General features: G+C 36.4%; 6 protein-coding genes and 2 long non-coding RNA genes across 9 annotated transcripts; 4 read left to right on the top strand and 4 right to left on the bottom strand.

Moving 5' to 3' along the window:
• Positions 1–776: 776 nt before the first annotated feature.
• On the bottom strand, positions 777–3,965 carry LOC105964542 (putative disease resistance protein RGA3). The gene has a single exon (XM_012989051.2). It carries the CDS (start codon positions 3,924–3,926, stop codon positions 1,161–1,163), a length of 2,766 nt encoding a protein of 921 aa, XP_012844505.2. The 5' UTR covers positions 3,927–3,965; the 3' UTR covers positions 777–1,160.
• A 6,659-nt stretch (positions 3,966–10,624) lies between these two features.
• On the bottom strand, positions 10,625–12,860 carry LOC105964672 (F-box/kelch-repeat protein At3g23880). 2 transcript variants are annotated; one of them, XM_088820811.1, is made up of 2 exons: positions 12,751–12,860; positions 10,625–11,980 (listed from the first exon to the last, which is right to left on the bottom strand). In XM_088820811.1, exon 2 carries the CDS (start codon positions 11,863–11,865, stop codon positions 10,807–10,809), a length of 1,059 nt encoding a protein of 352 aa, XP_088676937.1. In that variant the 5' UTR covers positions 11,866–11,980; positions 12,751–12,860; the 3' UTR covers positions 10,625–10,806. The 2 variants fall into 2 exon arrangements, with proteins under 2 accessions (XP_088676937.1, XP_088676939.1); XM_088820813.1 differs by having other exon boundaries at positions 10,625–11,967.
• A 5,367-nt stretch (positions 12,861–18,227) lies between these two features.
• LOC105964671 (uncharacterized) lies at positions 18,228–23,423 on the bottom strand. Its single transcript, XM_012989173.2, has 12 exons — positions 23,122–23,423; positions 22,957–23,050; positions 22,783–22,849; positions 22,594–22,695; positions 22,276–22,340; positions 21,946–22,041; positions 21,593–21,672; positions 21,283–21,499; positions 21,028–21,083; positions 20,454–20,573; positions 19,771–19,954; positions 18,228–18,567 (listed from the first exon to the last, which is right to left on the bottom strand). Exons 1-12 carry the CDS (start codon positions 23,142–23,144, stop codon positions 18,436–18,438), a joined length of 1,236 nt encoding a protein of 411 aa, XP_012844627.2. The 5' UTR covers positions 23,145–23,423; the 3' UTR covers positions 18,228–18,435.
• Positions 23,424–26,957: 3,534 nt separating this feature from the next.
• LOC148769039 (protein FAR1-RELATED SEQUENCE 11-like) lies at positions 26,958–29,643 on the bottom strand. Its single transcript, XM_088820810.1, has 2 exons — positions 28,421–29,643; positions 26,958–28,335 (listed from the first exon to the last, which is right to left on the bottom strand). The coding sequence occupies exons 1-2, from the start codon at positions 29,278–29,280 to the stop codon at positions 26,982–26,984; spliced, it is 2,214 nt and encodes a 737-aa protein (XP_088676936.1). The 5' UTR covers positions 29,281–29,643; the 3' UTR covers positions 26,958–26,981.
• A 7,970-nt stretch (positions 29,644–37,613) lies between these two features.
• BGAL9 (beta galactosidase 9) lies at positions 37,614–46,971 on the top strand. Its single transcript, XM_012989172.2, has 19 exons — positions 37,614–37,993; positions 38,751–38,846; positions 38,929–39,041; positions 39,734–39,800; positions 40,717–40,809; positions 41,080–41,223; positions 41,358–41,446; positions 42,025–42,130; positions 42,266–42,353; positions 42,488–42,609; positions 43,115–43,279; positions 43,491–43,723; positions 44,150–44,265; positions 44,630–44,727; positions 44,930–45,040; positions 45,378–45,488; positions 45,663–45,868; positions 45,979–46,321; positions 46,693–46,971. The coding sequence occupies exons 1-19, from the start codon at positions 37,820–37,822 to the stop codon at positions 46,834–46,836; spliced, it is 2,619 nt and encodes an 872-aa protein (XP_012844626.2). The 5' UTR covers positions 37,614–37,819; the 3' UTR covers positions 46,837–46,971.
• Positions 46,972–54,466: 7,495 nt separating this feature from the next.
• On the top strand, positions 54,467–55,022 carry LOC148769038 (uncharacterized). Its single transcript, XR_016032158.1, has 2 exons — positions 54,467–54,590; positions 54,656–55,022. It is a non-coding gene; the product is annotated as an uncharacterized LOC148769038 (long non-coding RNA).
• A 3,737-nt stretch (positions 55,023–58,759) lies between these two features.
• On the top strand, positions 58,760–65,447 carry LOC148769037 (cytosolic sulfotransferase 5-like). Its single transcript, XM_088820809.1, has 2 exons — positions 58,760–59,437; positions 65,014–65,447. Exons 1-2 carry the CDS (start codon positions 58,814–58,816, stop codon positions 65,413–65,415), a joined length of 1,026 nt encoding a protein of 341 aa, XP_088676935.1. The 5' UTR covers positions 58,760–58,813; the 3' UTR covers positions 65,416–65,447.
• A 4,040-nt stretch (positions 65,448–69,487) lies between these two features.
• Positions 69,488–70,084, top strand: LOC105964619 (uncharacterized). The gene is made up of 2 exons (XR_001173386.2): positions 69,488–69,604; positions 69,752–70,084. It is a non-coding gene; the product is annotated as an uncharacterized LOC105964619 (long non-coding RNA).
• The last annotated feature ends 1,688 nt before the right edge of the window (positions 70,085–71,772 follow it).

Here is a 71,772-nt window from a genome sequence, read left to right as displayed (position 1 = left end):
CAATGTTTGGTAGTTTTGGCTTAATATTTTGCAGGTGGCTCGAACTGGGAGAATTGCACTAGTACGTGAATCAGGAGTTGATTCAAGGTATCTATCTCCGTGGTTAGTCTTATCCACTGTAGTTGTTCACTTTTTCAAATTTAATTAAAGATTAAGAAAATATCATTGATTAGTCTCGCCTAAATAATGCGACGTTTGTGTTTTATGAAACTAATATACCGTTAGAACTCTATCATAATAACATATCCGATGCATTATCCCATTAGCGTTTCTAACTATATGTTTCAGGGAGGTTGAGTGTAGTTAAGGGAGACAACAAAGAGCTATGGGTGATTTAAGAAATGTTGGGGGAGCCATGTCACTCCATAACTCTATATTGTCTCCACCACTAGCTAAAAGTAGTAATCCGTTAGAACCCTAACGGAATAACGTATCTAATGCATTATTAGAGTTTCTAACTATGTTTCAGAGAAGTGAGTGTAATTATCAATACCACATGGATCTTAAAGTTATTTAAGTATACATCAGGGGTGTGGGTGTAATTTACCCTTAATGATATTATACTCGGTTTTGTTTTATTTATCGGTGTCTATAAGCATACATGAATGTTTTGAATCTTGAATGCAATATTTTGTGTGGAATGTAGTAGTATATTTGATTTACTAATGTTTGATGGACGACAGGGAATTCTTTCATCCGATGATTATGTTGCATTTGCTGCATTTGATCCATCCAATAAATAAAACACACACAAAAAAAAAAAAAAAAAAAAAAAAAAAAAAAAAAAAAGCAGTCTGTTGTTTATTTGAGTAAAACATAGAATTAAGTGTATAGTACATTTGGAAAATACAATACATAAGACAAAGCAATCTGTTTGAAGACTGACTCTAATAAAACACAACATCATTATCGTCGTCTCCATCTGCTCTCTTCTTATTATTTAACATCGGAAATCTTCAGATTTGGGCAGTAGGAAATCGCACTGAGAATGTGTAGATCATCCATCCAGTGAAGGAGAAAAATATCCACAGCTCCGAGAGATTTTTATTCGTTACAGAAGAACCAATCTGGGAAACACACATGCAAATCCATTAATATAATCAATTCCGAGTATTATAAGCGAGAATAATTTGATGCCCCAGATACGCGCCAAAGGTAATTCACTGTGCACATGCACTGTATACACCACCAAATTGTTTAAGGCATAGAATTTGACTTGGTACACACCACAATGGTGTGTTACCCCTGACCATCAGGTACTCAAGGCAAGGAAATACCACCAGTACCACTTGATCACATAGTCGTTGATTCTCAGTTGCATTTGGCATCAACTCTGCTTCTAACCACTCTCCCAGCCTCCACATTTCTACCAACTCGAGCCTTTCAAGTGCCGGAAACACAGTAATTGTATTGTTGGATATGCTACATTTGTCGATTCCATAGAATGACGAACCTAAGGTTTTCACACTCCTCAGGTTAATCAGATAAAGATTCTTGAGATATGGCAAGTGCCCTAGCGTTGGAACTTGTTCAATGTCCTTGCAATCTTCAAGAGTTATCTCCATCAAATTATTAAGACTTGACATCTTTGAACACCATGATGGTAGACGTCTTCCTCTGAATCCAAAAATGTATAATTTCTTTAAATTTGGGTGGGGTTCGAGGCCATCCAACACACTCTCATTGTCTCTACTTCTAGGAGTCCACTCAATAATTACCGCAGATTTCCACGCAAGAGTTAACTTTATTATGTTTGGCTTTCGTAATAGATCTGCACTCTTAGCCTCTTCTTTGTCATACACCATTTCAAGATTATAAATCTTCAGTTCTACTTGGAGATTATTCAAGCTTTCGAGCTCGCCAATTCCACAACCCTCTTTGTGGCTCACTCCAAAGTATGGTAACGTTCTAAGATAAGTTAATCTTCCCATCTTTGGAGGCATTTCTATCCCGGGAGGAATGTGGAGATGTCTTAAGCTAATCAAGTGTTTCATTGTGTCCGGGAGCTTCATCAAAACCTTACATGCTCTTAATGTCTGCAAATGATAGAGTTCACCAATAGAGTTTGGCAAACATTTAATCATGGTGCCCGAAATGTCAAGACATCTTAAATGTATTAGCTCTCTCATCGAACTTGGCAACTCTTCAACCCATCTGTGCATTAGAATTAAAACATGCAACGATTTGAACTTCGAGAACATGATATCACATATTTTACCATTGAGCCGTAATGAACGAAGAAAATGTGCTTGTTCTTTTGGGATAACATGCGATTCACCACTAATAGATTCCAGGCTTATGTACCGAACCTGGTTGCTTGAATTTAAAATAGAGGATGCAAGATCATGCACAAGATCGTGCATGTAATAATAGCCATTCCTCCTCACAACTTGTAACAACAATGAGCTCTCTAAAAGTTGATTAAAGAGTTTGTTGCCCAAAACCTCCATATCATCACTCCCCTCAAGAAATCCCTCTGCCATCCACATCTCCACCAAGCGTTCCCTTTGTAAGTCATATCCTTTAGGATATATCGAACAATATGCAAAACACTTTTTGAGTGATGGTGACAACAAATGATCAAAACTCAATTTTAAAATCTTGGAAATTGAATTTTCATCTTCTAAATTTGAGAGCCAATTTTTTGCAACCGATTGCCACTCATCAATCGACTTACCATGCAATAATCCTCCAACCACTTTGGCCGCCAACGGCAAACCTTGACATCGTTTTGCAATAGATACTCCAACATGCTCAAATTCTAATGGAATATTACCATGTCCAACAGTTTTTTCTTTGATTATAGACCAACACATATCTACTGACAAACTATTTAGTTTGTGAATAGGTAGTGTTCTCACCAGCGAAGCAACATATTCAAGTCGTGTAGTAACAATGATGCCATTTCCTGTCCCATGACTAATTTTTCTCAATGGATTAAGAAAATCATCCCATTTTTCTTGACTACCGTTCCAAACATCATCGAGAACAAGTAGAAATCTTTCAGTTCCCAAATAATTTTCAAGCTTTTCGAGAAGAGCTTGTTTATTTCCAAGTTCGACGTTTGTTTCTGTTAAGGATGTAAGAATCTTTTTAAAAAGAATCACGACATCGAAATTTTCAGAGACATGCACCCAAAAGCGTTTCGCAAAATGACTCTTTATAGTTTCATGATCAAACACTTCCCTAGCTACTGTTGATTTTCCCAGTCCCCCCATCCCGACAATTGGAAGGATAGAGAGTACTTGATCATTTGGAACAATAGTCATCTTCTCCACAATTTCAGACACATCATTTTTTCTTCCAAGAAAAATCGGATCATTACTGAAAGAATCGGTTTCTAGGCCTAATGACCCATGTGCATATGCACCTACCACTGCCTTTTGAAGGCCATAGTTGCTTGCCTCGTGATTAATCTCTTCCAAGTTTTTGTTGATATTCTTGATTTTACGTGCAATTTTTGGATGACGAATGGGGTATGGGAAGAAGCCTCGTACCTTTTTCTTGATTTTGTGTTGAGTCTGGATTTTCTTATGTTGATAGTGGAGCTCATCCAAGACATTATCCGCATCGTAAGCAACACTTTCAAGCTTCTGTAACCAGAGTTTGACAGTTGCTTCAGTGATTTGCTTCTTCTCCGCATCGTTCAAGAAACTCTGGATCATTGAGACAGAACCTTTTAGTTTTTCCAAGTCTTTCTTGTAATCTCCAACGAGGCTGATTTGTTCCCCCGAAACTGAGATCAAATTTTGAAGTAGAACTTTTACTGCAGCTCCTAGCACAACTTCTGCCGCCATTCTTTTATATAAAATGTGTATGTTAAATTTATGTCTGAGAGAGAGAGAGAGAGAGAGAGAGAGAGAGAGAGACTGTTTGAGCAAATTGCGAATGGTGAGAAGTGAGGCTTCTTCGGTTCCTTTTCCCATCCCTTGTTTCCAACCATGGTAAGTGACTAACCATATACGATTAGTAAGTTGGAATTAACTATTAATTCCATTGCTATACTTTTTCTTTTTCATTAACCATGATTAAAATACAAAAGTCAAGTGTTGCTCCTTGGCATAAAGTCAATTGCCTAATTTTCGTACACAAAGACAGGTTCAATCTTATGTTGTACTAAAATAATGGCATCCGATTGGACCAATACGTTGCCAACGACTAATTAAGCCATCTCCCTGACTTGTTGTGCACTATGCCTAGAAATTAGAATAATAATGCTTAAAAAACTTATTTCTGCAAAATAATAATTAAGGTTTTGGAATAAAATATATAACTTATTTCACAAACTACAAGTTGATGTAATTCATTTTGGAATAATTACAGTTTTCATCCCTCAAGTCTGCACTGATTTCACATTTGGTAATCCATGTTCATAAAATACATATTTGGTCCTTCATGTTTCAATAATTTAACATTTTTGGCCATTTCCGTCAATTTACCATTAGTTCGTCAGTTAAGTAGGTGATGGGCACACGCTTGATTTCGTTGGTTTTAAGGAAAAATTGACGAAAATGACTAAAAATGCTGAATGTTTGAAACGTGAGGAATCAAATGTGTTTTTTGTGAAGATGAGAGACCAAATGTGAAATCGGTGCAAATCTGAGGGACTGAAAACTGTAATTTTCCCAATTCGTTTTACAAAAAATAAAATAAAAATCTTCATGTGTAAGCTAAATTAAATCACGCCATGCGGTTCGACTAATTCAATTCAAATGAACTCTTCAACTTTAAATCAAACATTAATTTATTCATAAAGTTATGGTGAGGGAAGATATTCCAGAATTACGGTTCTGTATTTCGGGGATTAGAGTTTTCAATTTAGGAATTAGGGATAGCCGATTGGGAGTTCTGTGGCTTTAATTTCGGAATTAGGGTTTTCAAGAATTAGGGAAATTGGATTTAGGGTTTTCAAAGCTAGGGCACCTGAATTGGGAGATTTTGGATTCTGATTTCCCCAAATTGGTTTGAGACTTGGAATTTTCGACCATAAGGGAATTAGGAGATAATATTTATTGCAAAAATTTATTTGTTTCAAAATATAGGTGTGTTTACTTTGGACTGTTCAAAAAAAAAAAAATCGGTTTTGACGAATACCGATGAAGTGAGAGACAAAGGGCCAAATGATATGTCTATTGGCCCGGCCCAATAGACCCATATTTATTGGGCCACGAGGCCCTTTAAAATTATCACTCCGGAGGTCCAATCACCTTCAAATAAGGTTTGGGTCCGATAAATTGGTCTCGGCCCAATTAATGTAGTATAAATAGAACTTAAATTCATTTAATTAAGCTACGCTTTTATTATTCTATCAATTCTTCTATTCGAATTCTCTCTACGATTACCGACTATTCGCACGTCTGACTTGAGCGTCGGAGGGGTTTCCGCCGGATCAACCCCGGCTTAGATTACGTGTTTTTTGTTCGCAGGATTATTAAATTAATCAGGTGATTTATTATTAACATCATCATTTTGGCGCCGTTTGTGGGATCCGAGAGTGATGTAAATCCGAATGGAGATGTTTGAGGTGAGGATGACATTCCACGTGAAGATGTCATTATAGACAAAAATAGAGGGAAGAAAATAAAACCAATTAATCTTGACTTGGTGGATTTTGATACTTCGCTGACCGAATTGCAATTCCGGGTTCTTCGTCAGCTAGTTGGGGCTCCGAGGAATATTGAGATGTGCTTGCCTAAAAAAGGCGAACGATTGTATCCACCCCCTGACGGGTTCCATACACAATATGTCGCTTATTTGACATGTACTTCGCAGATTGTGCCCGACATGAGCCTTTTGAGATATGCGAGGAATTCGGGGTAGGGTATAGTCAATTAACTCCGAACGTGATTCTCACGTTTGAAGCGTTTCGACAAAGAATGAGACAAGTAGGATTACCGATTAGTATCGAGATGTTCAAGGCGTTGTTTACACTACATCGTGCAAGTAGTTTACCCTTCTTCTACACACATCCTCGAGTTCCTTACAAATTTTTGAAGGCGATTAAATTGAATTGGGGAAAATGGAGTACTTTATTTTTCTATTTGAGGGCTCCGACGTTCGATGTTCCCCTTGTTTGGAATCCGGTATGTGAAACTTTCAAGATAATGAAGAATATGAAGAAACGGATTAGGGAGTCGAGGTTGTGTGATTTGGAGTTTGATCCGAATTATATGATTCCGAAGGGTCAGACGCCTATATCCTTTCGTGTAGTCTACTCGATTTATTTATGCATATGTGCCTTATTTTTCCTTGTCTCTGCTATTCATTTTTATCCACTTAATGGTAATGGTTTTTTTTTTTTTTTTATGGGTGTATCGATTTTGCGGCCCTTTGGGCTAAGGCTACTGGAGGTGCGAAAAGGCAAGCGAGGAGGGCCTTTGAAGCAACCGAAATCAAGTAGTCGAAAATCGCGCGAAGTGTTTCGCGTGGAGGCCTCGCATGTGAGTGGAGATGATCGTAATCATCGTGTTGAGGGGGAGGAGAGAGAGAGGGGTAGCTAAGAGCAATCACGCGCGACGCGCGGTGGCAGGCGGTACGCGGCACTCGCTTCGCGCGATTGGAGGGTGCAGCGCACGCGCGCCTGGGGGAGTCTCGGTCCGCGCGACTGGCGCTGCTGAGCCACGCGCTGGCGCGTTTGGCTGCGCGTCTGGACCTAGATCCGGCGCGTGTGGGCGCGTGGAGGAGCCTTTTTCGGCCGTTTTCGAGGAGCGACGACGTGCTTCGTCTCCGGGTGATAATTTGGTATCGAATGTTGGTATTACTAATATTATTGATGAGGTTGGTACTTGTAGGAGACGTCTTAGATCCCAATTAGTAGACTTTGGGAGTGATAGTGAACAATCACTTAAGTCGAGTTCGTCTAATGTGTCCGAGGGATCCGAGTACAAATATACATGTTTACATCTCTCTTATGGTTTTCAAGCTATTATACGAGAGTGTAGAGTTACACATTGCACTTATATGGTTGGTTGCGAGTTCATTCATTACCAAAAAAAAAAAAAAAAAGAAAATACACAAATTTGAGAACAAATTGACGTGTTAACCTTTACTAAACTTCTATACTGAATTGAATGATTGTAAATCTAATTCCACGCTTCGTATTTCTTCGTATTCGACTAATGTAGATGCCAAGATTAATTTGTGCAGGGTTTAAACTATCAACCTTACGTTTTATTGTTGAGTTTAAATTAGTTGAAATTTCATTTAGGTCTAGTTGATATAGATTGTTTGTAAGTTCTCCTTGAGTAATAACAGGTTTACCCTTATAAATAACGCAAATCGAATTTCTGAAATAAAAAGAGTAACATTTATTATCCAAAACGGAAATAGATATTAAGTTCTTAATCAAAGACGGAATGAATAAACAATCATCTAAAACTAAACTAGAATTTAAATATGTATCTAAGATAACTCTTCCAATGACCTCTGCAGCAACTCCTAATTTTTCCACCGATCTCCGGCTTTAACTTTTTCGAATGTTTTTTCTATCTTTTTCTTTTTCTTCTTTTTGCCGCCGCTGACCAGCGGTCAACGCCGGTCTAGACTTTTTTTTTTTTTTATTATTTAAAGTCATTTTACCCCTCGTTTAAACAACAATATTGTTGTGGTTGACAGTCGTATTAACTATATTTTTGCTTAACACAATAATATTAACTATACTACAGTTTAACACAATAATATTGCTATATTACTCTCTACCACATTAATATTAACACAACAAAAATCACTATTATTTGTGTAATAGAGTAATATTAATATATTGATCATTCAGCAAAGGCAAAGATAAGAAAAAGTCAAAAGAAGTAATATTGATGTGGTTGGCAGAAATATTACTGTCATCCACAGTAGTATTACTGCAAACAGTAATATTACCATCAACCACAATAATATTATTGTTTTTACAGTAATATTACAATAGTAGACAGTAATATTATTACGTTAACCAGTCAACAAATCAAACAAAATAAAAAAGCCAAAAAAAATAATATTGATGTAGTTGATTGTAATTCTATTGTGTTTACAGTAATTTTACCGTCAACGACAATAATATAATTATGTTGACTTGTCAACAAATCAAAAATAAATTTAAAAAAACCAAAAATAATAATATTGTTGTGGTTGACAGTAATTGTATTGTCAACGTTACGTAAATGTACTGTCAACGACAGTAGAACTACTATTAATGGCAATACAATTACGGTCAGCGGCGGTCGTAAAAAAAACAGATAAAAAATTTAGGGAAAAAAAAAGCACTAAAAAAAGTCAAAGCTGGAAACCGGTTGCGGAAAAAGCAGAAAGAAGAAAAAAGAGAGAAAAGAAAAAACAAAAGAAAAAGTCAATGGCAGAAACCGTAGGCGAAAAAAATGTTTTAAAAAAAAAGTCAAAATTGATTAAATTGAAGTTAAATTGGAGTTACAATTAGGAATTGGATTTAACAGGTTGGGGGTAATTTTGTCATACACATTATTCTTTCCTTTATTTATAATATATATTAAATAGATAGGCTTATTGGCTGAAGAGATATAACCCCTAAACCTAGAATAATAAAGATAGTTGGTCAAAGGCGGGATAATTACACTTTTGGTCCCTATACTTGCCACCTAAAACAATTTTAGTCCTCAAACTTTTAAATTCACGAAATTAGTCATCAATCTTACCACATTTTGACAATTTCAGTTCGGCCTTCAACTTTTTCAGTTAACTTGGAGGGATATGCCACATGCTCCTCACGTGAGGTCCAAGTGGCAATAAAAAATCCAACTGGAACACAACTAGTCCATTTGGCAGGTTCCCCCAATTTTTACCCTCCAAATCCCTAATTTCCTCTAATTTCATTTCAACAAAAATCCAACCCCGAAATTCCACTTTCTAATCCTCAAATTGAGGAGATTTAATACAACACCGTAATCGCTCAACCCTAATTTGACAAATTTTAAATGTTTATGGAGTTGGAACATCACGATCGTGCATTAATAATCTTTGATTTTGGTAAATTATTTCGAGTTGCAATCTCTAAACTTTAAATTTGATAATTTCAGAAGTTACAACTTTAATACTCATCTCAAGTTGTTTGTTGTAGCATAAAAGATGAGTAGAAGCTCAGGTGGTGGTGGTTTTGATTTCAACGTCGGGTTTACATTGGTGCCCTAGTGGGCTAGTGGTGGGGTTGCAAGATTGAAGTGTGGTATGTGTAGGAGTGGGGATCAATGTTCGCCATTTTTTTTCTTTTTTTGGTTTTGCAGAGACTGATTTTCTTGTTATTTTTCTTAGAAGATGTGATGGAGAGGTGGTGGAAGGCGGCGGAATGTGGTCAAGAAAGTGGCAGGTTTAAGGCTGGGGAGAAATTGAAAAAGGGAATTAGATTTCAAATCCACTAACATAAATTAAGCATTAAATATTTGGGGGAGGGGTAAAGAATGAGGTGAAAGAAGTTTAGTTTCAGCTCATTTGTATGCTGCCGAGTGGATGTCACGTGAAGAGCACATGACAATTCTATCCAACTTACCAGGAAAATTTGACGGTCAACCAAAATTGTCAAAAAGTGGTAAGTTTGAGGACTAAATTCGTGGCAACAAATGTTTTAGGACTAAAATCATTTTAGGTGGTAAGTACAGGACCAAACCTATAATTATCCCGTCAAAGACTTGTGCATAAAAAACCTTTAATTTACACATACACTTTATTAATTCCCCAAGGGCCCTAAAACTACTTAAGAATCACATTGAGAATCACATTGTCTTCCCTTTACATACGTTTTCTCATTCTTTGTTCAGTTTCAAGATTATCTCCTGATGTGTGACCGAATCCACCGTTCCGAGCAAAACTTGATATGCATCATATAAAATCGGAGTTTGCAAAGCTCGACATATATTCTGATGCAAGTACACATTCAAGGAGTTCGCCACTTACTAATGAATTAAAATCGGAGTTTGCAAAGCTCGACATATTTTCTTATGCAAGTACACATTCAAGGAGTTCGCCACTTACTAATTAATCAATGTATATAACACTACATCAGATACATAAAGCATATATATATACATATCACATGTATATAAATGTGTTGTGTATAAACTTGTGAGGATTTTCAGTCAGCATCCATAATTTGGATCTACCAAATTAAGCCAACAAGCCTAAGAACTTTCTTAAAAGAAAACCCTACAAAAAATGACTAACATATTAAACAGCACAATACCTTCAAAATATCAAACCTTTCATTTAAGGGTAAATAGCACTTAACTCCCCTATGGTTACAAGCTTTTGCAGATGACTACCTTGTGCTTGTAATATCAGCACATAACTCCCTTGTGGTTAATGGGGTAGCTTCCGTTAGTTTTTCCATCAAACTTAACCGCTTCTGTCAAACGTTAAAGTATTTTTTTTGCAGATGACGCCCTTGTGCTTTCATTTTTGCAGATGACCCCCTTGAAGTTTGAAACACGCGGTTAAGTTTGACGGAAAAAACTAACGGAAGCTACCCCATAAACCACAGGGAGGTTATGTGCCGATATTACAAGCACAAGGGAGACATCTGCAAAAGCTTGTAACCATAGGGGGGTTAAATGCTATTTACCCTTGATTTAAATACGTCTTCACCTAAAGATCGACTTTAAACACCAGCTACTTTCACTATTACAATCAAAAAGCAGAAAGAACTTAATTATTTTCACACAACTTAGTCTTGAAATCAGTCACGAGATCCGCATACCCTTTTTTCGTTTCAATAAAACCGAAACATATAACCGATTAAACAAATACTACTTACTAGAAAATAAACTAACCATAAAATCAAGAGAAGGCTCATCCTTATGTTGCTCCAACTGTCCTTTTTTTGCCGAGGTTGGGGGAAACCAGAGTCTCGACGTACGTTTTTACAAAGTAACCATCGGAAACAAGAGTCGCCGTATATTTCTTTTCCCCCACATTATATACAAATAAATTAACTTGTTCAGTGCTAGATCTGAAAAAGATATCCCCATAATCACTAACTCCAACCAAGTACATGTATTGTATATTACCAGCAGGGTGAGGTATGTTCATCGACTTAGTCCATGATTCCTTAATCCCATATTCCTTCATTATCCAAACCTCGTAAATTACACAGAAGCCCTCACAGTTTCCACAAATTGCAGACAAACACCTATCTACCACGCCAAGCCCACATAGGTGATTCTGCGATGTTACAGGCATCGCTATTTCTCCGACAGATTTTTGGCCCAAATCGTACGTAAAAACAACCCAGTAACTATTTCGGTTCGCAGGCCAATGGACTATTCCACAGAAAAAGGTTCCCTCCTCGTAAGGTTTGAAAACTAATTGATCTAAATCGATTTCTTGGGCTGAAAAATTACTCGAGTCACCATCCACGTAGAGGGTTACGAGCAGCGTATGATTATTTGCGAGCTGCTTTCCGTGTGGCCTAATCCCTAAGATAAGCTTGTACTCGTCGTCGGAGGATTCTCTTCCGAACCAGGACACGAAGTTATCGAATTTCAATTTTAAATCGGCGGTTTTTGATACTCTGGTAGCAGGATTCCAGATGCGGATTCTAGTAGCGTCATCGTGATTCTGCAAGTAACAGAGCAAACCATCGAAGGCTCCGAAGAAATACGCGATGGCTCCCGGAGGCAACGGCAGCTCTTCGGTATCGTCTTGGAGACCCTTATAGACAACGCTTTTAGAATGTGGAATGAAGATCCTACGGTGGGAAGGGCTGGAAATCGATTTCTTGAGATGCAAGTTAATCAAGTGTTGGCTGGAGATTATCGAATTCCATTTTTTGGAAACAGATTTGAATCTCATAAGATCTTTAACGTGGAGGCGTGACAGAATTTCCTCGATAACATCTTCCGGTAGTTGCTGCATGGTTGTGTCGAATGATAGACTAGATTCTCCCTCTCTTCTTATGATCTTTTGTGTTTAAATTAAAAAGAGAATTTGAATCCTCCCCCTCCAATTTGCAAAACCCTGCACCGCATCCCTGTATATACCAAATGGAGGGATGAGTTATTAAAAATAGGGTAAATTACGACCACCCCGAAGTAAGGTTAAATTACGAAAAAAAACCCTTTTGTTTTGGTAATTACAACCACCCCATCAACTATGAATCTTCTTACACATTCACCCTTATGGTGTCAAATTCAACATAATCTTCTTCATTACGTGAAATGTTCTCTACTTAGTACATGTTTTGTGCAAAAATGCAGTTTCTGATGCACTACCACAATCTGATATTTACAAGTCAAGAGGCACATCTTCCTTCAAAATGTGGAGCTCGAATGGGGTAAAACGGGTATATACTGGAAAACATTCCACATAATCTAGAAGATTCCACCAAAATTTGACACCATTCAGCAATGGTGTACGTGTAAGAAGAATCATAGATGAGGGTTTTATTTGTAATTTGACATTACTTTTTACCCTTAAAAACATATATATAACTCAAAATGTAAATAAAATCTTGCACATTTCACAAACCAATATTAAAAAATATAACAACAATTTCATAAAGTATCTACAATAATTTAATGAAAGAAACTCCTTTTTAATTTGAAAACATGACTTGCAACAATCCATAGCCCACCTGATAACTAAAGGTAAGAGATCAACCCTAAAAGTGTGGAATCAAATAATTCAACTTAAGAGAAAGGAAAAACAAAAATCTTCAAATTTGAAATTGAAGATGTGGCTATAATTTGAAATTGGAAAAACAAAAATCTTCAAATTAGGGGTTTAAGCATCGTCTCTTACCTGAGGAGCAAATGGTGATGGAGGAGAGAGAGAGAGAGAGAGAGAGAGAGAGTATATTCCGTTCCACCCCTTGAAAAAATTCGATCTTGTAAAAAACGAAGGGCCATTTCATCTTAAGGGGCATTTAATCGACGCATTAAATATAATGTATCGGCTTAGCTCAACTTGACACATAATTTTTAATTTGATAAAATGCACTTCACCCCCTATAAATTTCTCAGTTTCGCATTTCCCCCCCTAAAAATTCGAAAAAGGGATATTCCTCCTTCGAAATATTATTTTGGTTGCACTTTGCCCCCGAAGCCAATTTTTTTAGGGCATTGTGCAACAAAAATAACATTTTAAGGGGGCAATGTGCAAAAAAGGGGAGTTTTTAAGGGGCAATGTGAAAGAGAAATAACATTTAAAGGGGCAATGTGCAGCAAAAATATCTCAATTTCGATGAATAATCAATCGGAGTTTTGCTATGGGGGCAATGCGCAACAGGAATAACATTTTGAAGGGGATATTCACTTTTAAAACTTTTTAGGGAGTAAAGTGCAAAAATTAGAGATTTACAAGGGGTGATGTGCAATTTTCCCTTTTTAATTTTATATTTAATAATTTTATTTAAAAAATCTTCAATTTCCTTTTTTTTTTCAATTGACAAATAGGCCAATGACAAGGGCACTCAATTAAAAAAAGAATATTCATTTTTTTTCTTGCAAATATATCTACCTCGTTCAAACTTATTTGCTAATAGGAAAACTTTTTTCATATATACCAAAATTGCCCCCAACTACTTGAAACCTTAATTCAACTCCAATTTCATCATTTACACTCCAGTTTCATGCACTTAATAAAACAAATAGAAGAAATAATCTGGGATTAAAACTTGCATAAAATCGTAGAAAAATGGTTCATAAATCCTACATAGGGTTCAAATAAAATCCTAAAATAAAAGAGTTTAGCTACTCATGATTAAATAAAAAACAAAATAACTATTCATGATAGATAAAAACTATACTTGAAGTCTTCAAATTCTTTATTTTCGTTCTTGCTTCTTTGCTCTCAAAATTGCGTAAGGGACCCTTATTTTCGTGCTTGAGATGGCCTTTTATAAGGTGAAAAAATTGGTGAAAAGGCAGTTCCTAGTAGGGGTGGGAACGAGCCGAGCTCGAGTCCATGTTGCCGAGCTCGAGCTCATCGAGCCAATTTTTTTTGGCTCGAGCTCGAGCTCGGGCTCATTAATTTTTTTTATTATTTAATTTTGGGTAAATTACAAACACCCCCCTGAGGTATGGTTAAATTACAAAAACCCCCCTCTGGTTTGGATAATTACATCTACCCCCCTCAACTATGATTTTTTCTTAGACCTCCACATTTATGGTGCCAAATTCAACATAGTCATCTAGATTCCGTGAAATGTGTTCTAGTTTGTACTCGTTTTGTGTAAAAAATACAGTTTTTGATGCACCACAAACTGATATATACAAGCTAAAAATCACATATTATGATCATCTTGCTTCATAATGTAGAGTTTGAATAGGATAAAACGGGTACAAAAGTGATAATATTCCATATAATCTCGAAGATTCCACTAAATTTGAGGAGTTGAGGGTGTGGTTGTAATTATCCAAACAAGAGGGGTGTTTTTGTAATTCGACCATACCTCGGGGGGGTGTCGAACAGTCTCATCATTCGAAGCTATCTCCTTCTGCCTTTTTCTTCTGATGTGGGCGGTTGTTTTTATCGGTGAACTACTAGGAGCATATTAATGAAGAGATGGTATAACAAAACTCCAAATCTCCCTTCTACTTCCACAACAACATCGCCGGATCCGCCGCCATTCTTAGACCTGCAAAAACGCATTCCATAGTCATCTACAAACCCTTCATCAGAAATCGACAAAATCGATCAAGCCACCACCAAAAAAAATTACGAGCTTGAAGAAGCCTAAACAATTGATGGATGTGGTGGTGCGTGGTGGGCAGCGGCGGAAATTGAGAGGAAGGTGAGGAATTAGGCTGCCGCTGGGAAAATTGCAGAAAATTGGGAGATGAATTTGGGAAAATTGCAATTTAGTCCCCCAATTTAAGTTTTAGAAGTTTAACAAAATTCCAATTTGGCCTCTTACATTATTATAATTTGATGTTATTCCACTTAGGGGTATACTTGTCTTTTTACCTTCAGTCAACCATTAAAATGATAATGGGTGCTGTGAGCTTCGAAAAATATTACATAGGGGGGTATGAGCGAATTTTTTTTTGATAGGGGGTTATTTGATAATTAGAGATTTCACAGGGGTGGTATTTGCAATTTACTCAATTCTTTTTATATACTTATCTACAAATATATTCAAAATAAATATTATTATCAAAATAATTAGGGAAGCAACAAAATTATTTGGAAATTTATTATTCAAACATGTTCCTAACTTTTTAGAAATTGCAAAATGACCCATAAGGTGTCCGTTAGGTGTTCTCGAGTGTCGGACACGAAACATGTCCGAAACGCGGATACATAAACAAGTTATGCCATGTTAATGAACGCAAAATTCATGAATCCGTTTGCATTAAGGGGTTTGTCCAGATTCGGTGTCAAAGTACGCACTTAAGTAAAATTACGCAACACAACCAAAAGTTTAATTCATAATTTAACTAATGAATCTCGAGCGCATGAAGAATTTGTGAAATAATTAGTAGTTTGCGCAATATAAAAATTAATTCTTCAGATTAAATTGAAATTGAAATTGAAATTGAAATTAATAACCAAAAAAAAAAAAAAACTCAAGAGAAGAGGCTCAACCTTGTATTGCCGCAATCGTCGTCCTTTTTAGGCCAAGTCCGGGTGAAACCAGAGTCTCGACGTACATCCTTATGTAGTAACCACCGGAAACAAGATTCTTCGTGTATTTATTCTCCGCCACATTATATATAACTACATTATTATCAGGTTGAGCCCAAGACCTGAAAAGGATGTCCCCATAGTCACTAACTCCATCCAAGACGAGATTCCGTATACTACCGGGAGCAGTGGCGGATGTAGTGCACACCTTTGATTTTCACTAAATATTACTATTATACATAAAATAACGGAAAAGGCAGTTGATTGAAGTGGTAAAGATATGTCTTATTTTATTAAGGGCAAATTACCAAAACCCCCCTGAGGTAAGGCTGAATAACGAAAATCCCCCCCATGTTTGCGTAATTACGAAAATCCCCCTGAGGTATGTTGTCATCTTACAAATTCCCCCTACGGTGTTACTTCTGACGGAATCTTTTTGATTCCATGGAATATTCCTCCGAAAATGACATTCTTGCCCTTGAGGGGTAATTGTAAGCATATTAATTACTTAGGGGGTAAATTGTAATGTATTTAAAAAATGTAGTTATTTTAATTTTAAAACTATAATGTATTTCTTCATTTTATAATTATTAAAAAGATAAAATGTATATAAAATAATTAAAGATAACATTAAAAGTTTTTATTTCTTTTTTAAGTTTTTTATATATTTTTTTATTCAATAAAATCGAGGTTACGTATTTTTGAAATACTCTCGTATTTCTTATTTTATGCTACAAATATTTTTAATAGTTTTTTAATATTATGGTAATTGTCAATGTTTTATTATATTTTTTCGTCAAAAGTAACACCGTAGGGGGGCTTATAATACTTAAAAAACGTAGTTATTTTAATTTTAAAACTATAACGTATTTCTTCATTTTATAATTATTAAAAATATACAAAAAGAATATATAAAATAATTAAACATATCTTGTAACATAATTTTTTTTACTTGTTTTGTATTTTTTTTTATATATTTTATATTTTTTTATTCAATCAAAACGAGTTTACATATTTTTGAAATATTCTCGTATTTCTTATTTTACGGTAAAAATATTTTTAATAATTTTTAATATTTGTTTAATTATATTTCAATTTTAAACAAACGAAATGTAAAAAGTATATATTAAATACAAATAAATCATAATATTCCATTGAGGGGGATTTTCGTAATTACGCCTTACCTCAGGGGGGTTTTCGTAATTTGTCTTTTTTCTTTTATTTTTTACATATTTAACAGAAGGGTATAATAGACTTTTCACGTTTTCTGTTAAAAAAAATTGGTCAACCGTTAGTCAAGGGGGATTTTCGTAATTACGCAAACATGGGGGGGATTTTCGTTATTCAGCCTTACCTCAGGGGGGTTTTGGTAATTTGCCCTTTTATTAATAGGTCATGGGTTCGAAACCCACCCACACAATAATGGAATTTTTTTGAAAAACATTTTTCAACTTTTTGGTCTTTAAATATTTACACAATTCACCTAAAATTTGTAAATTATAAATTTTTGGTCCACTATTTTTATAAAATGATATTTTAATTTTTTATTCTACAATTTCGAATCCCCTTGGCAAAAATCCTGGATCCGCCACTGTCCACACGTACATATATTCTTATGTAGTAACCATTGGAAGCAAGAGTCGTCGCGCGCATTTCTTTTACGCCACATTATATATAAATACATTGTCACGTTGAGTCCGAGATCTGAAAAAGATTTCCCCATAACCACTAACTCCGACCAATTCCATGTTTCGTACATTACCACCAGGGTGTGGTATATTCATCAACTTAGTCATGAGTTGCATAGGATCACTATTCGTGAGTCGTTTGCCACGTGGCATAATCACTAAGACAATCTTGTACACGTTGTCACTGGGTGATTCCCGTCCAAACCAGGACATGATATATATGCTCGAAATTCGGTTCTATATTCAAATCTGCGGTTTTTGATACTCTTGTAGCTGGATTCCGCATGCAGATTCTCGTATTGTGAACATTGTAATCATCCATATAACAGACGAGGCCATCGGACCCTCCGATTGAGATCTGGAATGAAGATCCTACAGTGGGAAGGGCTCGAAATTGATTTCTTGAGATGCAAGTTAATAATATGGCAGATTTCTTTTTTGTTTTTTATTTAAAACCGTTTTGCAAAATTATATTAATATTTATACAAGACATCAAGAGGCGGCTAAATAAACTAAAAACCTAGTTGATAACACAATGAGTTGTTCCCAGCGTGGAATTCTTAAGTGGAAGTAATATTTGGAAGGTCATTAGTTTTAAAGAAATTAACCAAAAAAAAAAAATCGAGTTTTCCTAATTTATAGGAAACTCGTTCGATCTTAGAGAGTTAGATACTGTACCTGATTATTTAAATAACTACCCACTAAGCACACATACACATAGGTATGTGTGTGTGATTATCTGTAGATCTACGGTTCAAATCCACCCCGTGTAAATAACCAAGTGTAGCATCTAATTTCTCATCTTATATGGTGCACAAAACAACTCCAAAGAAAAAAAAAGGAGCTGAACTATAAAAACTCCAGTAAATATATATATATATATATATATATATATATATATATATATATATATATATATATATATATATATATATATATATATATATATAACAAGAATTTCACTGTGCAACGCAAAATGTCGCCGATCCATTGCCAAGTAACTGTTTTAACTGAAGTTAAGCATATTACAGAACAAATCCCTGCAGCTTTACAAAACAACTGTTTAATTGTCCGAACGGTATTAATTTAAGAAAAATACCTGATACATAATTCAATTCTCACTCTGATTGAACAACGAACTTCGATTCGGAGAGAGTTGTTAAAATAGTCACTACTTTGCAGAAACAGTACTATCGGCCGGGTGGAGTTGTGCACGCATTTGTTGCAAGAGTGTCTCTTCAATACTGTCAGCAAAGCTCGACATATTCCGCCGCAAGTGCACGCTCAACGAGTTTGCCACTTCCTAATCAATCGTATCAATATATATAAACACTCTATATCACATATAAATATATATACACAACCCATATTCAAGCATATATCCAAGCGTTTTTAGTACCATGAAATATATAAACACAGCCTATATTACAAATACAGTAGAATCTCGAAAAAATTAATAACATCGCATAAATAATAATTTCTTCCGGTCCCGAGTCGGTAAAAGTGTACTAAATTATTAGCTCGATAATTTAATATTTCGCTAAATTGATTAGATTTTTTTAGTCCAGACTGTATTAATATTTCGCTTAAAAGGAATGCTATGTCACAGGCTCAAACATAATTTACTATTAATGTTAGTTGATTCATTACAAATCTGAAACAGAAAGAAATACAACAAATGCTGTTCGGTTTAAGAAATGCACGTCCAATGTGTAGCTATCTATTCCTTGTGAAAGTGCAATCAAATGTAGACATATATACATACATATGTAAATTATAATATGATTTCTATTCAGCTTATCTCAAGAACCAAACGAGGTCTTAACACTATTATAGCCAATATTTTGCAACTTATCTAATTCGAACTTACTTGAAGGCTAGTTTATCTAATAAACTAATTGTTCGCTAAAATTTAGGATCAAACTCACAATATTTCATCATCGAGGGGCCATTGCTATATTACAGATTCAAAGGTACTAAGCTATAATAGATCCGGTTCCCAACATTAAATAAAACAATAATAATTAGCTGCCTACGGAAAATAAATAAATAGGGTAAATTACAAACACCCCCCTGAGGTATGGTCAAATTACAAAAAACCCCCTCTTGTTTGATAATTATATCTACCCCCTCAACTATGATTTTTTCTTACACCTCCACCCTTATGGTGCCAAATTCAACATAATTATCTAGATTCCGTGAAATGTGCTCTAGTTTGTACTCGTTTTGTGTAAAAATACAGTTTCCAATGCACCACAAACTGATATATACAAGCTAAAAATCACATCTTATGATCATCTTGCTTCATAATGTAGAGTTTGAATGGTATAAAACGGGTACAAAAGTGATAATATTTCATATAATCTCGAAGATACCACTAAATTTGAGGAGCTGAGGGGGTGGTTGTAATTATCCAAACAAGAGGGGTGTTTTTGTAATTTGACCATACCTCAGGGGGGTGTTTGTAATTTACCCTAAATAAATAAAATGAAATTTCACCACTTACCACAATCTTGCAGAGGAAGCTCAACGAAATTTCTTTAGAGTTCCGAGTCGTGCTTTTGAGAGATATTAGCTCCAACGGCAAATATGATAACGGCCAGTCTTGAGGCAACTTTATGAAAGCATCGACACCACCCACCACATGAGCTACTATTATGTCTTCTCTGTCGAGGTACTCAAACGAGTGCCTGAAAACAATAACATGAAAAACAATTTGATAAAAATAACATTGATTTAGAAAAGGAAATAGTTATCCGCATTTTCATCCCGTTTTAGCTACTTGCAAATTCAATATCATGAGCTCGATAACATGACAAGAAAGTGATAAAAATTGAACTAATATGATAAAAGTAATATTAACAGTAAATATTGGGATACCACATTAATTTACTCTTTGTGAGTTATTTATACGAAGGGTGAGTAGTGAGTACATAAAGAAAGAGAAATAGAGATCTAATATATATTGGTAAAGTTAAAAAATGATTTTTGCTGTCACCAGAAACGGTTATGACTTTAACAAAACTGTCATATTGAACAACTCATGCAAATAAGTTTTGCACACGAGGTAAATTAGGTAACTTTCGGTTAGTTACTAATCCCCAATTGTCCTTTTAAATTACTAGAAGGATAAGCTGAAATACTATGCGGTCAAACTCAAAACAAGCGTACAGACTGCTTGTAACTAACCTTGATTTATTTGCATTCTCGACCACGAATCGTCTAAGTGAGGAAAGAGCAATTCTGTCTTGCACCCTTCTCACGAAAAACTCCAACGAAGACCTGGTTTCAGTAATTGAGAATGTCTGCCTGGAAGTACCAAAACAAAGCACAAATCAGAGCTGACAATCAAGAATTTACATAAAAATATAAAAATGAAAAATAAAAAAAATAAATAAAAAATAAATAAATAAAAAAAAGTGCAATTGCAATGGGACTTAGAATTCGGAATTTTTTATTGAGCGGAAAGGAAAAATTGAAATGGGAGTTAAAAAGCTGTTCCAATGAGCCTAGCATTTAGATCTCTTTCCAAACACATGCAAGTTCATAAAATGGCTATTATATCTAGGCAGTACTAAGATTAAAAAGTACATAACATTCTATTTATCGAAAAATGCGTTGCAATTACATAATCACGAATCGCCAACATGTCAGTCTCTATTTAACAAATCGCCAACAAAATTTATAGCACTTTCAACTCTGTAACCACACTGAAAAAATAGAAGCAAGAGTAACAGAAAAAGTACTCGAGAAAGTTGCGAACCTGCAACTTTTTGTAGCGTCAATAACTTCACCAATGTATACATCATTAGGCAAGATCTGCACACAACCAAAAAGGAAGTAATGATTAATCCATATTAACAAAGATTTTCTCATCGAAATATAGTAACTTGCAATAGCTCGGAAAAACATCCTTTCGCGGTAAAATGACACACATCGGTTATAGGCTACAGACACGTAAGAGTCATAAAAAAACTTGCAGATAGTACAATTCAAAATCATTTAGAAGATACTTTACCTCAGCACTCTTTAATTCGCAGGTTCCATCCATGGTTTCGATTACCAATTCGTGGTTCATTTCTAGTGGTTCGATGACGTTTTCTATTTCTTGCTGGCGCAGCACGGTTTCTAAATATGGGATATACGTCTTCAAGGATAATCTGATGATGTTTCCTTCAATTTCAATTACTCTGAGACCTGTCAATGCGTCCTCAATTTTCTCAACAGCTTCAAACCTGACAAGACAAAAAAATCATCATTTACCAATAGGTGAAGACGAACTAGGGAACATCAAGTCAAATTTATTCTCGGGAAGGAGAACAAAAAACCTTTTAAAAGTAGCATCAAGATCCTGCAATGTCTTCAAAGTTGCCGTGTTCGTCTCAATCTGACGACTCAGTTCTAACATCTTGACAGGGAGAAAAAAAAAAGTGTCGGCAGGTAAGTTCACTTGATAATCAATTTTGTACGCCGACAAAGAAATGAAGAAAACAACTTAAAATTAAGTTTTTCGACGTCAGAGAAGAACACATTTTTAACACCATGATGCTATATGTAATAACAACTAAGAAATCAAGTTTTTTGGTAGCACGACTATGCGGTTGCAAGTTTTTATTATTAGTACACATGAATAATAGTCATAGTTACAGAACTTTATGAATAGTAAGGGTTGAAGCCAAACCTTAAACCTCGAGCCACGTTCGTCCGAAAAGTCTGTCTGATCATCTGTAAGGCAAGAGACATCTATTTGCATATCCTCTTTTTCTCTCTGAGAATTCTGCAACAAAAATATCAAAAAATATCAATAGTAAAATTTATTGAATCTGATTGTTACCCGGTTATCTATTACACTTAAAATTTGAATTTGTACACTTAAACTACCACTTGCTAACCAAGATAATTTTAGGATTTTCGTATAAACTGCAGTCTTTTTGACATTTTAGAACAACGTACTTACAGCCAATGTTTGTTCTACGAATGGTTCAAACCAAGTAACAAAGTTGCAACAAACCTGCAACTCGATAAGCTCCAACGAACAACGTAATATCTCCAGCTCGCTCTCCATTTTATCACAATCTACACGTTGAGGAAAATGAAATCAAATGGAATACAATTGTAATTGCAGTGATAACAAAACAAGACGACCAAAAGAAAAATTATCACAAATATTAATAATATATATGCTATACATGTATATAAAAAGTAACAACAATTCTAAGTGGTGTTGTGTTTTACGTTACATCAACCGCCATTAACTTAAATAACTGAATCGATTATAAAATATACTAAGCGAGCAAAAAGAGTAGATTTAACAAAGTACACTTCGAACCTTCGACGCATCTCCGTTGAAGGTCCTCAATTTCAGCATCTATGCCGGCATTTTCGCCCTCGACTTCACCCGCCTCTTTCTTCAATTCCCCGAAGAATTCATCTACAGTATAAAGAATCCCACTCATGAATACTTCAAAAAAAAAATCATATATAAACAACACTTAATAGTAACCAAAATGAATCTTACTAAGTTCTCCACTTGAGAATGAATTTAAATTCAAAGAGCACTCCGAAAAAATCCAATTGAATTTGCTCTGCCAAAAAATAAAATCGCAATTTTACCAGCCCGCAGAGATTTCAAAAAAACAAACCCCTAAATTGAAAATAAAATAAAGGAATAAACAAAATTCAATTTATTAACCTCAAGCTCGGATGCGACGTCGTTCAGCAACTTCTCCTCCTCGTCGGGGCCGAGTACGGAATCTCCATTAACGTTTCCGAGTTCAGAAATTCGACTGCAAAAACTCAAAAAGAAATTACATAAATAAACAATTTGGGGGATTTTTAAGTGTGTGAAAATTTAGACCTTCGGAGAGTAGCAAGATCCATAGCTTGAGAGGAAGAGCAGATACTCCAATTTCTTGTTTCGCTAAATTTGTACTCCGATTTTTCGAGTATCTTCTGCTAATTGAAAGAAAGGAGAATGTATTGTTCAAATTTCTCTGCAATTATCGGCTAAAGAATATTTTCTGTGTTTTTTTTGAACTCCCGCCAATGGCAGCAAGGAAGAAATGGGCTAAAGCCCAAACCCCGACTTCGGACCAAGGCCCAGGGCATTTTGTGGAAGGGGAGAATAAATGGCAATAAATGAAGGGTCAATTTGCTATTGGTCCTTTTATAAGAGATTGCATGTGTAAAAAAAGAAAATGCTCTTTACGGTTTAACTATTGCTATTTACCGTTCAAAGCAAAAAACAGTTTATCTCTCTAAAACCCCTAAAATTCGAAATTCTCTCCAAAACCACCCCATTCCAAAATTTTCAGAAAATTTTTTTTTTTTTCGAAAAACATCGAATTCAACCAATTTCAGGGCTTGGGCTTCGATTTTTTCAGGTAATTTCAACACATACATGTGTTATATGCAATGGGTAACTCGATTTTGCAACCAATTTCATGTTTAAAAGCCCTACAAATCGATTTGTAGGGCTTTTGAAATTTTCGGAAGTTATAGCCAAACGCCCAAACCGGGCGCTGGCTGCATGAACCGACGCCCAAAGTGGGCGTCCGTTCATGCTGCCAGCGCCCGGTTTGGGCGTGAAATGAGTGCTTGGACGCCCGGTTTGGGCGTTTCCCGGGCGAACCGGCGCCCGGTCCAGGCGTCGGTTCGGCCGGGAAACGCCTAAACCGGGCGTTCGATTTAATTTTATTTTTTTTTCTTTTTTTTCTGATTTAAAAGAAATATTTTTTTTCTGAATTAAAATAAGTTAGTAAATTTAATATAATTTAGTTAATTCAATGAAATTATAATAATTTTATGTTTACAGGATGTCTAATTGGGCGAAAAAATTCGGACTGGGAAAAGGGAAAGGACCCCTGATTCGTCCTCCTGCAGATCCGGTGGTGGAGACTACTGCGGAACGGGAGGGAAGGACACATAATAGAAATGTTACTAGTTCTAAACGTCTGGGGAACGCACTGGTGCTTTTGTACCCCCACGTACGATGATTGAGGAGGAGACAGAGACAGAGGCCGAGCAGGAGATGGATGCACCCATGGATGCATATATGCATCCGCAGGAGTACGAGTACGATCCACAACTACGCTTTCAGCAGAAGTATCAGTTTCCGGTGCCGGATTTTCCATCCGATGACGATTACGAGGATGTTCCGACTCCGACTCCGCCTCCTGTCCCGATGGGTGGTACTTTCGGTGGTTCTAATCCTGTCTCGAGGTCCCGCACCGCTCCGAGAAAAAAACTTCCTTCTCGACCTTGGATGTTGACCGGTGAGACACCCGGTGGACCTAAATACGCTCACTTGATTCCAAGTTTTGGAGCACATATTGCCTACGACATTTGGGAGGGAAAGGTAATACTTATTAATATTAATAAATTTTGTTTATAATATTTACACTTGCTTGTGGTATACTTATATATGAATATATCTTGAACAGGGTCGACATATGGTTAAATTACGGTCGCACGCGAAGTGTACTTGGCCGGGCCCCGACGACGATGATTGTGTCTCACTACTGGAGAGTACCGGCTTGTATCACTTGCGTGATTGTTCGCTGCCTCAGCACAATAACCCATTAATAGAGGCTTTTATTGAGAGGTGGCAGCCGGACACCAACAGTTTTCACATGCCATTCGGTGAGATGACAATTACCCTGCACGACGTGCATTTCATCATGGGTTTGCGAGTTAGTGGAACTCGCCCTAACGTTTGGATGGATAAGGCCGACGCGATCCAGCTTGGTGCGAGAGCTTTCGGAGTCGACCCCGCACTTATGGAGCATTGGTGGTATGGTGGCGGACCCCGGTTAGATGATTTGGAGGTGAAATATGGCGACAATTCTACCTTTCCTTCCGCGTATCGAGTACGAGCATATATTGCATACTTGCTCGGAAAGTTGTTGTTCGTGGATAAGAGTGGATCGAAGGTCAGAGCAGATTTTTTCCCACTGTTAGAGGAAATCAATCTGATTCGCGAGTATTCTTGCGGTTCGGCTACATTGGCCTATCTGTACCGACAGTTGGGCATGGCTACGCGAGCTGAGGCGGCGCAGATTGCTGGATGTCTGACACTATTAGAGGTATTATTATTATTATTATTATTATTATTATTATTATTATTATTATTATTATTATTATTATTATTATTATTATTATTATTATTATTATTATTATTGTTGTTGTTGTTGTTGTTGTTCTTGTTGTTGTTGTTGTTGTTGTTGTTGTTGTTGTTGTTGTTGTTGCTGTTGGTGTTGTTGTTGTTGCTGTTGGTGCTGTTGTTGTTGTTGCTGTTGTTGTTGTTGTTGTTGCTGTTGTTGTTGCTGTTGTTGCTGTTGTTGTTGTTGTTGTTGCTGTTGTTGTTGTTGCTGTTGTTGTTGTTGTTGTTGTTGTTGTTGTTGTTGCTGCTTTTGTTGTTGTTGTTGTTATTAATTATGCCGTATTATTATTTCCCGTACTGTAGTGTTGGATATATGAGTATTTTCCGTGTTTCCGGCCTCCGATGGTTAACGCACATGTTACGGGAGAGCCGTGGTGTAAACGGTGGCAGGTGATACATCATATTCCTAAGGACGAGGATATACTTGTAGATTATCGTAGACGTCTCGATTCGATGCGTCCGTCAGATGTAAGTATCTATGTGTATTATATAATCGTAGACGTCTCGATTCGATACATCATTTTATATTAATTATGCTTATTAATATATGTGTATTATTAAATGAATGTAGGTTAATTGGACGCCATTTGGATTGGAAGTGTCATCTGAAGTTGGAAAGACGGTTCATCACGGGACTATTCGATGGATGGATACGGTCGAGCCTTATATGCCCGATAGAGTTTTGCGTCAGTTCGGGTTTCGGCAGATTAAACCGGCGGACCCAATTCGTCCGCTAAAAGGTGCTAAGAGGGAGAGAAAAATAGCATCTTACAAGGTTAACTATGAGCCCGGCGATCAGATGTGGAGTATCCCCCACACGCACATGCTTAGTCGAGATTACTGGTCGGAAGGCGCGTCCAGCTTGGGAGTCGGATCCGGAGTATATGCCGTGGTATCTAGACCACACCCACGTCCGTGTAGATCCTAGTACCGAGCCCGTTGAGAGAGCGGAACCATCTGCAGTTCCGGCTATATATGACCTCACCCGAGTGTTGCATCCGTACTTCTACGATAACTTGCCTCCTTCTACTATTCCAGGATATCGGCGTATCCCGATGACTTCTTCAGGACGATCCAGGACATGTGCGCCCCATTCGCTGAGTATCTTCAGTTGGACCGTGCTGATGCTGACGATCGGGATGCAGGACCCTCTCAAGGGCGACATTCTCACCGCAGGCGTAGGACGAGGGATACTTAGGTGTTCAGGATCTGATTTTCGTTTTTGAAGCTAAATTTATGTTTAATAAAATATGTTGTAACCATAACCTGATTTCCGTTTATTAGTGTTCAGGACCTGATTTTCGTTTTTTAAGCTAAATTTATGTTTAATAAAATATGTTGTAACCATAATCTGATTTCCGTTTATTATTATTATTATTATTATTATTATTATTATTATTATTATTATTATTATTATTATTATTATTATTATTATTATTATTATTATTATTATTATTATTATTATTATTATTATTATTATTATTATTATTATTATTATTATTATTATCAATGTCAATATGTACTACATTCATTCCAACAAAATAAACAAAACTAAATCAAACACTATTAAGAATATCCCACATTTCACGTCGACTCCGCAACGCCTCTGGTAGATATGCAACACTGTTATTGCTATACCTCGCCCACTGTCTATCAAATGGAGGAAGCGGACAATTGTCATTCATCTTCACATACACAAAGTGGCTTCCTGATTCAAGAAATAGTATAGTCATCTTGTAAGATAACTGTGAAACACCTTCGGGAGCCCAAAGTGGTAAATAAGTCTGATTGCCCAAGCTGCTAGCCGACAAGACCAACGCGTTGTAATATGTTGCCACAACCACGCCCACGTCCGTGATAGTCATCCACTTCTCATAGGGTGCTGGTGCGTTGTCCCAATAAGCGACGCTCGCCAACACCCGATACACTAAATTACCACCACCGAAATAATCCTTGAAGAACTCTTCGTGTGTTTTAATACAGTTATAAACATCCATCCAATCATCCTCGTGGTTCTTCACTGCACACGCGACGCTTCGATAACCACAATTACCATCCCCTTGAACGTCCGTCCACGTCACAACCTCCGGAACAAGGCAGAAATGAAGGTGTCGCATCCAAGGGGGTCGGGGAATTTGACCTATTGCGGGTCCACTCACGGTCGATGAACGAGCACGACCACGGCTAGATCTCTCAGAAGATGAACCACGCCCTCTGTTGCCTCGTGATCGTCCTCGTCCTCGTCCTCGTCCAGACTCTTCACCTTCTCCCGGAAATAATGGAAACTCATGCCCTGACCAATCCCTCTGTGTAGAGTTCGTCCGCGGTCTACCTCTCGGGCAGGCTAGTACTGGTGGCTCATTCATTTCCATAGCCCCGGGATGCATTCGTTCAAAAATGACATCTGTCACGTCCGTGATCTCAATTTCTGACCGCTCACGCAAATCATTCATTAACCCTTCTAGCCTGCCAATAGCCTGTGACCTGTGGTCGGGAACAAAACCAACACTTTCATCTAGGGAATCCCCGAATCCCGAAATAAATGTCCTCCAAAAAATGTGGACATCCTCTGCATAAAACACACCACGTCGTGCATTCATCTTTGCACGAATTTCATGTCTGCATGGGAGTCCAAGACATTTCCTCATATAACAGACGCAACCGTCTATGTCTTCATCCTTCTCATCGTCCAACATCTGCAGAGCATTATGTGTTACAATTCCACTGGACAATATTTTAAATACGGGCACGTTGATCGTCTGGGCCCGAATCCTCTTTGATTTTGCAAAATCGGCTAGTATCTCGTTAAATTGATCTTTCATCATTGAGTGATACTGTGCCCAAAATGTGTCGAAGCCACCCGTCGACGATTCCAACCATCTCTTCAATGCTCTATGGTTGCTCTCCACCCTAATATGTTTAGAATATGCTATGTTTCAATAAACTACATGATAGTAAGTTAAGTATATATATTTAACCACTTATAAATAAATACCTGCTTGTCGATGTATTACCCAAATGGAAAATTAGATCCGTCCATGCTTTTACAAATTTCTCTTTGTATACGAGCCAAGTGTATTGGAGATACTCAATCAAATCTGGATAATTCGCGTACTCGTCCAACAAAGCTGTGTAATTCATGGCGAAATCTTCTTCAGACACTGATTTTACCAAAGTTTGCCACGTACCAAGTACAAAAGCCGTGCCGCGACGCCTACTATTGCCGAGACATCTTGAAGCACGACGCCCCACATTCATGTTAATGTGCCAAAGACATAAGAGATGAGGTACGGTCGGAAATACATTCTCTAGCGCCTTTATGAGCCCTAACTCTCGATCCGTCACGATGGAACTAGGTAGAGTCTGAGGGGGGAAAAGTCTCTTCAGCTTTTGCAACACCCATGTGTAATGGTCTTCATTTTCATGGCGCAAAAATGCGACTGCAACAGTAAAAATTTTCCCGACAGGAGTAACACCAACAATCTCCAACAAAGGCAATTTGTACTGATTGGTTTTGTAAGTACTGTCAAGTAGTAATACGTACGGAAACTTACTTAACAATTCGACAGATTGAGGGTGAGCCCACATCAAATCAGTAACTGCATGTGTTGTTTCATCAGTACGGAACCACTTGTAATAGTTATGCTCCTCAAGCAACCCAATCAAATGTTGCATCACTGTACGGTCACCCCTAGATAGTCTTTTCAATTTCGCCTTCTGATTGTATATTTGTTTCGAATAAGCATCGAGACCCAAACCATTTTGTCTCAAGTTAGCCAAAATCTTCTTGGGCGGCACATGACTTTGTGACAGATCACTAATGATCTTCGCCTCCTCCTGAGACAATGCACTCATCCCATGCCCGGACTTGTATATCGGAACATGATTATGCTTCCCGTATATTACTCTGACCTCCCATCTATCATCCCATCGTAGCTCTCCGACAATATAAAAACCACAGCCTATCTTTTTGCTACCGGTCCTTCTCGGGCGCGCGTCTGGATTAGTTGATGGACATTCTCGTTTTTCCCCGAATAGGTCACAAGTCAAAAAAAAATCTTTTTTTTAGGACTGCTTCTTTTTACTATTTTCACAAAAAGACCTCTTGCAACGAACCTCACCCAAACCACTACCTCATCCTTCGAGTCAAACAACTGAGTAGTGGTAAAATAATCGGTATGATCAACTTCAAATGTAGACGTATCGTCCTGAAAAAAACGTAAAAAAATTGATTTAAAAAAAAAAAAAAAAAAAAGGGTTTAAAACCCAAAAGCCCAAGTCGGGCGCCCGGCAGTGCAGTGCACGCCCATGTTGGGCGTGCAGTTGGCCTACAAACGCCCATAATGGGCGTGTAACAGCCAACTGCACGCCCAACATGGGCGTGCACTGCACTGTCGGGCGCCCAAGTTGGGCTTTTGAATGTTTAGCCCATTTTTTTCGATCGAAAAGACGGAATTTTTACCTCGCTGTGTTCGCTATCCCGATCTTCATCTGATGAACTCATTTATGTTCGTATATCAAGCCAATAAGAATGATTTGTGAAGAAATCGTCTTGAGAGCAATTTTTTTTAGAGAGAGAGAGAGAGTTTTTTTGAACGGTAAATAGCCTTTTTCAAATGGTAAAAAGCAAATCCCGTAAAAAATGATGATAAAATTCAATTCTCAGCAAATTTATTATTTATAATGTGTCAAAAGTACCCCTAACAATAGATTGGAAAAATAAATCATCAAAATAAGATTCTTTAGTTTTCTCCCCATTTCGTTTGATAATTGTTACAAAATTTGACATGATTGCAATTAAGTAATTTTGAATTCCACATCTTTGTAGAATTGATTTCTTCAATACCAAAACTTCTCCAAAAACTGTGATGCCTTCTATAGTTTACTTGGTTGAAGCATTTGTAATTTAGAAGGGCGTTTGCTGTTTGATTTGCTGAACCAGTTTGCCCTCTTTATGTTCGCAATTTTCAAATTGTTTGCTGTTTAAAGACATCGACTGGTGTTCAGGTTTGTTGTTTGTGATTTATAAAATGGTTAAAACACGATTAAGTATTGGTGAACAACGATCCTGCTAACTGTCTGTATGATTGGTGTGTGCGTTTTGATTTTTCTCGGTTTGCATGTTTTTTTTTTTTTTTTTGTATTTTGTTGTTTTTTTTTTTTCCGTTTTGCTTTTTTTTTTTTTTTTTTGCATTTTGCTGTTTGCTTTTTATTTCGAATATTTCGATACTAGTTCGATAATCCTTTTTTTTTCCCAAACAACAAAGAAGGATGATGACTTCGAATCCCCAAAACCAGGTATGAAAATTGAGGGATTTGTTAGTGTTATAACTTTGGTTATGTATTTTCTTAAAAAAATGTAACTGCGTTTCTATAAGTTACAATTTATAATTTCATGAGAATAATGGTTTGTTTGGTGCTAATCTGAATTTTAATGGATTTTTTAAAATTGGGTTTGTATTTTGCTCTTTAAAGTTTGTTATTGCTCTTTAAAGTTTGTTACTATGATTCTGTATTTTGCTATCTTGTGGCTGATTTTAGGTACTTATGTAATCTGAATTAGGAATTTTGTTGGGTAATTTTGAATGGTGTTGTTTGTTGTTTGCACTAAGAAAGTAGATTGATTTGAGTTTGCTTTTTGTAATTCTCTGGTATGAGTTTGCAAAATGCATTTCATGTTCGTTTTGAAGTTCTGTATCATAAAAGCTTTCTTCAAAGACTAAAGTTTTTATTTTTATTGTCTTTGGAACTTTGAAGACTTCATTTTTTTTTCCATTTTCAAAAAAACATGTATTGAAATTTTTGATTTGCACTTAGTTGTGTTAAATTGCATAAGGCAACATGTTTTGGATTGCATAAGGCACCATGTTCTTTGTATATATAAAATCAAAAAGAACAAAAAAGAATGTAAACTGGATTTAAAATAAACAAATAGCAGACTGTATTTTGTAGTTGCACATTGAGTATGTGGAAAGTTTGCATTGAAGGTTTGATTGTGATAGTTTGAGTCTGCATTTTGTTATTATGAGTTTGCACTTAGTTATGTTGCTACTATAAGCTTAATTATTTTGATATTATGAGTTTGTACTTAATTAGCATTGTTGTTTTTTATTTTCAGTTTGCATTTTGCAATTCGTAGCGTACATTTGTTGTTCGGTAACCTAAAATCAATTTGTAAGGTACATGTTTGCATAAGGCAACATGTTGTTAAATGTTGAACAACCAATGTACCCATAAAGAGAAAAAGAAGGGGAAGACAATAACAACTGAACCTGCAATCGGAGCATTAAAGATAAACATAATAAAAAGTCAAAAGAATTAATATTTTGATGTGGTTGACAGTAATATTACTGCAACAACAGTAATATTACCGTCAACCACAATAATACTATTGTGTTTACAGTAATATTACAATAGTAGACAGTAATATTATTACGTTACTCCGTCAACAACTCAAACAAAACAAAAAACCCCAATAATAATGATATTGATGTGGTTGACAGTAGTATTATTGTGTTGACAGTTATTTTAATATAATTAGGTTGGCTTATCAACAAATCAAACAAAAAAAAGAAGCCAAAAACATAATATTATTGTCGCTGACTCTAATTGTTATGTCAACGACAGTACAATTACATAAATCTACGTTAATGTATTGTCAGTGACAGTATAATTACTGTTAATGACAGTACAATTACGGTCAATATTTAGCGACGGAGGTAAGAAAACGGATAAACATTTTAGGAAAAAAAATTCTAAAAAAAATCAAAGCCGAAAATCGGCGGTCGATAACCTAAACCGACGGCAAAAAAAATCAAAATTGGATTTTTGTGGTCAACTTAAATTGGCTTACAGTTAAGAGTTTGGTGTAAATGATTGGGGGTAATTTTATCATATACTGATGTGTCTAATTGGGCTTTAACCCAAAAGGCCCAAAAAGCTCATTCAAAGGAAAAGCCCAACACAAAGGCTCTTAATTATGAACTTCATAAGAAGCTTATGAGAAGAAATATAATGTTTTTTGTTCCACATTGGTTTTCTACAAGAAAACTTTACCAAACTCCACCTATAAATATGTGTTATCAATCACATAACAAGGTAAGCACTATTTAGGCAATTAATTAATATTATTTGCTTATATTGTGATAGTTTTCTGACTTGAGCGTTGGAGGACAATCGCCGGGCCACCCCCGGCGTGTCACCTAGTGTTTTCAACTGTTTTGTAGGTTAACGAGTGGAGCGATTCCTTCGACTACCTCGGACGCGTGGCAAGGACTCTCGGCATTCCCAATATTGGGCTTGAAGATTCCTGGACTTAGGAGACCCGTGGGCTTCAAGACTATTGGGCTGACCCAACATTTTGGAGCAGCATCATTTTGGCGCCGTCTGTGGGAACGTAAACTAGATCACGTGTCATGAACGGAGGTGGTCAAGGCGATCTCAACCAGCTTCATTGAGAAAGCGACGGAGTCTCAGAACCGCCTCGAGGTAGCGGCAGAGTCTTAGAGCCGCCTCGAGGAAGCGACGGAGTCTCAGAGCCGCCTCGAGGAGCGGTAGAGTCTTAGAGCCGCCTCGAAGCAAAAGAACTACGAGAGCGGCGAACGAAGAGGGTCAAGGCGATCTCAACCAACTGCCTCGAGGAAGCGACGGAGTCTCAGAGCCGCCCTGAGGAGCGGTGGAGTCTTAGAGCCGCCTCGAAGCAAAAGAACTACGGGAGCGGCCAACGAAGAGGATCAAGGCAATCCCAACCACTCGCTTCAAGGTAGCGGTGGAGTCTCAGAGCTGCCTCGAATAAAGAGTTGCCTCGAAGTAAAATAACTACGTGAGCGGCCAACGAAGAGGATCAAGGCGATCCCAACCACTCGCTTCAAGGTAGCGGTGGAGTCTCAGAGCTGCCTCGAAGGAAGAGTTGCCTCGAAGCAAAAGAACTACGAGAGCGGCCAACGAAGAGGATCAAGGCGATCCCAACCACTCGCTTCAAGGTAGCGGTGGAGTCTCTGAGCTGCCTCGAAGGAAGAACTGTCTCGAAGCAAAAGAACTACGGGAGCGGCCAACGAAGAGAATCAAGGCGATCCCAACCACTCGCTTCAAGGTAGCGGTGGAGTCTCAGAGCTACCTCGAATGAAGAGTTGCCTCGAAGCAAATGAACTACGGGAGCGGCCAACGAAGGTGGTCAAGGCAATCTCAACCGGCCGCCTCGAGGTAGTGGCGGAGTCCTAGAGCCACCTCAAAGGAAAATAACTACGGGAACGGCCAACGAAGAGGGTCAAGACGATCTTAACCAACTCCTTCAAGGTAGTGGTGGAGTCCTTGAGCCGTCTCGAACGAAAAGAACTACAGAGCGGCCAACGAAGGTGGTCAAAGAGATCTCAATCAACCGCTTCAAAGTAGCGCTGGAGTCATAGAGCCGCCTCGAAGGAAGAGAACGATGGGAGCGGCCAACCTTGCGGGATCTTCAGAGCCGGTCATCTAGATGACTGCAGAGGAATTACAAGCCTTAATGGAGAAGACGGTGGCCAAAGTAGCAGCTTAGGCAACGACGGACGTTGTAGCTCGGTATATCAATGCTCAAAGCACAACTGACTTTGAAGAAACTATTCATATGGGAAGCGATCCTACGGATTCTGTACATGTCCGTACCACTCCGCCAATCGTGGAGCTCCATGTCTCAGAGGAAAGAGTATCGCTCAACGGCCAAAGTTATTCCTCCGAAAAGGCTCCTCGAAGATACGCTCATCACCACTCGCCTCAGCGTAGCACATCCTCAGACCGCGCGCCTCGAAGATACGCTCACCACCACTCGCCTCAGCGTAGCACATCCTCAGACTGTGCCTCTAAGAAACGCTCACCGCCACTCGCCTCAGCGCAACACATCCTCAGACCGCGCGCCTCGAAGGGAAACTCGTCGCCAGTCACAGCATCCACTAAGGCAAAGAGCCCGAGCCCCTTCAAGGGAGAGAGCGACGCAAAGCCGTCGAACGAGAAGCGGTTATTCCCGGTCGTATGACTATCGTCAAAGGCCTCGAGGTGGGGGACACCGCGAACATGCGCACCACAACAGAAACCCCCCTCGAAACCAACTCGGAAGTAGAGCTTCCCGACACCAGAAAACAAGAAGGCATTGAGCAGGCTCCAGCGACTGCGACTCAAGGAGTCCTCGGAGAGAAGTCTCGAGGTCGACGGCCGCTCACTTTGGGCATTGTGCACCCGAATTACTCTTTTATTTCTGCTATTATGGAAGAAGTGTTGCCTCTCGGATTCAGGATCCCAATCTCCCCAATTCGACGAAATCAGGGATCCCCAAGATCACTTAAATAATTTTTATGCCAAGATTGACCTCTACAGTCTTAGTAACGCAGCTCACTGCAATATTTTTCGGACCAAGCTAGCTGATCAGACGCAAATTTGGTACAACGGCTTGCTCGAATTGTCCATAGACAATCTGGACCATCTAGCGACGATTTTCCGTCACAAATACTCTATAAGCAAGAAATACGCCAAAACTGGTCGTATCTGTTCAAGGTCATACAACGGGACGGGGAGTCGCTCATGAATTACCTGCAATGATTTGTCAAAGCAGTACATGAAGTGCCCCTCCTTAATCACGAAATGTTAACCGACATACCGCAACACAATTAGAAGCATGTTCGTTTTCAAGAGTACATCGAAGGCCGACCCTCTATGACCCTAGAGGAGCTCATGAGCCGCACTGAGAAGTACGTTCGGATTGAGGAGACTGCAGATATGAGGGTGCCCCTTAAGCGAAAGCACGACGAGGGAAACCACAACTATAATAGAAAAGAAGAGAGGCGTCCCGCAAAAAATCGCACATTCGAGAAGTTCTCACCTCTCAAGGATAAACATGTTGACAGGATGATCATCATAGAGCAGAAATGAATTCTATAACCACCGAGATGGATGAAGGAGAATCCAGAATGACAAAATTCGGATGATTACTGTGAATACCATAGAGATCGAGGTCACACTACCGAGGAGTGTTTTCAGCTTATGTGAGCGCTCGGAAGACTTGTCCAAAACGGGCACTTGAGAGAATTCCTAGAACAATCGCGATCTTGAAAAAATACTTTACCTAGTATTTACTATTGTCTCACGCGGGCCCCATGTAATTTCTTTTCAGCAGTAAGTCGGGGACATACCGCCCCGCACAATATTTTCAAGGCATACCGCCAACCGCATGTTCTTAATAAACTATTTTAGTCGGTGGGATACCGCAGCCGTGATTTCTACATCAACCATTTGTCTTCTCTACGCGTTTTCGTTCAAGGCATCTATAATCGATTTAACAATAAATCAATAGACTTAAAAATAGCTAAAGGGGAAGATATCAAGGATCACAAAGGGTATGGCCAACCCGAACCTTGGTTTCTCGCTCCCCAAAGCTCCAACAAATAGAGCAACTAAAGCTCAGGGGAGTGTTACCCGCCCTAAAAAACTTAGGTAAACGGGTAGACTTCCTACATAAAACACTTGAGGGTCTGATCAACCACCAAGTGCAAAAATACGGACTTCCCACTAGGCGTTAAAGCCAAGGGATACCGCATTACCTAAAAAGATAAAGTAAAAGCTTATTCTTTACGAGAGTCGAGCCTCCCACTAGGCGATATAGCCAAGGGATACCGTCTCATCGAAAAAGATGAAGCATAACTCATTCTTTACGAAATGCGTGCTTCCCACTAGGCAATAAAGCCAAGGGATTTCGCCCCGCTAAAAAGATAAAGTAAAGCTCATTCATTACGAGAGACGAACCCCCCCACTAAGCGATATAGCCAAGGGATACCGTCTCGCCGGAAAAGTTGAAACATAACTCATTCTTTAGGAAACGCGCGATTCTCATTAGGCAACAAAGCCAAGGGATATCACAACTTCCTCCAATATTTTGGCGACTGATCGCCGCCGTACAACAAATGATCCTCCCTTCAAAAAATATCATCGCCTAACTGCAGCGCCCGCCTCTACAAGATCCCTGAAGCCGACTTCAAAATTTTTTGCTACCTTGAAACTAAAGGAAAACATGAAAATTATTTCGTCTTCGAGCGACTATTCCTAATTACTCTCAGGCAGACCCACGGGCCCGTGGCTCAACCTGGGAGTGAGGGGCTTAATGATGTGCCTAATTGGGCTTTAACCCAAAAGGCCCAAAAGGCTCATTCAAAGGAAAAACCCAACACAAAGGCCCTTAAATCTTAATTATGAACTTCATAAGAAGCTTATGAGAAGAAATATAATGTTTTTTGTCCCACATTGGTTTTCTACAAGAAAACTTTACCAAACTCCACCTATAAATATGTGTTATCAATCACATAACAAGGTAAGCACTATTTAGGCAATTAATTAATATTATTTGCTTATATTGTGATAGTTTTCTGACTTGAGCGTCGGAGGACAATCGCCGGGCCACCCCCGGCGTGTCACCTAGTGTTTTCAACTGTTTTGTAGGTTAACGAGTGGAGCGATTCCTTCGACTACCTCGGACGCGTGGCAAGGACTCTCGGCATTCCGGATATTGGGCTTGAAGATTCCTGGACTTAGGAGACCTGTGGGCTTCAAGACCACTGGGCTGACCCAACATTTTGGAGCAGCATCATATACATTAATTTTCCATTTATTTATAATATTTATTAAATGGATAAACTTATTGCGAAAGAGATTTAACCTCTGAACCTAAAGATGATTGATCAGGGACTTATGCACAAAAACTGCGAAAAACAAAGGCAAACAAATATTTGCAACAATCAGTTAAAGAGTTTGACTAACAGAATCAGAAAAACAGTTAGACTAACAGAATCAGAAAAATAAAATAATAAATATGATTGATCAGGGACTTATGCACAAAAACTGCGAAAAACAAAGACAAACAAATATTTGCAACAATCAGTTAAAGAGTTTGACTAACAGAATCAGAAAAACAGTTAGACTAACAGAATCAGAAAAATAAAATAATAAATATGATTGATCAGGGACTTATGCACAAAAACTGCGAAAAACAAAGACAAACAAATATTTGCAACAATCAGTTAAATAGTTTGACTAACAGAATCAGAAAAAGGGCTAACCGCGGGGGTGTGTGATGTTTTCAATACATCAATGGGAAATGTATTTATAAAATACATTTCGTATAGTATAAGGGTGCAAAATAAAGTTTACCCCAACTATTTTCAAAAGTCCTTATCAGCTTCTCGGCTTAAGCTCGTGTTGTACCTATTGCAGCGAAATATGTACTATTATATAACCCACAACAATTGAATATACCGGGATTTATTTCCACTTCTGATCGCATGTCACTTTCATCACTGACTTCACAACACGTATAAATATGCGTTGCTCTTATCTATAATCACGGTACACACACGCAAACTTCAATCAAACACAAAAAATGGAATTCAAATTCCAATGGGGTTTGTTGGCGTTGATTTTACAATCGCTGATTGTTGCCGGAGAGTGTTTCAAGCCGTTCAACGTGACCTACGACGGCAGAGCAATCATCGTCGGCGGAGAGCGGCGGATGCTAATCTCCGGCGGAATTCACTATCCCAGAGCTACTCCCGAAGTAAATTTTCTTCTGCTACAAACATTTTCTGTCTACTTCAATTTTTTAATTTTGTTTTTTGAGAAATTTCTGCTTAATTGTTGACAATTTGAGTTTTTGCTTTGGATGCGTATTGCTGTATTTGTTCTTATTTTTAGATTGTAATTGCAATTGTTATTCGTTTGTGTGTCTTTTTGGTAGAAAAAAATGGTGCAATTGTAAATGCAATTGTAATTCGTTTGATGTTTGTGCTTTTGATTGCTTGAAATTGTGAGTCGAAACTGGAATGAGTTAGTATTAGTTACTATTACATTTTCGAAATTACTGCATTACTTACTTCAGATTGGAATCGGAAATTCGCCGGTTGTTTTGATTGGTTTCTCCATCGAATGCATTGCTTTTAAAGAGGAGCATATCGGTGTTTCGGGCCTTCAATAAAGAAATAAACATAATTATATGAAAACTGATAATTTCATTTTTAGTCACGATTTGGTAATGAAAAATTGGTATTGTATAGAAAAGGCTCGTTATTGTATAGAAAAGGCTCGTATTGACATGTACCTCAGACTTTATGAAGTCGAAATCTATTCAATGAGATTTCATGTCAAAAACTCTTTTTATGTAATCTTTCAATTTCTTTCTGCTCAATATGTTCTGTGATTATTTTCTAGATCATTGGCATAAACAGCAGACATACCAAGGAAATGTATGATTTTAAGTTTCTTGTATTTCTGTTAAATTTCTTTGCCTTCGTCTGATAGTTCAAATTGATGCCCAGACGTGGCCTGATTTGATTTCTAAGAGCAAAGAAGGTGGACTGGATGTTATTGAAACATATGTATTCTGGAATGGCCATGAGCCAGTAAAGGGACAGGTACAGTTTCGGTTTCCACCCTAGCTTCGGTATTCCTTTGTAGATTGTTTATTGTTCTCTAACACATTGCTTATCTTTTCAGTATAACTTTGAAGGAAGATATGATCTTGTAAAGTTTGTGAAGCTTGTAGGTTCCAGTGGACTTTATTTATTTCTTCGTATCGGTCCTTATGTTTGTGCGGAGTGGAATTTCGGGTTGATTCTCTTTTCCTTACTCACATTTTAATTGATCATATCCTTAATGCATAGGATATTTGTTTTCGTGTTTTCCATGACTAGAAACTATTCATCATTGATAATTTCTTACTCATCAGTAGTTCCAATTTCCAAGTTTTGATAATAATCTCAAAACGATTTTAATTTATCCATGTCACAGAAATCTCAATTTGTTAAGAGAAAGTTCAAAAAAAAAAGGATCATGTAAAAAATTGTTGCAAGAAAGTTGCAGCAGCTTTCGGTACGTTTAATTTAGCATGGGATGTCAAAACAAGAATAAATCTCGTGTACAAAGCTTGATTAAAAAGATTTCTAAAGTACTTGAGCTCGAATTGAAGTGCCGCTCCTCAGGCTTTAGGATGAAGTTACCTAAGGATTGTTCATATGGTTCAACATTTTGCTCATGGATGCTGTTGCTTCTCATCCCTTATAGAGTCAGAGACAAGACAAAAATTCTTTGTTGCGTAAAAGGATTGTTCGTATGGTCCCACTTCCAATGACCTAAATATGCTTCTTATGTGACTTGCGTTAGATATGCTTGGATGATTCAATACGAATTTATGATGCAGAAGTGCTTATATTTGCTTTCATAGTAGATGAAAGACTTTCCAAAATATAATATTTATATAAATGTATATTACCTCACTTTGTCTAGTCTTAATAATTTGCAGGGGCTTTCCCGTTTGGCTTCGTGATGTACCTGGTATTGAATTTCGAACAGACAACACGCCTTTCAAGGTATATCATAAATGTTTTGATCCTACATTTATTTTGTTTGAAATATTATTCTTATGGTCATTCATCATTGTCGTGATTGTCATACTTAGGTTTTGTGGATTTTATAGGTTAAATTGATGTTTATTAAATTGCCATGATAAGTTGATCAATTCAAAAAGCGTCTATGAGATCGGGTTTCTGGTTAGCTCTTAATGAAAACTGCATATGAAAACAAATGTGAAATAAATAGTTGTCTTGGACCCTGCAAAACCTGGTTGTTGGTGGTAATAATAAAAATAGAATGCTTATCTCTTCTATCTATTTCATTCTTTACACTAAAACAGGAAACTATCATAACCATCCCAGTTGTGCTTCTCTGGTGAAAGTTTGTCCTTCATTTTCGATTATGCCAAATGAAACAATAGAACAACTCTATTCCTTTATTTTCAATACACCTGAACCCAGAAATTCGTTGTGTTTATGATGATATCATGCAGAGACATTTTCATTCTATTTCTAAAGCCAGATAGTCTTTGAAGAACTCACAAACCCTAGCTTTCAACATAAGTTGACAACAAATGAGTCGTTGCTTCCTCCTCCTGTATGTGTGAAAAATGTATTCTAGTTCATCTGGTCACCTTCCAATTAGTTCATGTGAGTGTGAGTGCATGTGCTTGTGTTTAGGTTGCATACGTAAGTATTTTTCTTATTCAGATGCTTTTTTTTAATTATGTTTTTTGGCAACAATAATCATCTGGGCTTGGTGTTGGCGGCGCCAAATTTATTAAATGTTATGCTATTTAATATAACTTTTACTTCATAAGCATTGAGACTATGAATTAATTGTTGCTTATTTGTCAAACAGTAGAACTGTGTCACCTTTGTATATGGTGCCCTGTTTTAACTGTAACCATAATTGTGGTCCTATCTTTGCCAGGAAGAAATGCAGCGGTTCGTAAAAAAGATAGTGGATTTGATGCGAGAGGAGTCACTTTTCTCATGGCAAGGTGGCCCAATTATTATGTTGCAGGTCGAAGAAATACATTCTACCGTCACTTGTGACTGTAGCTAGAGTATTCAGTCACCATTCATTGTCGTATATTAATAAAAAGCACCAAAAGATCCATACACTCCTCTCTCTCTCAATGTGATAAGTATTAGTAAATGAATTCATGGAATGTTTGGTAACTCCGTCAAATGGCTAAGTCATGTTGTCTGAACGAGTATAGTATTTAATCTGTTTCATATCTTGAAATAATAAATTTATAACCTGTAAAAAATTAATATTTTTGTGTTGCAGATTGAAAATGAATATGGAAATATTCAAAACTCTTACGGCTCGAAAGGAAAAGACTATATGAGATGGGCTGCCGAAATGGCAGTCGGACTTGACGCTGGTGTTCCATGGGTTATGTGCCAGCAAACTGATGCACCAGACTACATAGTAAGCTCACGATTCCCTGCACAATTTACATTTAACAGGCTTGATGTGTGATATATATATATACAGATACATACTTACACTAGTAGACAATGCAATCATCGTAGTTATTGGGTATATATTTACTTGCTCTACAGATAGATACCTGCAATGGATACTATTGTGACAGTTTCAAGCCAAATTCCAACAAGAAGCCAAAAATGTGGACAGAAAATTGGGATGGATGGTATGATAGTTACCCTTTATTTTCTGGTTTAACCAAATAAGATGAATTAAGTTTATTTTTATCTTATTATTATTTTTTTTGTGCTGCATGAGACTTTTAGATTGTTTATTTGCTTGTATTTTCCTAAGCACCTTGTAGAAAATAAAAAAAATAATATTAAGTAAAGAAAGAGAGTGAGCTTCGTGGTTACTGCAACATACAATTAAATGAAGCTAACTAATTATGCACGACTCTTTTCAATGGGTTGCGATACATAACTCAACATAGTTGTAAAGAAAATAATTTTCTCACACTTAATATCTTGATGTTCTTTAGTAATCCACATTTTATATTGCTGACTTTGCTTTAAGATATACGAGGTTAACATTTTGGTCGCACTTACAAAGTCTCAAGCTCGACTGGAATGAATTATATTGTTGGAATTACTTCTTCACTCGAATTTAAAAAAATCCATTGAAACTTAGCCTGGAATTATTTATTTGTCAAAATCTCGTTTTCAACTTACGATTAAGACAACATCTTTGAACCTAAAATTTGATATAAGAGATTTATGTCCTTTCTATTTTTCTTATTTCAAGGTATACAGTTTGGGGTGATAGAGTTCCCCATCGCCCTACTGAAGATATTGCTTTTGCAGTTGCTCGTTTTTTCCAACGCGGTGGAAGCTTTCAGAATTATTATATGGTATGTTGGACACTTCAAATGTCCGGACGCCCTAATTCTTGAGTTTGCATGTCGCATATGTTATTAATCGGTAAATGTCATAAACATAATCATAACTTGTGGGAATGATTAAAATTCCCCGTCATGTGGTTGCAGTACTTTGGTGGAACAAATTTTGGCCGAACTTCAGGAGGCCCAAATTACATCACTAGCTATGATTATGATGCACCAATTGATGAGTATGGTAGGATTTACAGTCACAAAGTTATCTTTTTTCTTTCTTTTTTTTTGGGTCCCATAAGAAAATTTACGTGCCGTCAAGGTAACGAATCTGGTCATATGTTGGTTGTTGCGTACTAATTTTCGTGACCTGTTTAGGACTTCTAAGGCAGCCTAAATGGGGGCATTTGAAAGATCTCCATGCTGCCATAAAGCTTTGTGAGCCTGCTCTTGTTGCTGTCGATTCACCTCAGTACATCAAATTGGGACTAAAGCAAGAGGTTGCATTAACTTTAAGTTGTTGAAGAATATATTTTCGTTTGTTCTATATATATTATGCTAACTTCCCTGTTTAATCGTCCTTATTTTCCTATCATGTATTTTCTTACTGGACCCCCAAGATCTTAGGAAATACAAAGCATATTCAATTTTGTCAAAATGAGACTGCTGTGGCATTTTTTTTTCATTTTTTGTCCTTATTTTATCATTTGCTTTATTTTCATCTCAACTCTTTTGTCTCGTCAACTGTAAACACGTCCTTGCTTTCTTTTTTTGTTAATCATTTTTGTTTTTTAGAATAATTGGTTTCTATATCAAATTGGTTTACTCAGTAAGTTTCTAGTAGTGGGTCTTGAAAAACTGATGAAAAGATTTGGTCGTTCCATAACTAACAAACCTTTTTTGTCTTCTATTGTCCATACGCTACAGTTATGGAGAGTGAAAACAACCATCATTTTGCTATTTGTTTTGTCACCGATGTGGTTTTAATATACTATTTATTGTCAGGCACACGTCTACCGTGATAATGGAAGCAAGTGCTCAGCATTTCTGGCCAATATCGACGAGCATAATTCGGTCACAGTGAACTTCCTTAAACATGCATACACTTTACCTCCATGGTCAGTGAGTATATTACCAGATTGCAAGAACGTTGCCTTTAATACTGCTAAGGTATACATTTACCACTCTTTTCTGGGAATTCTTGCGCACGTAAATGTAATAAATAAACGATTGGAACTATTTCTCTAGATCTTTCCCTCCTTTAGTACTTAGAACTATTCACTCGTGTTTTTCTTATGTTGTTAGTTACATTTTTATTTAATATGTACTGATATTTTTATTTAATATACACCGAGCTTATAATTCTGATTTTTTTAAACAGATTGGGGCACAGACTTCAACTAAGACTGTTGGATTAGATGTCGATTCTTATTTGAATGATCACGCAGCTTTGAAATTGATGGCACCATATGAAGTTGATTATATTTCAAAAAACTGGAACCATTTTAAAGAGCCAATTGGCGTATGGAGTGACAGCAACTTCACATACCAAGGCATTTTGGAGCATTTGAATGTGACAAAGGATCAGTCAGATTACCTATGGTATACAACGAGGTATTTATGACCTTATTGAATTGCCTATCGTACTTTGTCTGAAACTTCAGCCATGTGAATTAACTTTGAAATGATTGGATTCTGTGACACAAAAGCAGACTATTGGAAAAAATGTAAAGCTTGAATATTATTTTAGGCCTATTCAGTTTACTCATTAAAGCCCGAGCAACCTAAAATGATTGGCTGAAACTGAATCATCCATGTTTCTACAGTAGCCGTGTATTACATCCTCATTTTCATGTCTTCTTTTCCTTAAATCGTATATTATTCAGTTACTTTTGTGTGCGTCATTATTTTTAGTTCTGCACTTATTTTTGTAAAGGTTCATGTCAATTATTCCAACTTACGGCACCTACATTTTTAATAACTCGTTTGTGCATCAAAGTAGCCTTCTGTGATGCTTATTAAATCTTTGATGACATGCAGAATATACATTTCCGATGAGGACATCTCTTTTTGGGAACAGAATCAAGCTAGTCCTGTGCTTACCATTGACAGCATGCGCGATTTGGTCTATATATTTGTCAATGGTCAATTTACAGGTATTTGTTTTTTATTGTCTCTCTGTATATATATATATATATATATATATATATATATATATATATATATATATATATATATATATATATATCTGTGTGTGTGTGAGACTGTGTGTATAAAGTATATACGTAATGCAAAAGAATCATACATGCACACCTGTGTATGTATGTTTGCAGATGCAAACGTTCATGCATGATGATACACAGGCGGGAGACTTTAATATTTAATTTCTGAACTAGCATAATTCATTGTCTAAACATAGTTTGTATATCAACTAGTCTTTCTTGCCTTCTCTTCTACTCTTAATTTCTTATATTTCAGTCTAATGTACCATCATCTTACAATTTTTTTTCCCGTTTGAAGGTAGTGCAAAAGGGAAATGGGTGAAGGTAATTCAGCCTGTTAAGCTCATACAAGGATATAATGACGTCACACTATTATCTCAAACAGTGGGGTTGCAGGTAATCTACTTCTCTAAATCGATTCCGTGGTTAACTGTCTTCACCGTCTAATAGAGTATGTTTGATGCCACGTGTGAAATTTATACGAACAGATAATATAATTAGCAAGTTTATGAATTGGCTTTCAGAAAAGTTGATCGATAACATTTTCCTCAAAAGCTAAAATCTAATTAACGTGCCACTAATCTTTTATTGTATTCAGAATTATGGTGCCTTTCTTGAGAAAGACGGTGCAGGTTTCAGAGGTCAAATAAAGCTTACTGGCTGTAAAAACGGAGATATTAATATCACAGAAAATGCGTGGACCTATCAGGTACTTATTCATTTTACGTCATGGTTTATTCATTTTTTTCGCCAACCGAAAGCAAAATCAAAGTACACCATTCAATGACTAAGGTAGAAGTTATTTTCATCGTCTAATTTTCTTTTTCATCAAAGGATAGGGTGTTTTGTTTGGATTGTATGATAAGAATCCTTCTTTTTAGGAAACACCATCATGGAACGATAGTTACTGGGAAACACGCACTTAAACTATCCTTAACTCGAAGAAGAATTATTCATCCAGAAAACGAAAACACTACCATATATAGATGCATGCTTCAGACAGACAAAAGAATGATGTTGACTCAATTTCTACAATTTTATTGCAGGTAGGGCTCAAGGGGGAGTTCTTGAAAATATATGCCGTTGATAAAAATGGAACTACAGAATGGACGGAATTGCCATCCGACGCGATTGCAGCTAGATTTTCTTGGTACCAGGTAATGAGTCCAAACTCCAAAGCATTACTTGAAATCATGTCATTTTATCTTAAAGTCGATATTTAGAAAAGAATTACTAGGCATTTTACTTCTATAATCTTCAGCATGCAATTTGGCTCCATCATTTTCGGTTTTTACAAGTTTCGTCATCTAATTTTCTTTTTTATTATCCAGACATATTTTGATGTGCCTGACGGATCGGACCCTGTTGCCCTTGACTTGTCGAGTATGGGGAAAGGTCAAGTATGGGTAAACGGGCACCACATAGGAAGATATTGGATTTTAAATGCTCCCAAAGATGGATGTCAAACTTGCGATTATCGCGGAACTTATGATTCCGACAAGTGTGTAACAAACTGCGGCCTTCCTACTCAATCTTGGTATTCTTCAAATAATAAACTTTTTTGTGCCGCTTCATTTTCCCACTTTAGTTATGCACTTAAATTATAACTCCTTGGAGCGACTTTATTCTTACAAGTTACATATCCAGGTATCATATACCGAGATCATGGTTACAGGCATCGGACAATTTGATTGTCATTTTTGAGGAGACAGAAAAGAAGCCGTTCGAGATTTCAATCAAGTCACATATAACAGAAACAATTTGTGCCAAAGTATCGGAGAATCATTATCCTCCTCTACATGCTTGGAAGACCACTAATGGAACAGTTTCACTTAATCAAACGGCACCACCTGAAATGCACATCCGCTGTGATGACGGAAACACGATTTCATCTATTAAGTTTGCAAGCTACGGTACTCCAAAAGGCAGCTGTCAGAATTTTTCAAGAGGCAACTGCCATGCACCGGATTCAATTTCAGTCGTCTCTCAGGTACGTTTGATGTTTCATTAAGTTAAATTTGTTGCATCATTGTAGATAAATTACGGTTACATCCCCTGAGGTCTAGTCTAATTTAAAACAAGTACTTGGATATTATTACAATTACCCCCCCTGATGTTTAGATAAAAAAATTGTAAAAATTAGGGTAAAAGTGACATTTCACACGTTCCCTTAGGCATTGTGAGCTGAACCATCTAAACGTGGGAGGTTTTAGTAATTTTTAAACTAAGATCAAAGTCGTTAAATATTCTCCGCTGTATCAGTGCACTAGATCGAAGTCGTTAAATATTCTACTAAACTAACTATTTTCCGCAGATGATATATTTAATAAAGCTATCTCTATCGTATGTATATGTGTACAGGCTTGTATGGGAAAACGAAGTTGTTCCATAAGTATATCAAACACTGCATTTGGAGGGGACCCTTGTCGTGGTGTTGTCAAGACTTTAACCGTTGAAATGAAATGCTCGTCTTCTTCATCGTCAAGTTCGTCACAAATGATATGACATGAAATCAAACTGCTATAGTCCTTGTATTGTTTTTCCTGGGGAGTTATGAGAGATATTATTTAAGATGTATATGTACAGGAAAAAGTGAAGGTTTCTCTGTTATGTATAAAAGAGGGCAGACTGTTTCTTTAACTTATGTTGAAATTTTTCACTTGTTAATTAGGAAGTCGGCCGGATCGGATCGGAATCGGAATCGGCACTTTCGCAATATTTCCAATTTTTTGGGAAGTGAAAAAACTAATTATAATCCTGTTCAATACAAAAAATCGGAAAATTCGGAATGAAAAAACTTGTTCCAAAATTGGAAATTTTCGGATTGGTATATGTGGAATTCTTAAATTCCAAATTTTTTTGGCTCCTAGAACATAAATATAATAATATTAATATTATATGTGTAATTTTTGAAAATCGAAATCTAATGTATTCAAATTTGCTGCAAAAAAATGGAAAATTTTGAAATCGGAACTTTCGGATTTCGGAATGAAAAATGTTGTTCCTCAATCGGAAATTTTGGATCGAAATCAGCGGAATTCGGAATTTGGAATTTGCATTCTAGTTTCCATTCCTAATTAGGAGACAAGAGATTGCTTGTATTTTCTTTTATTCTTCAGATACTTGAATGACAGTCATTTTAGTTCATTTATAAAGAGAATCAGATGCTTTTTCTACTTGAAAGTAGTGCGTTATTTCAAATGCTTGCCTCGTTAAAGTGCAACATTTGAAATAAGGCAGTACATCTCGAACAAGTGCGCCGACCACTTCAAAAGTGAACGATTGGGGAGATAGCGGCAGCAAAGAGATGGCGGATGCCGGATGAAGATGGCGAAAGAGAGAAACAAGTTGGGTGTGCATGACATTCACAATGACTATCACTTCATTGCTCTTGAGTTTTGAGTAGGCTGATGATCACTAGAACGAAAAATTCGAATTCAGTCAATTCAGATAAAAAAAAAAAACATTGATTTGAATTTTCAAAAGGAAAAAAATACATATTTCGTACATTAACTTAGCCACTAAAAACATTTTCGACCTTTCAAGTTCGGAGGTCATGGACAATTACATACTAAATCGACATTTTAAAACACACGAGTCCCATGTCTTTAGCAACTACCAAAAAATGAAATTGAGTTTTTTTATTGGGGCACATTAGAAATAAGCCCATCACCGAATACTTGTTCACAAATGCGTCCAGATAAAAAACTCGTTTACAAAAAAGTCCACACACATTGTCCAGAGATGTGTAAAAGACTAAAATAACTCCTCACATTTTAATATTCTCCAATTTCATCATTTAATTTAATTTAACCTCAAACTAACCCCACATTTCACGAATTATTCAATTTTGACCAAAAACTCAATTTTGAGTACAATAACGCCTGTCGTCGCCATTGACTGCCGGTCTCCGGCGTTGATTTTTTTTTTCTTCCTGATTATTCCGCCGGTTTCCGGCGTTGACTTTTTCGATTTTTCTTGAAAATTTGTTCTTTAACATCTTTTTGCTCCGTTTAAACAACAATATTATTGTGATTGACAATCATATTAACTATATTACTGTTAAACACAGTAATATGACCGGTCCGACGCCCGCATGTATTTATTTCTAGCGATTCGCTCCAAAAGTTCGTATGCTTCATCGTAAGTTAAACCCATGAACATTCCTCCAGCTGCAGAGTCGAGCACGGTCCTCGAGTTGTCTTGCAATCCATCGTAAAATATTTGCAGTTGGCGCCACTCTTGAAGTCCGTGATTCGGGCACCTCCTTATTAACTGCTTGAACCGCTCCCACGTCTCGAATAATGCTTCACCGGCTTCTTGTATGAAGTTTTGAATTTCTCTCCGGATTCTCTCAGTTTTTGTTGGGGAGTTGTATGTGTTCATGAAAAGTTGTGCTAGCTGGGACCAAGACGAGATGGAGTGCGGTGCACGAGTTTGTAACCATTCTCGGACTGCTCCTTGTAAGGAGTGCTTGAACAGGCGGAGTTGCAGTGCTTCGGGTGATACTCCGTTCATCTTGTGCGAATCACACGTTTCGAGAAAGTTGACCAAGTGGAGATGTGGATCTTCATGAGCCAATCCGCTGAATAACCCATTGTTTTGGAGCATAGTGAGGAGTCCCGCTCGAATTTCGAAATTGTTGGCCTCAATGGGGGGCTGCTGGATGCTTGATTGAAATCCATTGAGTGTTGGAACGGTGTACTCATGCAATGCTCGTTGGCGAGGTGGTGGATTAATTAGCTGGCGTTGCTCTTGCTCGTTGACGATTTCTCTCGCCGCATTCGGTGGGCGCGCTTGGTCATCTCCCCCACGATTAATCTCTTCTTCCATTGTTGCGGGAGCGTTTTGAGCTAACCGTTGATTTCTTCTGGCTTGCCTAAACGTTCGCTCAATTTCGGGATCGAGAGGTAGCAAGCTCGTGTCGTGTCCTCTTCGCATAAAAATTACCTAAAACAAAATAATAAAAATAAAATAAGCAAATAAAATAATAAAACGACTGAAGTAAGAAAAATTGCTCGAATTTAATATTAGGATAAATAAATAATTTAGCCGTATTCCCCGACAACGGCGCCAAAAACTTGTTGGGTGCTAAATACCTAACACGCAAGTGCACGTATCGCAAACAAGTAGTAAAGTGGACTCGTGAGAGTCGGATGTCGATCCCACAGAGAATACTCAAATTACCTAATCCTAAGTACCAAATTCTAACAATTACGATTTTTATCCAGCCTATGCAAGGTTGTCAAATTATTCAACTAAATAATTAAACTAAATATGAAAGCAAATAAATACGAGAAAGTATCAATATAAGAACGGATCTAGGATTTTATTCCCCCCCTATGCGATAATTCATCACCCAATTAAACCTCTATCATGCAAGTTACGATTCCCGATTATTAACCCAAGACACGAAATTACTCATAACCCGTTGTCGCGTGTATTATAAGTCTATTATTGATAAACGATTCACTATATGTCTATGCAAACCTAGTATGAATAAAACATTAAATAACAAGTCTCGAAAACGGCTACCTAAGGTATTATCTGTATGTCTACGATAACACATGCAATTAACACACTCATCCGGCGAAAACTACTCGAAGGCTCTCCTATCCTTGTTCTAATTATTAAAACGATCTGTCAATCAATTCTAACAATAACATATAGCAACATAAATTAGCTAATTTCATGCGCTAAATAAGATCAAATAGGAGAAATAATCAAGGAATTTAAACTTGCATAATATTAGAAAAATAGGTTCGAATCACCACATAGGGTTCCAACAAAATCCTAGATTAAAAACTTAGGCTATGTTTGGTAAGCTTTTGGGCTTCCATTTCCATTTTATTTTGGAGAAAGATGTTTTGGGAGAAGAATTTGAAAATTAAATAAAGTTTGTTTGTGTTTTGAGAGGAGATAATTTTTACTGTAGCAAGTCAAATCATGTCTGAAAGGTGTTGGGAAAATGTATTTTGGAAGAAGAATTTAAAAGATAAAGTGATTTGATTTTGTATTTTAGTGAAGACAATTTTCACTGTAGCGGTCAAATCGTTTGTTAGAGAGAAATATTTGAATTTGTTTTGGGGAAAGTTTTTGAAAATAGTGTAGAAAGATAATTTTCATTTTGGGGAAAGTGTGAAAAGAATTTGAAAACGTTACCAAACATAGCCTTAGTTACTCATGTTCTCTACGAAAAGCATAATAAAAATACGAAAAATCATAAAAGTTATGAACAAAAGTATAGGGAGAACTATGATGAAGAATCGTCAAGTCTTCATCTTCGTTGCTCCGTTCTATTGCTCCTAGATGCGTGTAAAAAGATAAGATTCTAATTATGTGCTTTTTTGGCCTTTAAATAGGGTGCAAAAATATAAGAGGGCGGTTTCCTTGTGTAATTAAACTTCCTTCACTGCGCCAATTCGTGAACTCGGACGCCTGTGCGAGAATTCACGCTGAAATTCGGACGGCCGTGCGGTCTTTATTTCTTCAAAGTTTTGATTTTTTCACTTTTGGCCCACTTTTTCTCCAAAATTGCAGTTTTTACCCCATAAGTTTCCAATCCTTTAATTTGTACCTAAAATACAAATAATCAACATTTTAAGCACCAATTATCGTTAAAACACACCAAAAGCTCTAATTAAAAGGTATAATTAAGTTTAAAAATATACACTTAACAATAATCCAACAAAATATTGATTCTTAACTAATATGAAGCGTTGAGCAGATCTTATTGCCTGGATATAGGCCATTTGGATGCTCCTATCTATTGCCCATCTTTTTTCAAACATGAGGTTCTGGAATAAATAAAATATTCATGAACTTATTGACGAGATACTATATAGAGGAGTTAAAAAATATAGCTAACACAAATAAGGAAGTTCGACAAAACTGAAGACTTATAATTACTTGTTCCTTTGATGCAAGGACATTTTTGGGAAACCCTTTCACTGATTATGAATCCACATAGCGAAAAATCTATTCAAATCTAAACAAACACAAAATCAAGTTTTAATAACTAGTTTTTAATATAATATTTTTCTACAATAGTAAGACGTGCATTGCATGAATATGCCAATTTGCATGATCATTTTCGTTGAAAGCCCACAATGATGGATGGTCATTGGGAATAGTTCCGGAAGGACTAGCTATTTGCGAAACGTGTTCAACGTCAACTTAATTATAATCGGGCCACACTAATGTTATTTTACAAATCCTTGTAAACTCAGAGCATTTAGTTGCTTTATTCCACCGTTGCTTGAAGTTCTTGAGTACATCCTAAGCAGTTGGACCTTCGATTTGGCAATGTAAATCATGCCACTAAGATATATCTTTTAGAAAAAAAATATATCAGAAAATATATCAACGCCGGAATCTGGCCCGAAAAAAATTCAGAAAAAAATTATTTTCTGATTTTTTTTTTTATGACAATGGGGGTTAATGTGATATATTTGTCCAAATTCGGGGTAATGTGCAATATTGATGAAGTTAGAGCATAATGGGTGGAATTGATGAAAATTATATTATAGAGGATATTTTAGACAAAAGACATAAGGATTGATTTATTTGCAAAATTGTTATTTGTCTGAACCTATGTGTATTTAAGTCCCTTGTCATGGACCAATTATCCATTTTCCCATAATATATATATATATATATATATATATATATATATATATATATATATATATATATATATATATATATGTGTGTGTGTGTGTGTGTGTGTGTATATATAGGTAATGAAGCCACTCAAATGAAGGCTAATGATTCATTCTGCTAATCATATTTTAAATATCTGAACTTTTACATCTGATAAGCTGTTTTAAGAGCTGATAAACTGTTACCTTTTATTTTTCAAATTAAATTTTAAAATATCTGGATAAAGAGCTTATAAACTATTTTTTTTCCATTATAAAATCTTAAATAAATTACCAAACACTTTGAAAGATTTTCAAGTTTACAACTCTTAACTATTTTATAAGCTCCTTTGGAGAGCTTACCAGCTTAACTACATACCCTCTAAATATACAAATTTAATGACAACTTGTTTAGATACATTAAACATCTTGCCACTAAATAAGTCGGAGCGGTTGCATGCATAAAGCATGAGCGCGCAAAAAAAAGAAAAAGAAAAACCTATTAGATACGGAGACAAATGAATTTGTTCTTTTGGAAAATAAACTATTTTATAAATTCAAATAAAGATGATTATTATGTCAGATTTTCGAAACTATTTGCACATTTATAAGAAATGAAAAGAAAGAAGGGCTTAATTCCACTTTGCATCCTTGAAATGTACTATTTTTGTACTTTGTACCCTCGAAAAATAATAATAGCATTTTGCACCCTCAAAATACAATAAATCATTCACAATGCATCCTGAATTGAATAATAAAGACAATTTCATTTTTCATTGGTGTTTTTTTTTTTCGGGGTGCAAAATAAAAAAATAAAAAAATTCTTGAACCTCCAACCTAATTTCGATCGGACAAAGTGCGAAAAAATAAAAATTTCACCGGTTTATTTAAAAAAACAATATTTTCTTACAAAAAAATAAAATAAGCTCTTATCACTAAATTATTCAATTTATGGATCTTTATGTAACTGGTTTAAAATATTAGGTAAAAATATTTGGAAGAAAATATGATTTTCAGATAACTTGATAACAAATAGCTGAATGATTTTTTTTTTTTCATTAAATATTTTATTTTGATAAGAAAATAATTTTTAAATATGTTGATGATGCATTTTTATTTTTGAACTTTATAGTTTCAAATGATTGATGAATAAAAAAATATTAGACATTTGACATCTTAAAAAATATCACTAAAAAATATTAAATTACATTTTTTAGCTTTAGAAATTCATTTGGGATGCAGTATGCATGATTTATTGTGTTTCGATGGTGCAAAATGCTATTAATTTGTTTCAAGGTGCAAAGCGCCAAAATAGTATATTTCAAGGATGCAAAGGGAGATTAAGCCAAAAACAAAAAACAAAAAAAAGAAAATCTTAACTCCCTAAGTAATTAGGAAACGATAATTAGACGAAACCATCGATAAATATTACTTTTTTTCCTTTAAATATTTGTATTCTCTAAAAAAAATGAAGTTTCTTATAGCATTTGGATTCGACAAATTTCAAATAACTCCATATTGCACTACAGTAACTAAAATATATTGAAATTCCAAGCTAAGAATTTGAATTAATTATAGAATAAACTCTTTGTGAAGACGTGAAAGAAAAAAAACTATAATTATGGACAACATGGTGGTGTTCGCAAAAGCTTTTTACAAACAGATTATCAGCTTTTTGTTTGCTTATGATCTAAATTTAGTAGTTTTCAAAATGAACTTTTGCTTTTACTTCTCTTAAAATAAGCAACTTTAAGCTATAATTTGTAAAGCACCTCCGGACTTCCTTTTCCTATTTAAGTTAATTTTCCAACAAATTTGGAAACACCCCCAACATCTTGAAATAAGCACTTAAAACCAACTTATTAACTCCAAGACTCTAAATATCAGTTATCGGTTCCGTGGCGGTTAGGGACCGCCACACGATAAATCGGTGCGGCGGTGATTAATCGGAGATATATTGAAAATAAATCGGTTTTTAGATTTAGTGTAATATATTTATTTCTAAATATTATTTGTTAATACTTAAAACGTATAAAAAAATTGAACTTGATTCTTTCCTCATCGTTTATATAATCTAATCACATAACAAAAGTTTAACATTTAGAACTTGATTTTTCTCCTCATCGTTCTAAATGATTTTATTTTTAGGCCAGGTTCTTCTTACGGGGTCAGTGAGTTTGGGTTTAATTGATAGAGATAATGGGTTGGAATTGTAAAAAAAAATAAAAATAAAGATAAACACCCTATTGTTCTCGTAATAAAAAATAAATAAAAAAATTAGAAAAAAATATTTTCAAAACCGCCACACAAATATCGTAAAGGTTTATGCCCGCCACCGATATGGCGGCCGATATATCGGCCGCCACAACCGATCATTTAGAACACTGATTAGCTCACAATCCCCTAACTTCTGCTTTTCAATAAGCTTTTGCAAACACCACCGTAATATAGCTCATGGGTTTCGCGTGATGAATGTGCATGATAGAAATCGCCTATAAATTTGGTTAGTCTCAACCATCAAACTGAAAAAACAAACAAACAAACAAACAAACTCAAAGATGAAGAATACTACTGCATCACATATACTAGTTCTCTTTGCCCTCCTCTTCATCACCACATGTAAGCCTTTCTCAATATCGTAATTAATATTATATTTTTTTTCTGACATTAATTAATATTCGCAGTTATACATAGTTCGTCGGAAATATATGGAGTGGAAGCCATGGAAGTGCGACCAAGTGTTACTAGAGCAGCAATTACTAAAAGATGCGGTAATATGTCGTGTCGGAAAGATGCGGACTGCATTAATGCACATTGTGGTAGTAGAAGATGCTTGGCCTTTGTCGTGAAAGGCGAGAGAACCAAGTCGTGTGTGACCATTGCCAACACTCGTTAGAAGAGTTGTCGATATCTTATCGACTTTATGTACTACTACAAATAAAAAAAAGTCATTCATTAACTTTTAATTTCTTCAAAAATAATTATTGTATTATGAACCAAGGAGTGTTGGCAATGAGCAAATTAAAGCCCAATAAGATAAATTGTTTCACACCCCCCCCCCTCTCTCCATATGAAACAATTAAGGCCCCATTAATTAAAGCCATGAACACATATATTTAATTTGGTGATTAAGGCCATGCATACTAACTAAATAATCAATTACCGTGTAGTGTAGGGAATTAATTCAATCTCATTTAATCTAAACTTATTCGATATAGGTAATCATACGAGCCCAAAATATATATTCAGTACTATTTTCTTGATGGCTCATATAAAATAGAAAAAACCTAGTTCATCATCATATATATGAATAAATTCTAGCACATTTACTCGCATGATCAATAGGTGTCTCTGTGTGTATAAATATATATAATTTTATTTCTATTTCTCTATTATATTTAAAGAAGAGACACCGTTTCTTTATTTTATGTTGATATTTTCAGTTGTTCATTAGAAGTAAGGGTGGAAATTGTATGGATTGGAATCGACACTGTCGCAAAATTGTCATTTTTTCGGAAGTGAAAAACTATTTCCAACTTTGTTCAAAAAAAAAAAAAAAAAACTCTAAAAATTTGGATATCGGGATTTCAGAAATTGGAATGAAAAACCTTGTTCCAATATCGAAATTTTTTGGATTGGAATTTGCAGAATTTGGAAATTCCAAAATTTTAGTCACCTATAGGCTATAGCATAAAATAAATAATAATATTGACATGTACGTTTTTGGAATACAATTTGAAAATTTAGGAATAAAATCGGATCGCAAATCGAAAATCTAATATGTATTCAAACTTCGTTCCAAAAATCGAAATATGAACTTTTGGATTTCGGAGTGGAAAATGTTATTCCAAACTCGGACATTTCAAATCGAAATCAGCGGCATTCGGAATTTCCATTCCAATTTCCAATTCGGAATTTGGTGACGAGCATTTCCTTTTAGCCTCAAGCGATAGTCACTTTTTAGTTCATTTATGTGGAGAAGCAGATGCTTTTTCTACTTGAAAGTAGGTAGTGCCTTATTTCAAATGCTTGCATACTCCAATGAAAGAAGAAAGAGAGACACAAGTTAGTTACCTCTTAAATTAAGTAAGATTGGAGTTCTTGAATTCTCTTCTTATAATCAAGATTTTAAGAATCCAAAGAGCTTTAAACTTTCTTTATATTGTAATAATAATCTCTGCCTAAAACAATTGTACATAAATGCAGAATTAAGCTTCTATTAGATATATGTAAACGTGCACGTATAAGTAGATTCAATTAAAACCCGATTAATTACAAGGAGATTGAAATGTGTGTATTCTTCATCATTAGGAGAAGTAAACTATGATTCTTTTAATCTACTTAGGCCTCGTTTGGTTGGGGAAATTAACTATTATTAACTAAATAATTGGATATTATTTGATGTTTGACATCCTCAATAACTTGGCGGGTCGACCCATAAATATTATATTATCATGGCTTATGTTGTCTTCTAGGCATATTTTTTATTGGACCTTCCAATGTGCATTAATACAGTTAATTTCATTAGTTTATTTAATCTTATTTTGACTAATCTTATCTTGGCAACCAAACGAGATTGTTGATTTTTTTTATTGTACTCATCAAACATATAGGAATTAATGATAGTTGAGTTTTTGGTGGGGTACATTAATTATCATGTCTTTCTTAATATATGATTTTAACTACACGTTAAAACTCTTTCTAAAATGAATTGGTTGATCGTTTATTTGGCACATATCTTGAAATGATATCAAGATTAATTAGTTCTGTTGGCACGAGATTTCTATTTGTGAAGATTGAAGAAATCCGCCATACGTGGAAATTAAAGATTGGCAAAGATTTGTTTTCCATGTTTATTTTGGAATTAATTAGAGTCCTATTTTTGTAATATTGTTATTAGGACTTAGATTTATTTCCATGTATTATATTCTAGTTAGGTATCTTTTGTACTTATCTAGAATATAAGTAGAAATCGACTAGGATTCTATTACCTAGTTAATCGATTTCTTAGGGCCCAAGTTAGGTTTAGGGTGGTGGATTTCGTGCCTATATAAGGCCCTCAACCTCATATGAGTCCGATGGAGCTTTAATAAGAAAAATCCCAGCATAAAGGCTTTGAAGGGTGCAGCCCGTGCTGCAGCCCTGTCTGCACGGCAGGTGTGGCAACAGAACAGGTTTCTTCTACCAGGCCATAAAGAAGATCGGCGTTTCGGGAGAAGTGCTTAAAAGATCTCGGGAGAGGTCGATCCGCCGTTTGAAGGAAGTTCAACATTGGAGGAAGTCCAAGAGTGCGGAGGAGGAATTGCTTTGATTATCAACAAGTTCGAGTCGTGTGCAAGAACGGCGTATCACATAAAGAGGGAGTCTTTAGTGTTTTATTAAGTCCTATTAATGTACACATAAATCTGAACTAGTTTTGCAAGTCCTCGTGGATGTAGGGTACGTTTGTATCCGAACCACATTAAATTGTTGTGTTCTTTATTCTGCTTTTCGTAGATTTATTACTGTGACAACACAACAATTCTGTTACGTCACCTAATGTCGTAACATGTAGTCTGTCTCAACAGATGAGTGGACTTTGATAGGCATTCAAATTCAACAATTGGCATCAGAGCGGGTCACTAGATATACTTAGTGTCTGATTTTGGGTTTTGATTTGTTTGCTTTGCTTATTGGATGACGTGTGTTCACAAGGAAGGTTGAGACGGAAGTCTGTCACGGCATTCACCCAATTCCGCTGCGTTGTAACGTGCCCCGTGATGGGACACTCTGATAGAAGACCAGACGGGTGAAGAAAAGTGGCATCTGTGTTGCAGGGGGAGTAAATCTCATCTGCAGGGGGAGTTCTTGTTAAACATGGATTCTAACCAATCTATGCCAAAGGGGGAGATTGTTGGCACGAGATTTCTATTTGTGAAGATTGAAGAAATCCGCCATACGTGGAAATTAAAGATTGGCAAAGATTTGTTTTCCATGTTTATTTTGGAATTAATTAGAGTCCTATTTTTGTAATATTGTTATTAGGACTTAGATTTATTTCCATGTATTATATTCTAGTTAGGTATCTTTTGTACTTATCTAGAATATAAGTAGAAATCGACTAGGATTCTATTACCTAGTTAATCGATTTCTTAGGGCCCAAGTTAGGTTTAGGGTGGTGGATTTCGTGCCTATATAAGGCCCTCAACCTCATATGAGTCCGATGGAGCTTTAATAAGAAAAATCCCAGCATAAAGGCTTTGAAGGGTGCAGCCCGTGCTGCAGCCCTGTCTGCACGGCAGGTGTGGCAACAGAACAGGTTTCTTCTACCAGGCCATAAAGAAGATCGGCGTTTCGGGAGAAGTGCTTAAAAGATCTCGGGAGAGGTCGATCCGCCGTTTGAAGGAAGTTCAACATTGGAGGAAGTCCAAGAGTGCGGAGGAGGAATTGCTTTGATTATCAACAAGTTCGAGTCGTGTGCAAGAACGGCGTATCACATAAAGAGGGAGTCTTTAGTGTTTTATTAAGTCCTATTAATGTACACATAAATCTGAACTAGTTTTGCAAGTCCTCGTGGATGTAGGGTACGTTTGTATCCGAACCACATTAAATTGTTGTGTTCTTTATTCTGCTTTTCGTAGATTTATTACTGTGACAACACAACAATTCTGTTACGTCACCTAATGTCGTAACATGTAGTCTGTCTCAACAGATGAGTGGACTTTGATAGGCATTCAAATTCAACAAGTTCCAACTACAAGATTTAGTTTATAGCTAGGTAACTATAAAATCAAGCAAGAGTCATATATCTTTGTATATAACATTTTTCTATAAGGGATTAATATATTTTGAACTTTTGATAAATGGAGAGAAAAGAAGAACAAAATCGTTCTTTTGCAGAAACCGATAATTGTCCAAAGGATCACGAGTTCCACGAGTTGCTCAAAACACTCGAACAACAAACCGGATGGGATGGCGTCGGATTCGTTAAATACCAAGGCTTTTGGTGTGCGTTATATTTATTCCGACAAATATTGTCGGCTCAAAAGCACTTCAAAGCAAAGGATTCTGATATAATATTGGCAAGCCTACCTAAATCAGGAACAACCTGGCTGAAATCTCTGACTTTTTCCATAGTCAATCGCAATATATACCCTAATCATGATGAAAGCCCTTTATTCACTTGCCATACTCCTCATCTTTTTCCTAACCTCGAATTCGATCTTTATTGGAATCAAGAAAATCCCAATCTCCAAAACATTCAAAATTTCTCGACTCACGTGCCTTTCCATAGCCTCCCCAAGTCCATCCTTGAATCCGAATGTAGGATTATCTACATTTGCAGAAACCCTTTGGATATGTTCATCTCATATCGCCATTTCTCCCTTGAAAACAAGTTCGTAAAAGATGCAACCCCACTCGAGTTGGACGAGGCTTTCGACATGTTTTGTAGGGGAATTCATATTATGGGGCCCTTTTGGGACCATGTGCTTTGTTGTGAATAATGGTCCACAGACAATAACAAGACACACACACAATTAGAATCAAACCAAGAAGAACACACAGATATCACTGTGTTGACTCAACCGATGGTTGTCACTGATGCAGATAATATAACTACAGTTATCACAGATCTAACACTGAAAGCAATAACACAGATAACGAACACGAGATTTAAAGTGGTTCGACCTGTATCACCACAGGCCTACATCCACTGTGCAGAGAGAACAAAAAATCCACTAGAACAAGAAGGTTACAGATTACAAGATAGTGAAAACACTCAAGCTCTCAACAGCTATTTCACCTAAGCTGTATTGACACTCCCCTGTGTATACCTCACTGTTTCTCTCTTGTTTCCCAACCCCAAATCTCACTGAATCTGTGAAGATTTCCTTCTTGAGTTCCTTCTAGCTTATTCCTTTTGTTCTTGAGTTTCCAGCCCTTCAAGCCTTATCCCCTTGATTAGCCTTAGCCTCCAAGCCTCTCCACCAAGTGCTTTATATATGCAGCAAACCCTAGCAAAAAGCAAACTTGGTCCCCAAGTAAACCACTGTGAGCTCGACAGGTGTCCACCACTGTCAGAGTGGTCCTCACGGATCTGTCTTCTAGTGTAACAGCTCCTTACACTTTCCAGCTCATCCCTTGGCTTTACCCTAACTGCTGACTCAGTTAAAGTATCTACTTGGCATGTACACGTGGATATGAGTCACATTATAACAATTCTCCACCTTGACTCATACTCCACGTAGGCTTCTCTTACCACTCTCCTCTCTGCACCCTAGCTTCTTACCAAGCTAGATTCACCTAGCTTCTTACCAAGCTAGCACCCCCTAGCTTATTACCAAGCTAGCACTGCCTACAGCAGCTCACCAAGTTCATACAATACTTGAACTTTGAAACCGGTAAAGATTTTGTTAGCATATCAGCAGCATTGTCATCTGTATGCACCTTCTCCACCTTGATCCGACCTTTAGAGACAGTATTTCTCACAAAGTTCAGTCTCACATCAATGTGTTTAGACCTCTCATGAAACACTTGATGTTTTGTCAAGTGAATTGCACTTTGGTTGTCACAGTACACATTCACATTCTTTTGCTCAATCCCCAACTCCTGAACCATCCCAATCATCCATATAGCTTCTTTGACGGCCTCAGTCACTGCCATATATTCAGCTTCCGTAGTAGACAAAGCTACCACTGATTGGAGGTTTGACTTCCAACTCACTGCAGTCCCAAACAGAGTGAACACATATCCTGTTAAGGATTTCCTTGTGTCAATACTACCAGCATAATCTGAGTCCACAAAACCCTTCAACGCATCACCTTCTATTCTATCATTCCGCTTGAATAGAAGTCCAATCTCAGCAGATCCCTTCATGTATCTCAAAGTCCACTTGAGTGCTTCCCAGTGTGCCTGCCCTGGATCAGCCATAAACCTGCTGATCACACTTGCAGCATGTGCCAAATCTGGCCGACTGCACACCATGCAATACATCAAGCTCCCAACTGCATTTGCATAAGGCACCTTTGCCATGTACCTCTTCTCTTCATCAGTTGCAGGTGCTTGGGACTTTGAGAGTCTGAAATGCTGCCCCATAGGAGTAGACACTGCCTTGGACTGATGCATGTTGTATCTCAACAACAGTTTCTCAATATAAGACTGTTGAGACAGGAACAAGTAACCACTTATTCTGTTCCTCAATATCTGCATTCCCAATATCATCTTGGCAGACCCCAAGTCTTTCATGTCAAACTCAGATTTCAGCTTCTCCTTGATATCATTTATCTCCTCCTTGGACTTGCTTGCAATGAGCATGTCATCCACATACAGCAAAAAGTAAGCTCTAACTCTTCCTTTTGCTTTTCTTACATACACACAAGAGTCATAACTGCATCTGTCGAAACCAATTGATAACACAAAGTCATCAAATCTTTTATACCACTGCCTTGGACTTTGCTTGAGCCCATACAGTGCTTTCCTCAACAAACAGACCTTGTCTTGGTTAGATTCCTCAATGAATCCCTCTGGCTGATCCATATGAATCTTTTCCTCCAAGTCACCATGTAAGAAAGCTGTTGTCACATCCATCTGTTCCAACTCAAGGTCATACTGAGCTACTAGTGCCAACACGATTCTGATTGAGCAATGTTTAACCACCGGTGAAAATATTTCATTGAAATCTATCCCTTTCACCTGTGAGAATCCCCTAGCAACCAATCTAGCCTTGTACCTAGGCTTCTCCACCCCGGGGATTCCCTCCTTCTTCTTGAAGAGCCATCGACAACTCACTGGCTTCTTCCCACTTGGTCTCTCCACCAAGACCCAAGTTCCATTCTTCTTCAATGAAGCTATCTCTTCCCTCATAGCTTCACTCCACTTTCGCCTTTCCTTCCCATTAATTGCTTCCTGGTAAGTGGCTGGCTCACCTTCTTCAATCTCAGAAGCAACATTGAGTGCATAGGAAATCATATCAGCTTGTCCAAACCTTGTAGGTGGTTTAATTCGCCTCCTGGTTCTATCTCTAGCCAAATGGTAATCCTTCAGATCCTCCTCTGATTCAGAACTTTCACTGTGATCAAATTCTTCTTGAGCATCTGTGGTCACAGCCTGCTCAACTGTGGTCTCATGTGGAAACTCCACCTCAATCTGAGTACCATCACTTGAAGTTCCTTGAGTAGACTGATATCCAATCATCTTTGCCATCTTCGATTCATCAAAGACTACATCCCTACTCACAATACACTTCCCTTGACCAGGTTCCAGACACCATAACTTAAACCCCTTAACCCCAGTTGGATAACCAATGAAGACACATTTGAGGGCTCTTGGTTCTAGTTTATCACCTTTAACATGGGCATAGGCTAAACAACCAAAGACCTTCAAATTACTGAAATTAGGAGGTTTTCCATACCATTTCTCATATGGAGTTTTGAACTCAATTGCAGTGGAGGGACTTCTGTTGATGAGATATGCTGCTGTTGCCACAGCTTCTCCCCAGAACTTCTTTGGCAAACCAGCACCAATAAGCATGCACCTTACTCTCTCCAGAATGGTTCTATTCATTCTCTCAGCCACTCCATTTTGCTGAGGAGTGTGTGCTACTGTCCTGTGCCTTGTGATGCCTCTAGCTTTGCAGAAATCATTGAATTCACCGGAAACAAATTCCAAGCCATTATCTGTCCTCACATGCTTCAGTTTGTTTCCTGACTGATTCTCCACTTCCACTAGCCAATCCCTAAACCTCTGAAATGCTTCATCCTTCGATTTCAGAACAAAAGTCCACAGCCTCCTTGAGTAATCATCTATGATTGAAAGGAAATACTTGCCACCACCAAGAGTGTCTGTCCTAGCTGGTCCCCACAAGTCACTGTGAACATAATCCAAAGGCCCTTTTGAAGTGTGTGATCCAGTACCAAAACTGATCCTCTTAGCCTTTCCAAGAACACATAACTCACAGAACTCCAGCTTATCCACCTTGTCCTGTCCCAACAACTGTTGTTTAGACAATTCATGTAGACCCCTCTCACTGATATGACCAAGCCTCAAATGCCACAGCTTAGTCTTATCATCCTTGTGGTGTTCAATACTAGAAACACTACCAATAACCGTCTGTCCAAACATATGGTAGATTCCATTGTTTCTGTATGCCTTCATCACAACCATAGACCCCTTAGACACCTTCAGAATGCCATTGCCCCCACTGAATGTGTGGCCACTCTTGTCTAAGACTCCAAGAGATATCAAGTTCCTCTTGACTTGAGGAACAAATCTCACTTCCGGTAAGACCCTCTCAATTCCATCAAACATCTTGATTCTTACTGAACCAATCCCTTTCACATAGCAAGCATCATTATTCCCCAATACGACTGTACCCCTCTCATTTAACTCGAGAGTTTCAAACCAGTCCTTATTTGATGTCATGTGAAAAGAACATCCTGAATCCAATATCCAATCCTTCTTAACATCACCATCAGTGACAGCAAGGACATCATAGGATTCAAATTCCTCAGCTATAATACCAGCTTCTCCATTGTTCTGCCTCTGATCTTGTGCTTTCTTCTCCGGGCAATCCTTCTTGAAGTGGCCAGGTTTCTTGCACCTATAACACTTCCATTCACCCCTCTCTACCGGAGTCTTCTTGCCCTTTATCGACTTAGATCTGTACTTCGGTTTCTTGTCCTTGAAGTCTCTCTTTTCAGATCTGCCCCTGACAATGAGTCCCTCTCCAGATTCATGAGCTTTCCCTTCAAGTTTCTTCTGCAATTCTTTGGCCTTGATTGCAGATTGCACCTCTTCCAGTGATATGGTTTGTTCCCTCCCATACACTAGTGCATCCTTGAAATGCTCATAAGACTTTGGAATAGCATTGAGTAGCATCAGAGCTTTATCCTCATCCTCAAGCTTCACCTCAATATTCTCAAGGTCATCTAGAATCTTGTTGAACTCATCTATCTGTTCCGACAGAGGCTTGTCATCACTCATCTTGAAGGAATACAGTCTCTGTTTCAAGTAGAGTCTGTTTGTGAGAGATTTGGTCATATACAGTTGTTCCAACTTCAACCAAACGCCTTGTGCAGTGGTCTCTCTAGCTACTTCCCTCAGAGCCTTATCACCAAGGCTCAAGATGATCGAGCTGTGAGCTCTATCCATCAAGTCATTCTTCTCCTTTTCTGACAAGGAATCCGAAAGCTCTTTGGCACCCTTCAAAGCATCTATCAACCCCTGCTGCACCAACATGGCTCTCATCTTCACCCTCCAAAGACCAAAATCACTAGATCCCGAGAACTTCTCCACCTCAAACTTGGTAGATCCCATACTGTGTGTGGCTACTTCCCACAGACGGCGCCAATTGTTGTGAATAATGGTCCACAGACAATAACAAGACACACACACAATTAGAATCAAACCAAGAAGAACACACAGATATCACTGTGTTGACTCAACCGATGGTTGTCACTGATGCAGATAATATAACTACAGTTATCACAGATCTAACACTGAAAGCAATAACACAGATAACGAACACGAGATTTAAAGTGGTTCGACCTGTATCACCACAGGCCTACATCCACTGTGCAGAGAGAACAAAAAATCCACTAGAACAAGAAGGTTACAGATTACAAGATAGTGAAAACACTCAAGCTCTCAACAGCTATTTCACCTAAGCTGTATTGACACTCCCCTGTGTATACCTCACTGTTTCTCTCTTGTTTCCCAACCCCAAATCTCACTGAATCTGTGAAGATTTCCTTCTTGAGTTCCTTCTAGCTTATTCCTTTTGTTCTTGAGTTTCCAGCCCTTCAAGCCTTATCCCCTTGATTAGCCTTAGCCTCCAAGCCTCTCCACCAAGTGCTTTATATATGCAGCAAACCCTAGCAAAAAGCAAACTTGGTCCCCAAGTAAACCACTGTGAGCTCGACAGGTGTCCACCACTGTCAGAGTGGTCCTCACGGATCTGTCTTCTAGTGTAACAGCTCCTTACACTTTCCAGCTCATCCCTTGGCTTTACCCTAACTGCTGACTCAGTTAAAGTATCTACTTGGCATGTACACGTGGATATGAGTCACATTATAACATGCTTGGGTACTGGAACGCCCATTTGGAGAATCCTCGTAAAGTGTTGTTTCTAAAGTACGAGGATTTGAAAGAGGATGTCACTTTCAATGTGAAGAAAATTGCCGAGTTTCTTGGGTGCCCTTTCTCGCAGGAGGAAGAAGAACAATGCGTGGTTGAAGAAATCACAAAGCTATGCAACTTTGAGAATTTGAAGAAGTTGGAGGTGAACAATAATGGACATGTTTATGGAATAGTGAAGAAAAGTTCGTACTTTAGGAAGGGAGAAGTTGGAGACTGGATCAATTATCTCACTCCCGCCATGGCTGAACGCATGGATAAGCTCATTGAGACCAAGTTCAAGGACTCTGGTCTAGTCTTCAATACACGAAGCAAGGTCATGAAGAATTAATAAAACGTACGCGCTCGTGTGTGTGTGTCTATATATATATATATATATATATATATATATATATATATATATATATATATATATATATATATATATATATATATATATATATATATATATATATATATAATTATATGAGATCATAATATGAATTGGTAAATAAATGTGTACTATTATCACATATTATGAATTGCTATGTGTTTTGTTGAAAACTATATCTTAATTGTAATTTTATAAAATAAGGGTGTAAAACCATGTATATGGTTATTGAGATTTACAGCCATGCACTGTTAATTATATATTGTGAATTGTGATATATATGCCTTGTTTAGTAATAACAAATTTAAATAGCTTGACAAATATATTAGGAGTGCCTGATATAAGTTGTGTTTGTATTTGACAATATCAAATACCAAAAGCATGCACTAGTGTTAAATCAAATACCAAAGAAAATAAAGAGGCCTTAAGAAAAATTATAAAAAAATACTAATATTTGGAATGAGTGTTAAAGGTGTCCTATTTTGACACTATTCTTACCAATCAAAATCAGAAAATCAACCAAAAGCACGCTAGTGTTTTATGTTTATCCGTTCAATACAACATTAAAAATCTATTTTGTTGTGTTCCACAATAACATTGGCGGTCAACAAAACATAAGCATTGTCCAAAAAAAAATCAAAAAAATAAACTAATAATGAATATTACTTTACAAAGCAAAAATAAAATAAAAAATAAAAAAAATTAATGTTACTACGTCGACTTGATAAAGAAAAAGTCAATGTCGTTCAAAAGCAACGGTGTTAAAATTGAGGTCAATGATCAAAATTGGTTAATTGATGAAATTGATGTTATATGAGAGTTTGATTGTTGAAATTGAAGTAAATTATTAAAATTGAAGGGGTGCTTGTCTTTGCTGATCTTGTATGAAAAAAACGAATCATGTTCTTGCTTTTAGATAAACTAGCATTTCCCACCGTGCGATGCACGGAATATTATTTAAACAGTGAAAAAAAATCAATTTAATACATAATAAGAAAATATAGTACACTAATAAGTTAAATTTAATAATGTAGTATTATTCATATTTTATATACATTAGTTTTTTTAATCTTACATATTAAGATTTATAATCCAAATAAATAAACTAAGATTTAACAAATCAAATTTCTAGCTTTATCTCTTAAGATTTGAGATATATTGATGAAAAATAGGAAATTAATAATTGCTGAAAATTATAGTTAAAAGAAGAGAAAAAATAATAAAAAAAAAACATAATTATAGAAATACCATTAGGGTTTTTTAGGGTTGCCCAAGGTTTCTTTCTTTTATATATAAGATTAGTTTTTTGTCACACTTAATTGTTTATAAGTTATTTCTTATGGGTCTATTGATAATTGCCTATATGATAACTGAAGGACAATTTGTAGAGATAATTATAGTTTCGGTCATTATACGATACACCGAAATTGATTTTAGTACCTATATGTTTTGCCACGATTTTAGTCCTCAAACAAGCTAATTTTTTTCAATTTTGATCCGCAGTCTGAATTGAGGGTGTACGTGTTTGTTGGAAATTTTATTGAAAATAATAGTATTGTAGTGTGAATGAAAATAATTTTGTAAAAGTGTCTAGACATGCATTCAAAATGAAAAGGTGTTGTGCCATTTCAAGTAGAAATTTCCATGGGGTGTGTTGTTTTGTCACACCCTTTCCACATATATAAATAAAACCTCCATGAATGATCTTAATTAAAATAACAATACCAATTCAATTCCATAATTTTGTTCTATGGAATTCATTTTTCTTTAGCCCGAAAATATTTTTCGTAGAATATTTTCTTCCGTATTCGATTCGAGAGTTTGAGACAAAAAGTAACGTTCGTGGTACTCGGGATTTTGAGTGCTCATATTTCGTATTCGATTCGATATGTTTTTTTTTTTTTGTTTTTTTTTGCCGGCGCTGTTACTACATTCACAAGGTGAAGACCATCTCCAAGAGGGGAATGCAAACCTATATTTTACACAAAATGCACAACCAAGAGAAAATAATAATCTGCAAGAGGAAAATGTATAATTAATAAATTAGCTAAATTGTAACTTTGGCTTCTCAAATTTGAGAAACCAAAACTATCATTTAGCAAATCTAGAAACTATTATAATAATGTTATATTGTACTTTATAATATATTTATCATTAAAAATATTTTATATTATCTTACTTGCTTCTTATATTTTATAAATGTACTAAAGATAATAAATATTTTTATTTAGTATTTATAATAACTAAATATTAAAAATAATTATTTATCATTTTAATTAACATAAAATATATTTCATAACGAATTATAAAATTTTGATGTTTATTAATATATATCAATTAAGTTATTAAAATTTCTTATATCAAATTTAAAATTAATTTTCTATACTTGTTAATTAGTATTATTAGTTATTGGTATATTAACTAAAATAAAAGTCAAATAATTTTGTAAAACAAAAAACATGAAATATTCAACATAAAAATATATTGTTTAGAACAATACACATTTATATTAATATTTTACAATAATTGTGTAAAATATAAACAATGTTGTTGAAGTGCAGTGTTAAAAGTGGAATACTAAAACACTGTTCATTGGTTATATTATAGATATAGACAACCGATTTTAGACAAACTATTGGAGATGGCCTTAGATGTATATTTTGTCAATTTATATCTCTCATACAATAGACTGACAAAAGAATTACATGCGACATGTGTAAATTCAACAAAACTTTGCTTACGAGAGAGAAAAGAGTTTAACTGGAGACCAAGATCATATAATGATAAGTTTACATCGTAAAACAAAAATTATCTTTTGAACAAAGAAAAATTAGAAATAAAGTGGGATTGGGGTTAAATCAGAAATAGGGTTAAGAACTGGGGCTAAATTAGATGGCATGCGCAAAGCACGTGATTTTTTGTTTGAGGACTAAATTTGTTGTAAAAATAATATAGGGACTAAAATTAATTTCAGTACAAAGTTTGAGGACCAAAACTGTAATTATCCCACAATTTGTATTACTATGAAGTATCAAAGACAATTTGTATTCGTATTAATTATTTACAATTAACCATTCAAACAAAAAAAAAAATAACTTTTATACATAAATATTCACAATTTATTAATGTCAACTTTAGATTATTAATACTCATTTTGTAACTAACATAAGTAGTTTGTATGCATACATAAAACATGAGGACAACAAACTGTGGGCATGAAACTTCCCAAGTAGCTTTGAAGTCCCATACGAATGGTGTATATATATATATATATATATATATATATATATACCAAACTCTAAAATACATATTATTTGTTTCTTTTTAATTTAATTAGTAAAAATTAGACATTAATTAATTCTGAATTTTTGGCCAAGGAGCTAGAATTAGTCGAATAAGCAGATAAAACTAACTAGATGTCAAATGTGAGACAACGTAACATATATATATTAAATAATTAAATTACTAGACAAAATATGAATTAAAAAAATTCTAAGAGGAGGTGGTTAATGCTATTTTACATGAAAATAAATAAATTATATTTCTATATAAAATTAAAGGATTTGAGAAATATTTGTTTGGGGGTGGGGGGGGGGGGGGGGGGGGGTTGGGTGTGGTGGCACGGTCCCCCTTGACCCGATGGTGGTTCTGTCCGATGAGAGACAACGCAAGATATATATATTAAACATTAAACAATTAGTTGCAGGTTGTGTGGTGTTAATTGATTGAAGACTTGAAACTCCATCGATTCAACTCAAATTTTGACCTGGCCGAGTTCACTTAGGAGTCGGGATGGGCATTTTTTAATTTACAGCGTTGACCTAACGGTGTCAAGGTCAAACCTATGAAAACTAACGTCAAAGACCACATTGGAAAAAAAGTTCAAGTGGAGGGGGACAAATCGATGCAATTAGAAGTAGAAGGGGTAAAATGATTTCGACTTAGAGTACAATGGGGGAAAGTGGATTTTTCCCTTAAATTAATAGACAAAAATATGAAAAATAGCTCATGTAGTTTGTGTGATATACAATGTGGGTAAAATTTAACTATAAATTTGGTTGATCTCACGTTGACAATTATTCAACAGAAAAGATGGCGACTACTTCACCTAAAATAGTTCTCCTTGCTCTCATTTTGATCACCTTATCAGGTAAAATTCTAAATGAATTCTACATTTATATTCCCCAAGCCATGTTCTAGATAAACGGGAAATCTAATAAGTTAGCTCAACAAAATCTTGAGCGCTCGACTTTTCTGATAGTTTATTAATTAATTTCAAAATTATTATAATCTGCAGTTATACCTTGTTCCTAAAAAATGTTTGGAGCGGAAGACATGGTATTGCAACCAACAGGAACTACTAGAGCTGCCCTTGCCATGTGTCATTCGTCTTGTAAGACAGATCAAGACTGCGTTGATGCTAATTGTGGTAGCAAATGTTTCACCTTGAAGCGCCCTCTTAAAATGAGTAGTTGTCTTAGTTTTTAATGCCATATTTCTTCAAATTATATTCAATAAAAATGAAATGTGGAGTGTTCACAATAATAATATATAGCCAATAATAATAACTTAATGTAATGGTTGTATAATCATTGCAAGATGAAATCAAATAAATCCACCTTTATTTTCATTTACTTGCGTTTTGATGCATTTTTCTACCTATAAATAAGTAGTTTTACACAAATATGACTGGCTCCTAAAAATATATTTCTTGCTACTGGGCTCAAACTTCTAGTTTATCGTGACCAGAAAGCAAAAAAATGGATTATTAGCAAGACCCCCCTCATCTAGGAAATGTAGTTAAGAAAACCCCCCCTTCAAAAATAATTTGAGAAAATCCCCTCGGTTAGTATTCCACCAAATATTACTTTTATAATTCCAAATTTACCCTTAATTGTCAATATACTATTTTGAAACCCTAATTTTTCTTTCCCAAATTCACACCTTTCACCACCGCCAATGCTTCTCCGCCGCCGTCCACCGCCGCCGCCGCACCGACCACCACCGTCCACCGCCGCCGCCGCACCGACCACCACCGTCCCTTCGTCGTTCCCTTACTCTACTACACAATACACACCAGGTAATATATTAATGTTGATTGTTGATTGTTGATTGTGTTCTCTAAACATTACAAAATGCATCCATTTAATTTCTTCTGTGTTAAATATGTATATCTACTCTGTACTACTTAGAATATGGAAGTGGGGTGATGATGGTGTGGTGTGGCGACGACGTGGTGACGATGAAGAGCATATCTAGGGTTTTTTGGTGGATTGTGGCGGAAGACGGCGCAGAAAAAGAAATTCGCGCAGGCAGGGCCCTTAATCGACTACGTGTGTTTAATCGACTATGTTCAATAGTCGATTAAGGCTTAATCGACTATGTTCAGTAGTTGATAAAGGTTAACCGACTCCAGTTGTTAATTTTTTTTTTTTGATTTTTTGTTTATTGATTCCAATGTATAAATCAATTACAATGTTTGTATATATATTTTTTTTAAATATAGTTGATTTTGCATTTTTTTTGTAATTGTGATTTGCTATTTTTAATAGCTAAAATTTTAATCGACTATGCATTAATAAACCTGATAGAGAAAAAAATTAAAAAAACCAAAAAACATTTAAAAACAAAATTAGAAACAAAAAAAATTAAAAAATAAAGATTTTCCTTAATCGACTATGAAGCATAGTCGATTTAAGACTAATCGACTATGCTTCATAGTCGATTAAAAAAACGGAAAAAAAAAAAAAGAAATTGCGGAGCGCTGGCCCAGTGATGAGGTGGCGGGGGCGGGGGTAAAGCTGGAAAACATAATGGCTGCAAATGGGTATGGACTTTTCTCAAATGGACTAAAATATTTTGGGCCTCCCTCAATTAAAAAAAATATTGAGGCAGTTTTCTCAAGGAGCCCAAAAAAAAGGCAAAAAGTTGGGAAGTGGTGTTAAAATAAATTGGAGAAATAACTGATGTGATTTGAAGATTTTACCAATTCGTTGAATGGAAATTGATGATAATCAAGGAAAAAAAGAAAAAAGAAAACGCAAACTCTATATTTTACCATTTTGATCAAAGCTAATTATTTGATTTTTCCGTTAACTGAATTACACTTTCAATTTATTTATTTCATGTTGTTATTTATTTTTTTTTTTGTTTTTTTTTTATACTTTTATTTAAAGGGCCTCATTTTCCAACTTCTCCTTAGGCCCTGCTTGTTAGTTTCTTAATAAGTTTATCTATAACACAATTTTCAATACCTTATCGTAGAAACATATTCAAGGATAAATAAAAGAAGGAAGAAAGACTGTATATTGAAATAAT

The sequence above is a fragment of the Erythranthe guttata genome, chromosome 7 (genome assembly GCF_056151865.1).
Source record: "Erythranthe guttata isolate IM_541 chromosome 7, IM_541, whole genome shotgun sequence".
NCBI lineage: Eukaryota > Viridiplantae > Streptophyta > Magnoliopsida > Lamiales > Phrymaceae > Erythranthe > Erythranthe guttata.
Note: the sequence above shows the minus strand (reverse complement) of the source record. Positions and strands in the feature narration are given on the sequence as shown.

Bases quoted from the DNA above. Each gene is read 5' to 3' on its own strand.
- LOC105964542 (XM_012989051.2), bottom strand. From the start codon at position 3,926: ATGGGAAAAGGAACCGAAGAAGCCTCACTTCTCACCATTCGCAATTTG.
- LOC105964672 (XM_088820811.1), bottom strand. From the start codon at position 11,865: ATGCAGCAACTACCGGAAGATGTTATCGAGGAAATTCTGTCACGCCTC.
- LOC105964671 (XM_012989173.2), bottom strand. From the start codon at position 23,144: ATGGATCTTGCTACTCTCCGAAG. The intron at 22,850-22,956 runs GTTAATAAATTG...ATTTTTTGGCAG, and splicing joins ACGTCGCATCCGAGCTTGAG to AGCAAATTCAATTGGATTTT. The intron at 18,568-19,770 runs GTAAGTGGTGAA...ACGATTGATTAG, and splicing joins GCTTCCTCTGCAAGATTGTG to GAAGTGGCAAACTCGTTGAG.
- LOC148769039 (XM_088820810.1), bottom strand. From the start codon at position 29,280: ATGAGTGCATTGTCTCAGGAGGAGGCGAAGATCATTAGTGATCTGTCA. The intron at 28,336-28,420 runs GTATTTATTTAT...TAAACATATTAG, and splicing joins GGTAATACATCGACAAGCAG to GGTGGAGAGCAACCATAGAG.
- BGAL9 (XM_012989172.2), top strand. From the start codon at position 37,820: ATGGAATTCAAATTCCAATGGGGTTTGTTGGCGTTGATTTTACAATCG. The intron at 44,266-44,629 runs GTATTTGTTTTT...TCCCGTTTGAAG, and splicing joins TGTCAATGGTCAATTTACAG to GTAGTGCAAAAGGGAAATGG. The intron at 45,041-45,377 runs GTACTTATTCAT...ATTTTATTGCAG, and splicing joins AAAATGCGTGGACCTATCAG to GTAGGGCTCAAGGGGGAGTT.
- LOC148769037 (XM_088820809.1), top strand. From the start codon at position 58,814: ATGGAGAGAAAAGAAGAACAAAATCGTTCTTTTGCAGAAACCGATAAT. The intron at 59,438-65,013 runs GTGCTTTGTTGT...CGTGGATATGAG, and splicing joins TGGGGCCCTTTTGGGACCAT to TCACATTATAACATGCTTGG.